Raw genomic sequence first — 72,089 nt, forward strand, 5'->3', positions numbered from 1 at the left:
AACCGGCTTTTTATGACTCTAAAAGATAAAAATACAGTCATTTTAACAAAAAATTTCAGACCTTTGGTGACCAAATGCAGTTATTTTGACTACAAAGGGCTTTTTAGACACTTGGAGACCAAAATAGAGTCATTTTGACAAATGTTTTTTTTTCAGGCCTTTGGAGACCAAATGCAGTTATCTTGTCTAAAACTGGCTTTTTAAGACTCTAAAAGACCAAAATACAGTCATTTTGACCAAAAAATATTTTTTTTCTGGCCATTGGAGACCAAATGCAGTTATTTTGTTTAAAACCAGCTTTCCAAAGCTCTAAAAGACAAAAATACAGTAATTTTGACAAAAAAATGTTTCAGACCTTTGGTGACCAAATGCAATTATTTTGACTAAAAAAAGGCTTTTTAGATACTTCGAGACCAAAATAGAGTCATTTTTGACAAAAAAATCAGACCTTTGTTGACCAGTTATTTTGACTAAAAAAGGCTTTTTAGACAATTGGGGACAAAAATAGAGTCATTTTGACCAAAACATATTTTTTTCATGCCATTGGAGTCCAAATGCAGTTATCTTGTCTAAAACCGGCTTTTTAAGAATCTAAAAGACAAAAATACAGTCATTTTGACTAAAAAAGTTTTCAGATCTTTGGTGACCAAATGCAGTTATTTTGACTAAAAAAAGGCTTTTTATTCACTTGGAGACCAAAATACATGCATTATGATACCAAAACAATGTTCAGACCATTGGAGACCAAATGCAGTTATCTTGTCTAAAACCGGCTTTTTAGGACTCTAAAAGACAAAAATACAGTCATTTTGACAGAAATTTTTTTTCAGACCTTTGGTGACCAAATGCAGTTATTTTGACTAAAAAAAGGCTTTTTATACACTTGGAGACCAAAACACATGCATTTTGACAAAAAATATAATTTTCAATCCATTGGAGACCAAATGCGGTTATCTTGTCTACAACCGGCTTTTTATGACTCTAAAAGATAAAAATACAGTCATTTTAACAAAAAATTTCAGACCTTTGGTGACCAAATGCAGTTATTTTGACTACAAAGGGCTTTTTAGACACTTGGAGACCAAAATAGTCATTTTGACAAATGTTTCTTTTTTCAGGCCTTTGGAGTCCAAATGCAGTTATCTTGTCTAAAACTGGCTTTTTAAGACTCTAAAAGACCAAAATACAGTCATTTTGACCAAAAAATATTTTTTTTCTGGCCATTGGAGACCAAATGCAGTTATTTTGTTTAAAACCAGCTTTCCAAAGCTCTAAAAGACAAAAATACAGTAATTTTGACAAAAAAATGTTTCAGACCTTTGGTGACCAAATGCAATTATTTTGACTAAAAAAGGCTTTTTAGACACTTCGAGACCAAAATAGAGTCATTTTGACAAAAAAATCAGACCTTTGTTGACCAGTTATTTTGACTAAAAAAGGCTTTTTAGACAATTGGGGACAAAAATAGAGTCATTTTGACCAAAACATATTTTTTTCATGCCATTGGAGTCCAAATGCAGTTATCTTGTCTAAAACCGGCTTTTTAAGACTCTAAAAGACAAAAATACGGTCATTTTGACTGAAATTTTTTTGTCAGAACTTTGGTGACCAAATGCAGTTATTTTGACTAAAAAAAGGCTTTTTATACACTTGGAGACCAAATGTAGTCATTTTGACTAAAAATGGCTTTTTTGACGCTTGGAGACCAAAGACAGTCATTTTCACTAAAAACTGCTTTTAAGACCATTGGAGACCAAAAACAGTTATATTGTCTTAAACCGGCTTTTTAAGACTCTAAAAGACAAAAATACAGTCATTTTGACTAAAAAAATTCACACCTTTGGTGACCAAATGCAGTTATTTTGACTAAAAATTCTTTTTATACACTTGGAGACCAAATACAATAATTGTGACCCAAAAAAATTTCACACCATTGGAGACCAATGAAAATTTTTCAGACCATTAGAGACCAAAAGCAGTTATCTTGTGTAAAAACCGACCTTTTAAGACTCTAAAAGAAAAAAATACAGTCATTTTGAAAAAAAATGTCAGACCTTTGGTGACCAAAAGCAGTTATTTTGACTAAAAAAGGCTTTTTAGACACTTGGAGACCAAAACACATGCATTTTGACAAAAAATAAAATTTTCAGTCCATTGGAGACCAAATGCAGTTTTCTTGTAAAAAAAAACGGCTTTTTATGACTCTAAAAGATAAAAATACAGTTATTTTGACTAAAAAAATGCTTTTTAGACATTTGGAGACCAAAATACATTTATTTTGACCCAAAAAAAATTCAGATCATTGGAGACCAAATGCAGTAATCTTTTCTAAAACCGGCTTTTTAAGACTCTAAAAGACAAAAATACAGTCATTTTGACCAAAAAAATGTTTCAGACCTTAGGTGACCTAATGCAGTTATTTTGACTAAAAAAGGCTTTTTAGACACTTGGAGACAAAAATACATGCATTATGACAAAAAAATTAGACAATTGGAGACCAAATGCAGTTATCTTGTCTAAAACCTGCTTTTTAAGACTCTAAAAGACAAAAAAACAGTCATTTTGACTAAAAAAGTTTTCAGATCTTTGGTGACCAAATGCAGTTATTTTGACTAAAAAAAGGCTTTTTATTCATTTGGAGACCAAAATACATGCATTATGATACCAAAACAATGTTCAGACCATTGGAGACCAAATGCAGTTATCTTGTCTAAAACCGGCTTTTTAAGACTCTAAAAGACAAAAATACAGTCATTTTGACTGAAATTTTTTTTCAGACCTTTGGTGACCAAATGCAGTTATTTTGACTAAAAAAAGGCTTTTTATACACTTGGAGACCAAAACACATGCATTTTGACAAAAAATATAATTTTCAGTCCATTGGAGACTAAATGCGGTTATCTTGTCTACAACCGGCTTTTTATGACTCTAAAAGATAAAAATACAGTCATTTTAACAAAAAATTTCAGACCTTTGGTGACCAAATGCAGTTATTTTGACTACAAAGGGCTTTTTAGACACTTGGAGACGAAAATAGAGTCATTTTGACAAATGTTTTTTTTTTCAGGCCTTTGGAGACCAAATGCAGTTATCTTGTCTAAAACTGGCTTTTTAAGACTCTAAAAGACCAAAATACAGTCATTTTGACCAAAAAATATTTTTTTTCTGGCCATTGGAGACCAAATGCAGTTATTTTGTTTAAAACCAGCTTTCCAAAGCTCTAAAAGACAAAAATACAGTAATTTTGACAAAAAAATGTTTCAGACCTTTGGTGACCAAATGCAATTATTTTGACTAAAAAAAGGCTTTTTAGACACTTCGAGACCAAAATAGAGTCATTTTAGACAAAAAAATCAGACCTTTGTTGACCAGTTATTTTGACTAAAAAAGGCTTTTTAGACAATTGGGGACAAAAATAGAGTCATTTTGACCAAAACATATTTTTGTCATGCCATTGGAGTCCAAATTCAGTTATCTTGTCTAAAACCGGCTTTTTAAGACTAAAAGACAAAAATACAGTCATTTTGACTAGACATTTTTTTCAGATCTTTGGTTACCAAATACAGTTATTTTGACTAAAAAGGCTTTAAAGACACTTGGAGACCAAAATACAGTCATTTTGACCAAAAAATATGTTTTTCTGGCCATTGGAGACCAAATGCAGTTATTTTGTCTAAAACCAGCTTTTTAAGGCTCTAACAGACAAAAATACAGTCATTTTGACCAAAAAAATGTTTCAGACCTTTGGTGACCTAATGCAGTTATTTTGACTAAAAAAGGCTTTTTAGACACTTGGAGACCAAAATACATGCATTATGACAAAAAAATTAGACAATTGGAGACCAAATGCAGTAATCTTGTCTAAAACCTGCTTTTTAAGACTCTAAAATACAAAAAATACATTCATTTTGACTAAAAAAGTTTTCAGATCTTTGGTGACCAAATGCAGTTATTTTGACTAAAAAAAGGCTTTTTATTCACTTGGAGACCAAAATACATGCATTATGATACCAAAACAATGTTCAGACCATTGGAGACCAAATGCAGTTATCTTGTCTAAAACCGGCTTTTTAAGACTCTAAAAGACAAAAATACAGTCATTTTGACTGAAATTTTTTTTCAGACCTTTGGTGACCAAATGCAGTTATTTTGACTAAAAAAAGGCTTTTTATACACTTGGAGACCAAAACACATGCATTTTGACAAAAAATATAATTTTCAGTCCATTGGAGACTAAATAGGGTTATCTTGTCTACAACCGGCTTTTTATGACTCTAAAAGATAAAAATACAGTCATTTTAACAAAAAATTTCAGACCTTTGGTGACCAAATGCAGTTATTTTGACTACAAAGGGCTTTTTAGACACTTGGAGACCAAAATAGAGTCATTTTGACAAATGTTTTTTTTTTCCAGGCCTTTGGAGACCAAATGCAGTTATCTTGTCTAAAACTGGCTTTTTAAGACTCTAAAAGACCAAAATACAGTCATTTTGACCAAAAAATATTTTTTTTCTGGCCATTGGAGACCAAATGCAGTTATTTTGTTTAAAACCAGCTTTCCAAAGCTCTAAAAGACAAAAATACAGTAATTTTGACAAAAAAATGTTTCAGACCTTTGGTGACCAAATGCAATTATTTTGACTAAAAAAAGGCTTTTTAGACACTTCGAGACCAAAATAGAGTCATTTTTGACAAAAAAATCAGACCTTTGTTGACCAGTTATTTTGACTAAAAAAGGCTTTTTAGACAATTGGGGACAAAAATAGAGTCATTTTGACCAAAACATATTTTTTTCATGCCATTGGAGTCCAAATGCAGTTATCTTGTCTAAAACCGGCTTTTTAAGACTCTAAAAGACAAAAATACAGTCATTTTGACTAAAAAAGTTTTCAGATCTTTGGTGACCAAATGCAGTTATTTTGACTAAAAAAAGGCTTTTTATTCACTTGGAGACCAAAATACATGCATTATGATACCAAAACAATGTTCAGACCATTGGAGACCAAATGCAGTTATCTTGTCTAAAACCGGCTTTTTAAGACTCTAAAAGACAAAAATACAGTCATTTTGACAGAAATTTTTTTTCAGACCTTTGGTGACCAAATGCAGTTATTTTGACTAAAAAATTGCTTTTTATACACTTGGAGACCAAAACACATGCATTTTGACAAAAAATATAATTTTCAATCCATTGGAGACCAAATGCGGTTATCTTGTCTACAACCGGCTTTTTATGACTCTAAAAGATAAAAATACAGTCATTTTAACAAAAAATTTCAGACCTTTGGTGACCAAATGCAGTTATTTTGACTACAAAGGGCTTTTTAGACACTTGGAGACCAAAATAGAGTCATTTTGACAAATGTTTCTTTTTTTCAGGCCTTTGGAGACCAAATCCAGTTATCTTGTCTAAAACTGGCTTTTTAAGACTCTAAAAAACCAAAATACAGTCATTTTGACCAAAAAATATGTTTTTTCTGGCCATTGGAGACCAAATGCAGTTATTTTGTTTAAAACCAGCTTTCTAAAGCTCTAAAAGACAAAAATACAGTAATTTTGACAAAAAAATGTTTCAGACCTTTGGTGACCAAATGCAATTATTTTGACTAAAAAAGGCTTTTTAGACACTTCGAGACCAAAATAGAGTCATTTTGACAAAAAAATTTCAGACCTTTGGTGACCAGTTATTTTGACTAAAAAAGGCTTTTTAGACAATTGGGGACAAAAATAGAGTCATTTTGACCAAAACATATTTTTTTCATGCCATTGGAGTCCAAATTCAGTTATCTTGTCTAAAACCGGCTTTTTAAGACTAAAAGACAAAAATACAGTCATTTTGACTAGACATTATTTTCAGATCTTTGGTTACCAAATACAGTTATTTTGACTAAAAAGGCTTTAAATACACTTGGAGACCAAAATACAGTCATTTTGACCAAAAATTTTTTTTTTTGGCCATTGGAGACCAAATGCAGTTATTTTGTCTAAAACCAGCTTTTTAAGGCTCTAACAGACAAAAATACAGTCATTTTGACCAAAAAAATGTTTCAGACCTTTGGTGACCAAATGCAGTTATTTTGACTAAAAAATGGCTTTTTATACACTTGGAGACCAAAACACATGCATTTTGACAAAAAATATAATTTTCAATCCATTGGAGACCAAATGCGGTTATCTTGTCTACAACCGGCTTTTTATGACTCTAAAAGATAAAAATACAGTCATTTTAACAAAAAATTTCAGACCTTTGGTGACCAAATGCAGTTATTTTGACTACAAAGGGCTTTTTAGACACTTGGAGACCAAAATAGTCATTTTGACAAATGTTTCTTTTTTCAGGCCTTTGGAGTCCAAATGCAGTTATCTTGTCTAAAACTGGCTTTTTAAGACTCTAAAAGACCAAAATACAGTCATTTTGACCAAAAAATATTTTTTTTCTGGCCATTGGAGACCAAATGCAGTTATTTTGTTTAAAACCAGCTTTCCAAAGCTCTAAAAGACAAAAATACAGTAATTTTGACAAAAAAATGTTTCAGACCTTTGGTGACCAAATGCAATTATTTTGACTAAAAAAGGCTTTTTAGACACTTCGAGACCAAAATAGAGTCATTTTGACAAAAAAATCAGACCTTTGTTGACCAGTTATTTTGACTAAAAAAGGCTTTTTAGACAATTGGGGACAAAAATAGAGTCATTTTGACCAAAACATATTTTTTTCATGCCATTGGAGTCCAAATGCAGTTATCTTGTCTAAAACCGGCTTTTTAAGACTCTAAAAGACAAAAATACGGTCATTTTGACTGAAATTTTTTTGTCAGAACTTTGGTGACCAAATGCAGTTATTTTGACTAAAAAAAGGCTTTTTATACACTTGGAGACCAAATGTAGTCATTTTGACTAAAAATGGCTTTTTTGACGCTTGGAGACCAAAGACAGTCATTTTCACTAAAAACTGCTTTTAAGACCATTGGAGACCAAAAACAGTTATCTTGTCTTAAACCGGCTTTTTAAGACTCTAAAAGACAAAAATACAGTCATTTTGACTAAAAAAATTCACACCTTTGGTGACCAAATGCAGTTATTTTGACTAAAAATTCTTTTTATACACTTGGAGACCAAATACAATAATTGTGACCCAAAAAAATTTCACACCATTGGAGACCAATGAAAATTTTTCAGACCATTAGAGACCAAAAGCAGTTATCTTGTGTAAAAACCGACCTTTTAAGACTCTAAAAGAAAAAAATACAGTCATTTTGAAAAAAAATGTCAGACCTTTGGTGACCAAAAGCAGTTATTTTGACTAAAAAAGGCTTTTTAGACACTTGGAGACCAAAACACATGCATTTTGACAAAAAATAAAATTTTCAGTCCATTGGAGACCAAATGCAGTTTTCTTGTAAAAAAAAAACGGCTTTTTATGACTCTAAAAGATAAAAATACAGTTATTTTGACTAAAAAAATGCTTTTTAGACATTTGGAGACCAAAATACATTTATTTTGACCCAAAAAAAATTCAGATCATTGGAGACCAAATGCAGTAATCTTTTCTAAAACCGGCTTTTTAAGACTCTAAAAGACAAAAATACAGTCATTTTGACCAAAAAAATGTTTCAGACCTTAGGTGACCTAATGCAGTTATTTTGACTAAAAAAGGCTTTTTAGACACTTGGAGACAAAAATACATGCATTATGACAAAAAAATTAGACAATTGGAGACCAAATGCAGTTATCTTGTCTAAAACCTGCTTTTTAAGACTCTAAAAGACAAAAAAACAGTCATTTTGACTAAAAAAGTTTTCAGATCTTTGGTGACCAAATGCAGTTATTTTGACTAAAAAAAGGCTTTTTATTCATTTGGAGACCAAAATACATGCATTATGATACCAAAACAATGTTCAGACCATTGGAGACCAAATGCAGTTATCTTGTCTAAAACCGGCTTTTTAAGACTCTAAAAGACAAAAATACAGTCATTTTGACTGAAATTTTTTTTCAGACCTTTGGTGACCAAATGCAGTTATTTTGACTAAAAAAAGGCTTTTTATACACTTGGAGACCAAAACACATGCATTTTGACAAAAAATATAATTTTCAGTCCATTGGAGACTAAATGCGGTTATCTTGTCTACAACCGGCTTTTTATGACTCTAAAAGATAAAAATACAGTCATTTTAACAAAAAATTTCAGACCTTTGGTGACCAAATGCAGTTATTTTGACTACAAAGGGCTTTTTAGACACTTGGAGACGAAAATAGAGTCATTTTGACAAATGTTTTTTTTTTCAGGCCTTTGGAGACCAAATGCAGTTATCTTGTCTAAAACTGGCTTTTTAAGACTCTAAAAGACCAAAATACAGTCATTTTGACCAAAAAATATTTTTTTTCTGGCCATTGGAGACCAAATGCAGTTATTTTGTTTAAAACCAGCTTTCCAAAGCTCTAAAAGACAAAAATACAGTAATTTTGACAAAAAAATGTTTCAGACCTTTGGTGACCAAATGCAATTATTTTGACTAAAAAAAGGCTTTTTAGACACTTCGAGACCAAAATAGAGTCATTTTAGACAAAAAAATCAGACCTTTGTTGACCAGTTATTTTGACTAAAAAAGGCTTTTTAGACAATTGGGGACAAAAATAGAGTCATTTTGACCAAAACATATTTTTGTCATGCCATTGGAGTCCAAATTCAGTTATCTTGTCTAAAACCGGCTTTTTAAGACTAAAAGACAAAAATACAGTCATTTTGACTAGACATTTTTTTCAGATCTTTGGTTACCAAATACAGTTATTTTGACTAAAAAGGCTTTAAAGACACTTGGAGACCAAAATACAGTCATTTTGACCAAAAAATATGTTTTTCTGGCCATTGGAGACCAAATGCAGTTATTTTGTCTAAAACCAGCTTTTTAAGGCTCTAACAGACAAAAATACAGTCATTTTGACCAAAAAAATGTTTCAGACCTTTGGTGACCTAATGCAGTTATTTTGACTAAAAAAGGCTTTTTAGACACTTGGAGACCAAAATACATGCATTATGACAAAAAAATTAGACAATTGGAGACCAAATGCAGTTATCTTGTCTAAAACCTGCTTTTTAAGACTCTAAAATACAAAAATACATTCATTTTGACTAAAAAAGTTTTCAGATCTTTGGTGACCAAATGCAGTTATTTTGACTAAAAAAAGGCTTTTTATTCACTTGGAGACCAAAATACATGCATTATGATACCAAAACAATGTTCAGACCATTGGAGACCAAATGCAGTTATCTTGTCTAAAACCGGCTTTTTAAGACTCTAAAAGACAAAAATACAGTCATTTTGACTGAATTTTTTTTCAGACCTTTGGTGACCAAATGCAGTTATTTTGACTAAAAAAAGGCTTTTTATACACTTGGAGACCAAAACACATGCATTTTGACAAAAAATATAATTTTCAGTCCATTGGAGACTAAATAGGGTTATCTTGTCTACAACCGGCTTTTTATGACTCTAAAAGATAAAAATACAGTCATTTTAACAAAAAATTTCAGACCTTTGGTGACCAAATGCAGTTATTTTGACTACAAAGGGCTTTTTAGACACTTGGAGACCAAAATAGAGTCATTTTGACAAATGTTTTTTTTTTCAGGCCTTTGGAGACCAAATGCAGTTATCTTGTCTAAAACTGGCTTTTTAAGACTCTAAAAGACCAAAATACAGTCATTTTGACCAAAAAATATTTTTTTTCTGGCCATTGGAGACCAAATGCAGTTATTTTGTTTAAAACCAGCTTTCCAAAGCTCTAAAAGACAAAAATACAGTAATTTTGACAAAAAAATGTTTCAGACCTTTGGTGACCAAATGCAATTATTTTGACTAAAAAAAGGCTTTTTAGACACTTCGAGACCAAAATAGAGTCATTTTTGACAAAAAAATCAGACCTTTGTTGACCAGTTATTTTGACTAAAAAAGGCTTTTTAGACAATTGGGGATAAAAATAGAGTCATTTTGACCAAAACATATTTTTTTCATGCCATTGGAGTCCAAATGCAGTTATCTTGTCTAAAACCGGCTTTTTAAGACTCTAAAAGACAAAAATACAGTCATTTTGACTAAAAAAGTTTTCAGATCTTTGGTGACCAAATGCAGTTATTTTGACTAAAAAAAGGCTTTTTATTCACTTGGAGACCAAAATACATGCATTATGATACCAAAACAATGTTCAGACCATTGGAGACCAAATGCAGTTATCTTGTCTAAAACCGGCTTTTTAAGACTCTAAAAGACAAAAATACAGTCATTTTGACAGAAATTTTTTTTCAGACCTTTGGTGACCAAATGCAGTTATTTTGACTAAAAAATGGCTTTTTATACACTTGGAGACCAAAACACATGCATTTTGACAAAAAATATAATTTTCAATCCATTGGAGACCAAATGCGGTTATCTTGTCTACAACCGGCTTTTTATGACTCTAAAAGATAAAAATACAGTCATTTTAACAAAAAATTTCAGACCTTTGGTGACCAAATGCAGTTATTTTGACTACAAAGGGCTTTTTAGACACTTGGAGACCAAAATAGAGTCATTTTGACAAATGTTTCTTTTTTTCAGGCCTTTGGAGACCAAATCCAGTTATCTTGTCTAAAACTGGCTTTTTAAGACTCTAAAAAACCAAAATACAGTCATTTTGACCAAAAAATATGTTTTTTCTGGCCATTGGAGACCAAATGCAGTTATTTTGTTTAAAACCAGCTTTCTAAAGCTCTAAAAGACAAAAATACAGTAATTTTGACAAAAAAATGTTTCAGACCTTTGGTGACCAAATGCAATTATTTTGACTAAAAAAGGCTTTTTAGACACTTCGAGACCAAAATAGAGTCATTTTGACAAAAAAATTTCAGACCTTTGGTGACCAGTTATTTTGACTAAAAAAGGCTTTTTAGACAATTGGGGACAAAAATAGAGTCATTTTGACCAAAACATATTTTTTTCATGCCATTGGAGTCCAAATTCAGTTATCTTGTCTAAAACCGGCTTTTTAAGACTAAAAGACAAAAATACAGTCATTTTGACTAGACATTATTTTCAGATCTTTGGTTACCAAATACAGTTATTTTGACTAAAAAGGCTTTAAATACACTTGGAGACCAAAATACAGTCATTTTGACCAAAAATTTTTTTTTTTGGCCATTGGAGACCAAATGCAGTTATTTTGTCTAAAACCAGCTTTTTAAGGCTCTAACAGACAAAAATACAGTCATTTTGACCAAAAAAATGTTTCAGACCTTTGGTGACCTAATGCAGTTATTTTGACTAAAAAAGGCTTTTTAGACACTTGGAGACCAAAATACATGCATTATGACAAAAAAATTAGACAATTGGAGACCAAATGCAGTTATCTTGTCTAAAACCTGCTTTTTAAGACTCTAAAAGACAAAAATACAGTCATTTTGACTAAAAAAGTTTTCAGATCTTTGGTGACCAAATGCAGTTATTTTGACTAAAAAAAGGCTTTTTATTCACTTGGAGACCAAAATACATGCATTATGATACCAAAACAATGTTCAGACCATTGGAGACCAAATGCAGTTATTTTGACTAAAAAAAGGCTTTTTATACACTTCGAGACCAAAATAGAGTCATTTTTGACAAAAAAATCAGACCTTTGTTGACCAGTTATTTTGACTAAAAAAGGCTTTTTAGACAATTGGGGACAAAAATAGAGTCATTTTGACCAAAACATATTTTTTTCATGCCATTGGAGTCCAAATGCAGTTATCTTGTCTAAAACCGGCTTTTTAAGACTCTAAAAGACAAAAATACAGTCATTTTGACTAAAAAAGTTTTCAGATCTTTGGTGACCAAATGCAGTTATTTTGACTAAAAAAAGGCTTTTTATTCACTTGGAGACCAAAATACATGCATTATGATACCAAAACAATGTTCAGACCATTGGAGACCAAATGCAGTTATCTTGTCTAAAACCGGCTTTTTAAGACTCTAAAAGACAAAAATACAGTCATTTTGACAGAAATTTTTTTTCAGACCTTTGGTGACCAAATGCAGTTATTTTGACTAAAAAATGGCTTTTTATACACTTGGAGACCAAAACACATGCATTTTGACAAAAAATATAATTTTCAATCCATTGGAGACCAAATGCGGTTATCTTGTCTACAACCGGCTTTTTATGACTCTAAAAGATAAAAATACAGTCATTTTAACAAAACATTTCAGACCTTTGGTGACCAAATGCAGTTATTTTGACTACAAAGGGCTTTTTAGACACTTGGAGACCAAAATAGAGTCATTTTGACAAATGTTTCTTTTTTTTCAGGCCTTTGGAGACCAAATGCAGTTATCTTGTCTAAAACTGGCTTTTTAAGACTCTAAAAGACCAAAATACAGTCATTTTGACCAAAAAATATTTTTTTTCTGGCCATTGGAGACCAAATGCAGTTATTTTGTTTAAAACCAGCTTTCCAAAGCTCTAAAAGACAAAAATACAGTAATTTTGACAAAAAAATGTTTCAGACCTTTGGTGACCAAATGCAATTATTTTGACTAAAAAAGGCTTTTTAGACACTTCGAGACCAAAATAGAGTCATTTTGACAAAAAAATCAGACCTTTGTTGACCAGTTATTTTGACTAAAAAAGGCTTTTTAGACAATTGGGGACAAAAATAGAGTCATTTTGACCAAAACATATTTTTTTCATGCCATTGGAGTCCAAATGCAGTTATCTTGTCTAAAACCGGCTTTTTAAGACTCTAAAAGACAAAAATACGGTCATTTTGACTGAAATTTTTTTGTCAGACCTTTGGTGACCAAATGCAGTTATTTTGACTAAAAAAAAGGCTTTTTATACACTTGGAGACCAAATGTAGTCATTTTGACTAAAAATGGCTTTTTTGACGCTTGGAGACCAAAGACAGTCATTTTCACTAAAAACTGCTTTTAAGACCATTGGAGACCAAAAACAGTTATCTTGTCTTAAACCGGCTTTTTAAGACTCTAAAAGACAAAAATACAGTCATTTTGACAAAAAAATTCAGACCTTTGGTGACCAGTTATTTTGACTAAAAAAGGCTTTTTAGACAATTGCGGACAAAAATAGAGTCATTTTGACCAAAACATATTTTTTTCATACCATTGGAGTCCAAATTCAGTTATCTTGTCTAAAACCGGCTTTTTAAGACTCTAAAAGAAAAAAATACAGTCATTTTGACTAGACATTTTTTTCAGATCTTTGGTGACCAAATACTGTTATTTTGACTAAAAAAATGCTTTTTAGACATTTGGAGACCAAAATACATTTATTTTGACCCAAAAAATTTCAGATCATTGGAGACCAATGAAAAATTTTCAGACCATGGGAGACCAAATGCAGTTATCTTGTGTAAAACTGACTTTTTAAGACTCTAAAAGACAAAAATACAGTCATTTTGACAAAAAAATGTCAGACCTTTGGTGACCAAATGCAGTTATTTTGACTACAAAGGGCTTCTTAGACACTTGGAGACCAAAATAGAGTCATTTTGACAAATGTTTTTTTTTTTTTTGCAGGCCTTTGGAAACCAAATGCAGTTATTTTGTCTAAAACCCGGCTTTTTAAGACTCTAAAAGACCAAAATACAGTCATTTTGACCAAAAAATATGTTTTTTCTGGCCATTGGAGACCAAATGCAGTTATTTTGTTTAAAACCAGCTTTCTAAAGCTCTAAAAGACAAAAATACAGTAATTTTGACAAAAAAATGTTTCAGACCTTTGGTGACCAAATGCAATTATTTTGACTAAAAAAGGCTTTTTAGACACTTCGAGACCAAAATAGAGTCATTTTGACAAAAAAATTTCAGACCTTTGGTGACCAGTTATTTTGACTAAAAAAGGCTTTTTAGACAATTGGGGACAAAAATAGAGTCATTTTGACCAAAACATATTTTTTTCATGCCATTGGAGTCCAAATTCAGTTATCTTGTCTAAAACCGGCTTTTTAAGACTAAAAGACAAAAATACAGTCATTTTGACTAGACATTTTTTTCAGATCTTTGGTTACCAAATACAGTTATTTTGACTAAAAAGGCTTTAAAGACACTTGGAGACCAAAATACAGTCATTTTGACCAAAAAATATGTTTTTCTGGCCATTGGAGACCAAATGCAGTTATTTTGTCTAAAACCAGCTTTTTAAGGCTCTAACAGACAAAAATACAGTCATTTTGACCAAAAAAATGTTTCAGACCTTTGGTGACCTAATGCAGTTATTTTGACTAAAAAAGGCTTTTTAGACACTTGGAGACCAAAATACATGCATTATGACAAAAAAATTAGACAATTGGAGACCAAATGCAGTTATCTTGTCTAAAACCGGCTTTTTAAGACTCTAAAAGACAAAAATACAGTCATTTTGACTAAAAAAGTTTTCAGATCTTTGGTGACCAAATGCAGTTATTTTGACTAAAAAAAGGCTTTTTATTCACTTGGAGACCAAAATACATGCATTATGATACCAAAACAATGTTCAGACCATTGGAGACCAAATGCAGTTATCTTGTCTAAAACCGGCTTTTTAAGACTCTAAAAGACAAAAATACAGTCATTTTGACTGAAATTTTTTTTCAGACCTTTGGTGACCAAATGCAGTTATTTTGACTAAAAAAAGGCTTTTTATACACTTGGAGACCAAAACACATGCATTTTGACAAAAAATATAATTTTCAGTCCATTGGAGACTAAATAGGGTTATCTTGTCTAAAACTGGCTTTTTATGACTCTAAAAGATAAAAATACAGTCATTTTAACAAAAAATTTCAGACCTTTGGTGACCAAATGCAGTTATTTTGACTACAAAGGGCTTTTTAGACACTTGGAGACCAAAATAGAGTCATTTTGACAAATGTTTTTTTTTCAGGCCTTTGGAGACCAAATGCAGTTATCTTGTCTAAAACTGGCTTTTTAAGACTCTAAAAGACCAAAATACAGTCATTTTGACCAAAAAATATTTTTTTTCTGGCCATTGGAGACCAAATGCAGTTATTTTGTTTAAAACCAGTTTTCCAAAGCTCTAAAAGACAAAAATACAGTAATTTTGACAAAAAAATGTTTCAGACCTTTGGTGACCAAATGCAATTATTTTGACTAAAAAAAGGCTTTTTAGACACTTCGAGACCAAAATAGAGTCATTTTTGACAAAAAAATCAGACCTTTGTTGACCAGTTATTTTGACTAAAAAAGGCTTTTTAGACAATTGGGGACAAAAATAGAGTCATTTTGACCAAAACATATTTTTTTCATGCCATTGGAGTCCAAATGCAGTTATCTTGTCTAAAACCGGCTTTTTAAGACTCTAAAAGACAAAAATACAGTCATTTTGACTAAAAAAGTTTTCAGATCTTTGGTGACCAAATGCAGTTATTTTGACTAAAAAAAGGCTTTTTATTCACTTGGAGACCAAAATACATGCATTATGATACCAAAACAATGTTCAGACCATTGGAGACCAAATGCAGTTATCTTGTCTAAAACCGGCTTTTTAAGACTCTAAAAGACAAAAATACAGTCATTTTGACAGAAATTTTTTTTCAGACCTTTGGTGACCAAATGCAGTTATTTTGGCTAAAAAATGGCTTTTTATACACTTGGAGACCAAAACACATGCATTTTGACAAAAAATATAATTTTCAATCCATTGGAGACCAAATGCGGTTATCTTGTCTACAACCGGCTTTTTATGACTCTAAAAGATAAAAATACAGTCATTTTAACAAAAAATTTCAGACCTTTGGTGACCAAATGCAGTTATTTTGACTACAAAGGGCTTTTTAGACACTTGGAGACCAAAATAGAGTCATTTTGACAAATGTTTCTTTTTTTCAGGCCTTTGGAGACCAAATGCAGTTATCTTGTCTAAAACTGGCTTTTTAAGACTGTAAAAGACCAAAATACAGTCATTTTGACCAAAAAATATTTTTTTTCTGGCCATTGGAGACCAAATGCAGTTATTTTGTTTAAAACCAGCTTGCCAAAGCTCTAAAAGACAAAAATACAGTAATTTTGACAAAAAAATGTTTCAGACCTTTGGTGACCAAATGCAATTATTTTGACTAAAAAAGGCTTTTTAGACACTTCAAGACCAAAATAGAGTCATTTTGACAAAAAAATCAGACCTTTGTTGACCAGTTATTTTGACTAAAAAAGGCTTTTTAGACAATTGGGGACAAAAATAGAGTCATTTTGACCAAAACATATTTTTTTCATGCCATTGGAGTCCAAATGCAGTTATCTTGTCTAAAACCGGCTTTTTAACCACTTTACAACCGGAGGATTTTGCTGTCTTACGTCCAGACCACTTTTTGTGCTTCGGCACTGTGCGACTTTAACTGACAATTGTGCGGTCATGCAATGTGGTACCCAAACAAAATTTACGTCCTTTTTTTCCCACAAACAGAGCTTTCTTTTGGTGGTATTTGATCACCTCTGCGCTTTTTATTTTTTGCGATATTAATAAAAAAATAGCGAAAATTTTGCAAAAAAATGAAATTTTCAACTTTGTCTTTTAAAAAATATCCAATATACTCAATTTATGTCATATTTTTTGGCCAAAATATATTTAGCTACATGTCTTTGACAAAAAAAAATTCAATGAGCGTATTTTTATTGGTTTGCGCAAAAGTTATAGCGTCTACAAACTATGGTGTAAATACTGAAATTTTACGCAGCTTTAATTTCTGACTGCCTATCTCAATTCATGAAGTGCTAAAATGGCAGGGCAGTACAAGACCCCCCCAAATTACCACTTTTTGGAAAGTAGACATCCTAAGGAATGTTCTGAGATGCATGTTGAGCTCATTGAATATTTAATTTTTTTGTCACAGGTGTTTGAAAAATGAATAAAAAAAAAAAATTTTTTTTTTTAACACAAAGTTGTCACTAAAAGATAAATTTCTCACACATGCCATGGGTATATGTGTAATTACACCCCAAAATATATTCTGCTGCTTCTCCTGAGTACAGGGATACCACATATGTGAGACTTTTTGGGAGCCTAGCTGTGTACGGGACCCCGAAAATCAATCTCCATCTTTAGGTTTTCTAATGGCGTAAATTGCTGATTTTACTCCTCACTACCCATCACAGTTTCGGAGGCCCTGAAATTTCAAGATAGCACAAAACCCCCCAAATGACCCCATTTTGCAAAGTAGACACCCCAAGCTATTTGCTGAGAGGCATGGTGAGTCCATGGAATATTTTATATTTTGCCACAAGTTTTGGGAAAATTACAATTTTTTTTTTTTTTAACACAAAGTTGTCACTAAAAGATAAATTTCTCACACATGACATGGGTATATGTGGAATGACACCCCAAAATACATTCTGCCGCTTCTCCTCAGTATGGGGATACCCCATGTGTGAGACTTTTTGGGAGCCTAGCTGTGTACGGGACCCCGAAAATGAATCTCCATCTTTAGGTTTTCTAATGGCGTAAATTGTTGATTTCACTCCTGACTACCCATCACAGTTTCGGAGGCCCTGAAATTTCAACATAGCACAAAACCCCCCCAAATGACCCCATTTTGCAAAGTAGACACCCCAAGCTATTTGCTGAGAGGCATGGTGAGTCCATGGAATATTTTATATTTTGCCACAAGTTCCGGGAAATATATTATTATTATTTTTTTTTTTGTTTTTTTTACACAAAGTTGTCACTAAATGATATATTGCTCACACATGCCATGGGTATATGTGAAATGACACCCCAAAATACATTCTGCTGCTTCTCCTGAGTACAGGGATACCACATGTGTGAGACTTTTTTGCAGTCTAGCCGAGTACAGGTCCTCGAAAGCCAACCCCCACTTTCAGGCTTTCCAAGGGCGTAAATTGTTGATTTCACTCCTGACTACCTATCACAGTTTCGGAGGCCATGAAATGCCAAGACAGCACAACCCCCCTCCAAATGACCCCTTTTCGGAAAGTAGACACCCTAAGCTATTTGCAGAGAGGCATGTTGGGTGTTTTGCAGATCTCACTTTTTGTCACAAAGTTTTGGAATTTGAAAAAAGAGGAAAAAAAATGCATTTTCCTGTTTTTTCTTCATTTTCCAAAAAAAATGAGAGATGCAAAATACTCACCATGCCTCTCAGCAAATAGATTAGAGTGTCTACTTTGCAAAATGAGGTCATTTTGGGGGGTTTTGTGCCATCTTGGCGTTTCATGGCCTTCAAAAGTGTGATAGGTAGTAAGGAGTGAGATCAACAATTTACGCCCTTAGAAAGCCTGAAGGTGGGGAGTGGTTTTCCGGGTCCTGTACGCGGCTAGACTGCAAAAAAGTCTCACACATGGGGTATCCTTGTACTCAGGAGAAGCAGCAGAATGTATTTTGGGGTGTCATTTCACATATACCCATGGCATGTGTGAGCATTATATCATTTACTGACAACTTTGTGTAAAAAAAAAAAAAAAAAAAAAAAAAATAATTTTCCTGAAACTTGTGGCAAAATATAAAATATTCCATGGACTCATCATGCCTCTCATCTAATAGCTTGGAGTGTTTACTTTGCAAAATGGGGTCATTTGGGGGGGTTTTGTGCCATTTTGGCATTTCATGGCCTTCAAAAGTGTGATAGGTAGTAAGGAGTGAGATCAACAATTTACGCCCTTAGAAAGCCTGAAGGTGGGGAGTGGTTTTCCGGGTCCTGTACGCGGCTAGACTGCAAAAAAGTCTCACACATGGGGTATCCTTGTACTCAGGAGAAGCAGCAGAATGTATTTTGGGGTGTCATTTCACATATACCCATGGCTTGTGTGAGCATTATATCATTTACTGACAACTTTGTGTAAAAAAAAAAAAAAAAAAAAAAAATAATAATTTTCCTGAAACTTGTGGCAAAATATAACATATTCCATGGACTCATCATGCCTCTCATCTAATAGCTTGGAGTGTCTACTTTGCAAAATGGGGTCATTTGGGGGGGTTTTGTGCCATTTTGGCATTTCATGGCCTTCAAAAGTGTGATAGGTAGTAAGGAGTGAGATCAACAATTTACGCCCTTAGAAAGCCAGAAGGTGCGGATTGGTTTTCCGGGTCCTGTATACGGCTAGACTGACAAAAAGTCTCACACATGGGGTATCCCTGTACTCCGGAGAAGCAGCAGAATGTATTTTGGGGTGTCATTTCACATATACCCATGGCATGCGTGAGCAATATATTATTTAGTGACAACTTTGTGTAAAAAAAAAAAAAAAAAAAAACAAATTGTCATTTTCCTGAAACTTAGGGCAAAATATAAAATACTCCATGGACTCAATATGCCTCTCAGCAAATAGCTTTGGGTGTCTACTTTCCAAAAAGGGGTAATTTGGGGGGTGTTTGAACAGTCCTGGCATTTTATGCTCAATTTTAGCAACACATCACCCACTCTTCTAACCACTTGAAAACCAAGCCTTTTCTGTGAGTTTTTGTTTACATGAAAAAATATTTTTTTTTCACAAGAAAATTACTTTGAACCCCCAAACATTATATATTTTTTTAAAGCAGAGGCCCTACAGAACAAAATGGTGGATGTTGCAATTTTTTTTGTTACACGGTATTTGCGCACACATTTTCCAAACGCAATTTTTGCGTAAAAAAACACTTTTTTTATTTTTAATGCAGAAATACACTATATAATTCCAAATTGTTTGGTAAAATTTAAAAGATGATCTTATGCCGAGTTCATAGACACCTAACATGACATGCTTTAAAAATTGCGCACGCCCGTGCCGCGGCAACAAACTACGTACGGTTTTAAAAGCCTTTAAAAGTCTTTACAGGTTACCACTTTGGACTTACAGAGGAGGTCTACCACAACAATTACTGCCCTCGACCTGGCGTTCACGGCGATACCTCACATGCATGCTGAAATTGCGGTTTACATATGACACTAGACCAACGCTTGTGCGCGCATTTGCGCGCAAGCACGGGGGGACAGGGGGGCTTGATTTTTTTTTTTGTTTTTTTTTTTTTTTAATTTGCTTTCTTATGTTATTTTGACGCCTTTTCTTTCATTTTTTTTTCTTTAATCATTTTTATTGTTATCACGGTGAATTTAAATTTCCTCTATGATAGCAATCTGTAGTGACAGGTACTCTTTTTAAAAAAAATTGGGGTCTTTTATACTCTAGATCTTTCCTCTGACCTTAACGCATCTGACCATACCAAAATTGGTGTGATAAAATACTTTCCCAATTTCCCAATGGCGCTGTTTATTTCTGGCGAAACAGAAGTTATGAAATGCTCGTAGCCTCCGGCATCTTAGGCCATAGAGATGATTGGAGCCATTCTCATCTCCAATCAGCTCTATGGTTAGATAATTGAACCACCGGCTGCACTCTCGGGTTAACCGGTGGGACAGGAGAGCCCGAGAAAAACCGTGGAAGGCAGCGGAAGGCGGCAGGAGGGGGGGGGGGAGTCCCCTCCCACTGCATGTAAAAGCAGTCTAGCGGCCAATTATCCGCTAGGATTGCTTTTACATGTAAGCCGACCGCTTGCTGTAAAAAACGATACCAAGATGATGCCTAAATCTGCAGGCATCATCCTGGTATAACCCCTCAAAGTCCAGCAACGTACCAGTACATTGCTGGTCTTTGTTTGGCATATAGGTTTTTTTTTTTTCATGCAGCCTGTGGGCTGAATGAAAAAAAAGAGAACCTATCAGAAATCAGCACAGGAATAATGCGTAGTATTACTCATCATTAACCGCCCAAACAACCACCCACTGAATTTAATGATGGGTATACACGACACTATCCACGTATACCAAAATAGGATTTTAACTGCAGTGCTGAAATCAGAAAATCACCACAGCTGCTATCAGCAAAGGTATCCATATATGCTGAGCGCAAACGCTGTTTGTGTCAGAATATATAAAATCAATGCATGGTAGCCGACGAGTACCTGCAAGAGAAACAGGTCACAAAAGAATGAAAAAACAAACAAAGTACATTAAAAAAAAGTACATTAGGAAGAGTAGGACATATAAAATGACTGACACAACAAAAGTTTTTGGATTCTCATCATTAACCGCCCAAACAACCACCCACTGAATTTAATGATGGGTATACACGGCGCTATCCACGTATACCAAAATAGGATTTTAACTGCAGTGCTGAAATCAGAAAATCACCACAGCTGCTATCAGCAAAGGTATCCATGTATGCTGAGCGCAAACACTGTTTGTGTCAGAATATATGAAATCAATGCGTGGTAGCCGACGAGTACCTGCAAGAGAAACAGGTCACAAAAGAATGAAAAACAAACAAAGTACATTAAAAGTACATAGGAAGTGTAGAAGAACATAAAAAATGACTGAGACGACAACTATTTTTGGCTTTTATGTATTTTTTTTTTTTTCTTCAAACGTCGAGTTCCAGGTTCCAGGTTCGGGTCTCTCAAAATGACGATAGCCATCGAACATCTTTTGAGACCCTGTGTAAATGTGCCCTAAACTGTGCCGTGCTGTACCCTATGCTAATAATCCACTAGTGTGTGGTAGCGACGGAAACAGTCACCGTGGCAAAGACCAGGTCGGTCAGGACAGTCGGGACAATAATTCCGGGTGTCACGCCTAAATCCGCGCTTGCTGCAGACACGGCATCTTTTTTGGGGGTATCGTTTGGTATCGGTACTCGGGAGGTATTGCGGAAAATGCCTCTCATGCAGCCGCCTCACTGCATCTGGTTGGGGAAGTTGGGCAGGAGCACCAGCTGAATACACAAGGGCTCTGATTATCTCTTCTTGGAATTGAAAGAAGGATAATGTTCCAGCAGAAGCTTTGTATAAGACAAAAGCGTTGTAAACAGCCAATTGAAATAGGTATACAGACACTTTTTTGTACCAGCGTCTGGCCTTACGGGCAATTAAGTACGGTCCCATCACCTGGTCGTTGAAGTCCACCCCTCCCATTTTACGGTTATAGTCGTGGACACAGAGGGGTTTCTCAACAACAACACCGGTGACCGTAGTAATTTGGACTGCCGTGTCTGGGTGAATGGAGGACAGCACGTAAACGTTTCGTTTGTCCCTCCACTTCACTGCAAGCAATTCCTCGCACCTCAAGCAGGCTCTCTCCCCCGAGCTCAGTGGGGCATTCACTAGCCGCTGGGGGAAGCCCCGGCGATTAGATCGCACGGTGCCACAAGCGCCAATTTGCAATTGATAGAGGTGTCTAAAAAGTGGCACGCTTGAATAGAAATTGTCCACGTACAAGTGGTACCCCTTTCCGAATAAGGGTGACACCAAGTCCCAAACTATCTTGCCGCTGCTCCCTATGTAGCCTGGGCAGTCGGGGGGCTCCACAGTGCTATCTTTTCCCTCATAGACACGGAAATTAACTGTATAGCCTGTGGCCCTGTCACAAAGCTTATACAACTTGACCCCGTATCTGGCACGCTTGCTGGGGAGGTACTGTTTGATAGCAAGGCGACCAGTAAACTTAATCAGGGACTCGTCAACGCAGACATCTTGTTGGGGGGTAAACAAGGCTGCGAACCGCTGATTGAAGTGGTCTATGAGGGGCCGAATTTTGTGGAGCCGATCATATTCAGGGTCTCCCCGAGGACGACAGAGTTCATTGTCGTTGAAATGCATGAACCGAAATATTTGTTGGTATCGAGCCCTGGACATAGCAGCAGAGAACACGTACATTTGATGAATTGGGTCAGTGGACCAATATAACCGCAATTCATTCTTTCTTGTAATGCCCGTGTTGAAGGAAAGGCCCAGAAAGGTTTTAAACTCCTGAATCGTAATAGGATTCCAGGCGAATGGTCTGGCAAGGGGTGAATTTGGGTTGGCGGCGATGAATTGTTGAGTGTACAAATTTGATTGGTCCACAATAGATCTGAAAAGATCTTCAGTGAAAAACAGCTCAAAAAAGTTTATGGGATTAAAACCAGCTGTTTCCACTTGGATTCCGGGTTGGGCGGTGAATGGGGGAAGTACTGGCGCTGTGGAATCTGTGGGCTGCCAATTAGGATATGCCAGCGCTTCAGGGAGGACACTATGGGCTCTACGGGCCTGTCTTCGGATACGCGGTGGCTGCGGGCCACTACTCGTGCTAGCCACCGCACCAGCTTCAACTGCACTCAGGTGACTCGCCACGTCACCAGGTGATACTGCAGTGCTGGTTGAAGGTCCAGGGTGTACTAGGCCGCTCGTGCTTGCCAGTTCACGAGAAGTGTGAGCGGCACTAGTACTGGCACTCTGCTGCATACCAGAAACCTCCAGTTCTTGCAAGTCAACAACTCCAGAATGGGGTCGGGTATGCCTGACCCTAGCAGGGACCCCTCTGTCGGAGCTATCTGTCAGGGAGCCGCTGCTGTCATCTGGTTCGTATATTGACCCTGATTCTGACAGTGAGGCTTCCCCATCGCTCTCACTTGACATGGCCATTATACTGTATATAGCATCATCACTGAACGAACGTTTTGTCATTTTGGTAGCTAAATTTACTCGTACAGTGATGCGACTACTAGGTAATAAAAGCACCTGGTTGTCGAGGACTATTTGGTCGCTACAAAGAAAAACTGCTAGTGCTAACAGAGATCAGGCCTGACTCTGCTAACGCAGCGGTTTTGTGTGATTTGTGTTTTTTGGAAGTGTCAGTAATCTATTGATTACTACACTTGCCTGGGTAAGGTGGGCTGGGCAGGGGGGCTAAACGCAGGTGCTAGCAGGAATCAGTGCTGATTGTGCAAACACTGCGTTTGGGGAACACTAAATTATGAGGACGCTAGTATAGTTCTGATCAGATCAGATATTGATCTGTTCAAACACTATACTAGTAACGGTGGTGTGTGTGTGTTAGTGTACTTGACTCTAACTGACGCTAAGTAACGGTGGTGTAGTGGGACCCTGACGCTAACTAGCTAGCCTAAGTTGTGTCACCCGTGACGCTAATACAGTGATCGGTAATCACTGTATATAGTGAACACTGTGACAGGGAAGTGAAGGGGTTAAACTGGGGGAGATCAAGGGGTTAAACCTTTATAGAGGATAGATGGCGGGTGGCCTAAACCTATTCGGGCCTAGCGCAAGCGCAAATTAGGGTCACCAGTGACACTAAATACAGTGATCAGTAGTTATCTGATATACTGTATATATTAGTGCACTGATTTATATGGAGTGAAGGGGTTAACTGGGGAAGATCAAGCGGTTAAAAGTTTATTAGGGAATAGGTGGCGGGTGCCCTAACCCTATATGGGCTTAGCGCAAGCGCAAATTAGGGTCACTAGTGACACTAAATACAGTGATCAGTATTTACCTATATACTGTATTTAGTGCACAGAGTAATAGGTAGTGAAGGGGTTAACTGGGGCTGATCAAGGGGTAAAAACTTTATTAGGGGATAGGTGGCGGGTACCCTAACCCTATTTGGGCCTAACGCAGGCGCAAACTACGCTCACAAGTGACACTTATACAGTGATCAGTAAAATATCTGTATACCACTGTATATAGTGTTCACTGTGAGGGGTTTTGGGGGTGATCAGGGGGTGATCAGAGGTGATGAAGGGGTTAAATGTACCTATGTGAGGTGTGTCAGTGTAGTGCTTAGTGGAACTCACGTTTTTGGTGTGTCTCTGTCTCTCTCCTGGAACCGAAAGGACTCCAGGAAGGACAGTGACATCACTTCCCCTGTCTGTGTTTACATTACACAGACAGGGGACAGATTGCCATTGGTGGGGACCGATCTACAGACACTGACCAAAAATCATTGGTCAGTATCTGATGACTGATCGGTTCCCTACCGAATGACATCGGGATCGGGACCCGCGGCGCGCGGGAGCGCGCTCTGGAGCCGTGATCGCGCATCACGTTAATACTACGTGGCTGAGCGGTATCGTGCCGCTCTGCCGCAGTAGTATTACCGTGAGCGGTATTAAAGTGGTTAAGACTCTAAAAGACAAAAATACGGTCATTTTGACTGAAATTTTTTTGTCAGACCTTTGGTGACCAAATGCAGTTATTTTGACTAAAAAAAGGCTTTTTATACACTTGGAGACCAAATGTAGTCATTTTGACTAAAAATGGCTTTTTTGACGCTTGGAGACCAAAGACAGTCATTTTCACTAAAAACTGCTTTCAAGACCATTGGAGACCAAAAACAGTTATCTTGTCTTAAACCGGCTTTTTAAGACTCTAAAAGACAAAAATACAGTCATTTTGACAAAAAAATTCAGACCTTTGGTGACCAGTTATTTTGACTAAAAAAAAGGCTTTTTAGACAATTGCGGACAAAAATAGAGTCATTTTGACCAAAACATATTTTTTTCATACCATTGGAGTCCAAATTCAGTTATCTTGTCTAAAACCGGCTTTTTAAGACTCTAAAAGACAAAAATACAGTCATTTTGACTAGACATTTTTTTCAGATCTTTGGTGACCAAATACTGTTATTTTGACTAAAAAAATGCTTTTTAGACATTTGGAGACCAAAATACATTTATTTTGACCCAAAAAATTTCAGATCATTGGAGACCAATGAAAAATTTTCAGACCATGGGAGACCAAATGCAGTTATCTTGTGTAAAACTGACTTTTTAAGACTCTAAAAGACAAAAATACAGTCATTTTGACAAAAAAATGTCAGACCTTTGGTGACCAAATGCAGTTATTTTGACTACAAAGGGCTTCTTAGACACTTGGAGACCAAAATAGAGTCATTTTGACAAATGTTTTTTTTTTTTTGCAGGCCTTTGGAGACCAAATGCAGTTATTTTGTCTAAAACCCGGCTTTTTAAGACTCTAAAAGACCAAAATACAGTCATTTTGACCAAAAAATATGTTTTTTCTGGCCATTGGAGACCAAATGCAGTTATTTTGTTTAAAACCAGCTTTCTAAAGCTCTAAAAGACAAAAATACAGTTATTTTGACTAAAAAATGTTTCAGACCTTTGGTGACCATAAGCAATTATTTTGACTAAAAAAGGCTTTTTAGACACTTCGAGACCAAAATAGAGTCATTTTGACAAAAAAATTTCAGACCTTTGGTGACCAGTTATTTTGACTAAAAAAGGCTTTTTAGACAATTGGGGACAAAAATAGAGTCATTTTGACCAAAACATATTTTTTCATGCCATTGGAGTCCAAATTCAGTTACCTTGTCTAAAACCGGCTTTTTAAGACTAAAAGACAAAAATACAGTCATTTTGACTAGACATTTTTTTCAGATCTTTGGTTACCAAATACAGTTATTTTGACTAAAAAGGCTTTAAAGACACTTGGAGACCAAAATACAGTCATTTTGACCAAAAAATATGTTTTTCTGGCCATTGGAGACCAAATGCAGTTATTTTGTCTAAAACCAGCTTTTTAAGGCTCTAACAGACAAAAATACAGTCATTTTGACCAAAAAAATGTTTCAGACCTTTGGTGACCTAATGCAGTTATTTTGACTAAAAAAGGCTTTTTAGACACTTGGAGACCAAAATACATGCATTATGACAAAAAAATTAGACAATTGGAGACCAAATGCAGTTATCTTGTCTAAAACCTGCTTTTTAAGACTCTAAAAGACAAAAATACAGTCATTTTGACTAAAAAAGTTTTCAGATCTTTGGTGACCAAATGCAGTTATTTTGACTAAAAAAAGGCTTTTTATTCACTTGGAGACCAAAATACATGCATTATGATACCAAAACAATGTTCAGACCATTGGAGACCAAATGCAGTTATCTTGTCTAAAACCGGCTTTTTAAGACTCTAAAAGACAAAAATACAGTCATTTTGACTGAAATTTTTTTTCAGACCTTTGGTGACCAAATGCAGTTATTTTGACTAAAAAAAGGCTTTTTATACACTTGGAGACCAAAACACATGCATTTTGACAAAAAATATAATTTTCAGTCCATTGGAGACTAAATAGGGTTATCTTGTCTACAACCGGCTTTTTATGACTCTAAAAGATAAAAATACAGTCATTTTAACAAAAAATTTCAGACCTTTGGTGACCAAATGCAGTTATTTTGACTACAAAGGGCTTTTTAGACACTTGGAGACCAAAATAGAGTCATTTTGACAAATGTTTTTTTTTTCAGGCCTTTGGAGACCAAATGCAGTTATCTTGTCTAAAACTGGCTTTTTAAGACTCTAAAAGACCAAAATACAGTCATTTTGACCAAAAAATATTTTTTTTCTGGCCATTGGAGACCAAATGCAGTTATTTTGTTTAAAACCAGTTTCCAAAGCTCTAAAAGACAAAAATACAGTAATTTTGACAAAAAAATGTTTCAGACCTTTGGTGACCAAATGCAATTATTTTGACTAAAAAAAGGCTTTTTAGACACTTCGAGACCAAAATAGAGTCATTTTTGACAAAAAAATCAGACCTTTGTTGACCAGTTATTTTGACTAAAAAAGGCTTTTTAGACAATTGGGGACAAAAATAGAGTCATTTTGACCAAAACATATTTTTTTCATGCCATTGGAGTCCAAATGCAGTTATCTTGTCTAAAACCGGCTTTTTAAGACTCTAAAAGACAAAAATACAGTCATTTTGACTAAAAAAGTTTTCAGATCTTTGGTGACCAAATGCAGTTATTTTGACTAAAAAAAGGCTTTTTATTCACTTGGAGACCAAAATACATGCATTATGATACCAAAACAATGTTCAGACCATTGGAGACCAAATGCAGTTATCTTGTCTAAAACCGGCTTTTTAAGACTCTAAAAGACAAAAATACAGTCATGTTGACAGAAATTTTTTTTCAGACCTTTGGTGACCAAATGCAGTTATTTTGACTAAAAAATGGCTTTTTATACACTTGGAGACCAAAACACATGCATTTTGACAAAAAATATAATTTTCAATCCATTGGAGACCAAATGCGGTTATCTTGTCTACAACCGGCTTTTTATGACTCTAAAAGATAAAAATACAGTCATTTTAACAAAAAATTTCAGACCTTTGGTGACCAAATGCAGTTATTTTGACTACAAAGGGCTTTTTAGACACTTGGAGACCAAAATAGAGTCATTTTGACAAATGTTTCTTTTTTTCAGGCCTTTGGAGACCAAATCCAGTTATCTTGTCTAAAACTGGCTTTTTAAGACTCTAAAAAACCAAAATACAGTCATTTTGACCAAAAAATATTTTTTTTCTGGCCATTGGAGACCAAATGCAGTTATTTTGTTTAAAACCAGCTTTCCAAAGCTCTAAAAGACAAAAATACAGTAATTTTGACAAAAAAATGTTTCAGACCTTTGGTGACCAAATGCAATTATTTTGACTAAAAAAGGCTTTTTAGACACTTCGAGACCAAAATAGAGTCATTTTGACAAAAAAATTTCAGACCTTTGGTGACCAGTTATTTTGACTAAAAAAGGCTTTTTAGACAATTGGGGACAAAAATAGAGTCATTTTGACCAAAACATATTTTTTTCATGCCATTGGAGTCCAAATTCAGTTATCTTGTCTAAAACCGGCTTTTTAAGACTAAAAGACAAAAATACAGTCATTTTGACTAGACATTTTTTTCAGATCTTTGGTTACCAAATACAGTTATTTTGACTAAAAAGGCTTTAAATACACTTGGAGACCAAAATACAGTCATTTTGACCAAAAAATTTTTTTTTGGCCATTGAAAACCAAATGCAGTTATTTTGTCTAAAACCAGCTTTTTAAGGCTCTAACAGACAAAAATACAGTCATTTTGACCAAAACAATGTTTCAGACCTTTGGTGACCTAATGCAGTTATTTTGACTAAAAAAGGCTTTTTAGACAATTGGAGACCCAAATTCCTGCATTATGACAAAAAAATTAGACAATTGGAGACCAAATGCAGTTATCTTGTCTAAAACCTGCTTTTTAAGACTCTAAAAGACAAAAATACAGTCATTTTGACTAAAAAAGTTTTCAGATCTTTGGTGACCAAATGCAGTTATTTTGACTAAAAAAAGGCTTTTTATTCACTTGGAGACCAAAATACATGCATTATGATACCAAAACAATGTTCAGACCATTGGAGACCAAATGCAGTTATCTTGTCTAAAACCGGCTTTTTAAGACTCTAAAAGACAAAAATACAGTCATTTTGATTGAAATTTTTTTCAGACCTTTGGTGACCAAATGCAGTTATTTTGACTAAAAAAAGGCTTTTTATACACTTGGAGACCAAAACACATGCATTTTGACAAAAAATATAATTTTCAGTCCATTGGAGACTAAATAGGGTTATCTTGTCTACAACCGGCTTTTTATGACTCTAAAAGATAAAAATACAGTCATTTTAACAAAAAATTTCAGACCTTTGGTGACCAAATGCAGTTATTTTGACTACAAAGGGCTTTTTAGACACTTGGAGACCAAAATAGAGTCATTTTGACAAATGTTTTTTTTTCAGGCCTTTGGAGACCAAATGCAGTTATCTTGTCTAAAACTGGCTTTTTAAGACTCTAAAAGACCAAAATACAGTCATTTTGACCAAAAAATATTTTTTTTCTGGCCATTGGAGACCAAATGCAGTTATTTTGTTTAAAACCAGCTTTCCAAAGCTCTAAAAGACAAAAATACTGTAATTTTGACAAAAAAATGTTTCAGACCTTTGGTGAACAAATGCAATTATTTTGACTAAAAAAAGGCTTTTTAGACACTTCGAGACCAAAATAGAGTCATTTTTGACAAAAAAATCAGACCTTTGTTGACCAGTTATTTTGACTAAAAAAGGCTTTTTAGACAATTGGGGACAAAATAGAGTCATTTTGACCAAAACATATTTTTTTCATGCCATTGGAGTCCAAATGCAGTTATCTTGTCTACAACCGGCTTTTTAAGACTCTAAAAGACAAAAATACAGTCATTTTGACTAAAAAAGTTTTCAGATCTTTGGTGACCAAATGCAGTTATTTTGACTAAAAAAAGGCTTTTTATTCACTTGGAGACCAAAATACATGCATTATGATACCAAAACAATGTTCAGACCATTGGAGACCAAATGCAGTTATCTTGTCTAAAACCGGCTTTTTAAGACTCTAAAAGACAAAAATACAGTCATTTTGACAGAAATTTTTTTTCAGACCTTTGGTGACCAAATGCAGTTATTTTGACTAAAAAATGGCTTTTTATACACTTGGAGACCAAAACACATGCATTTTGACAAAAAATATAATTTTCAATCCATTGGAGACCAAATGCGGTTATCTTGTCTACAACCGGCTTTTTATGACTCTAAAAGATAAAAATACAGTCATTTTAACAAAAAATTTCAGACCTTTGGTGACCAAATGCAGTTATTTTGACTACAAAGGGCTTTTTAGACACTTGGAGACCAAAATAGAGTCATTTTGACAAATGTTTCTTTTTTTTCAGGCCTTTGGAGACCAAATGCAGTTATCTTGTCTAAAACTGGCTTTTTAAGACTCTAAAAGACCAAAATACAGTCATTTTGACCAAAAAATATTTTTTTTCTGGCCATTGGAGACCAAATGCAGTTATTTTGTTTAAAACCAGCTTTCCAAAGCTCTAAAAGACAAAAATACAGTAATTTTGACAAAAAAATGTTTCAGACCTTTGGTGACCAAATGCAATTATTTTGACTAAAAAAGGCTTTTTAGACACTTCGAGACCAAAATAGAGTCATTTTGACAAAAAAATCAGACCTTTGTTGACCAGTTATTTTGACTAAAAAAGGCTTTTTAGACAATTGGGGACAAAAATAGAGTCATTTTGACCAAAACATATTTTTTTCATGCCATTGGAGTCCAAATGCAGTTATCTTGTCTAAAACCGGCTTTTTAAGACTCTAAAAGACAAAAATACGGTCATTTTGACTGAAATTTTTTTGTCAGACCTTTGGTGACCAAATGCAGTTATTTTGACTAAAAAAAGGCTTTTTATACACTTGGAGACCAAATGTAGTCATTTTGACTAAAAATGGCTTTTTTGACGCTTGGAGACCAAAGACAGTCATTTTCACTAAAAACTGCTTTTAAGACCATTGGAGACCAAAAACAGTTATCTTGTCTTAAACCGGCTTTTTAAGACTCTAAAAGACAAAAATACAGTCATTTTGACAAAAAAATTCAGACCTTTGGTGACCAGTTATTTTGACTAAAAAAAGGCTTTTTAGACAATTGCGGACAAAAATAGAGTCATTTTGACCAAAACATATTTTTTTCATACCATTGGAGTCCAAATTCAGTTATCTTGTCTAAAACCGGCTTTTTAAGACTCTAAAAGACAAAAATACAGTCATTTTGACTAGACATTTTTTTCAGATCTTTGGTGACCAAATACTGTTATTTTGACTAAAAAAATGCTTTTTAGACATTTGGAGACCAAAATACATTTATTTTGACCCAAAAAATTTCAGATCATTGGAGACCAATGAAAAATTTTCAGACCATGGGAGACCAAATGCAGTTATCTTGTGTAAAACTGACTTTTTAAGACTCTAAAAGACAAAAATACAGTCATTTTGACAAAAAAATGTCAGACCTTTGGTGACCAAATGCAGTTATTTTGACTACAAAGGGCTTCTTAGACACTTGGAGACCAAAATAGAGTCATTTTGACAAATGTTTTTTTTTTTTGCAGGCCTTTGGAGACCAAATGCAGTTATTTTGTCTAAAACCCGGCTTTTTAAGACTCTAAAAGACCAAAATACAGTCATTTTGACCAAAAAATATGTTTTTTCTGGCCATTGGAGACCAAATGCAGTTATTTTGTTTAAAACCAGCTTTCTAAAGCTCTAAAAGACAAAAATACAGTAATTTTGACAAAAAAATGTTTCAGACCTTTGGTGACCAAATGCAATTATTTTGACTAAAAAAGGCTTTTTAGACACTTCGAGACCAAAATAGAGTCATTTTGACAAAAAAATTTCAGACCTTTGGTGACCAGTTATTTTGACTAAAAAAGGCTTTTTAGACAATTGGGGACAAAAATAGATTCATTTTGACCAAAACATATTTTTTCATGCCATTGGAGTCCAAATTCAGTTACCTTGTCTAAAACCGGCTTTTTAAGACTAAAAGACAAAAATACAGTCATTTTGACTAGACATTTTTTTCAGATCTTTTGTTACCAAATACAGTTATTTTGACTAAAAAGGCTTTAAAGACACTTGGAGACCAAAATACAGTCATTTTGACCAAAAAATATGTTTTTCTGGCCATTGGAGACCAAATGCAGTTATTTTGTCTAAAACCAGCTTTTTAAGGCTCTAACAGACAAAAATACAGTCATTTTGACCAAAAAAATGTTTCAGACCTTTGGTGACCTAATGCAGTTATTTTGACTAAAAAAGGCTTTTTAGACACTTGGAGACCAAAATACATGCATTATGACAAAAAAATTAGACAATTGGAGACCAAATGCAGTTATCTTGTCTAAAACCTGCTTTTTAAGACTCTAAAAGACAAAAATACAGTCATTTTGACTAAAAAAGTTTTCAGATCTTTGGTGACCAAATGCAGTTATTTTGACTAAAAAAAGGCTTTTTATTCACTTGGAGACCAAAATACATGCATTATGATACCAAAACAATGTTCAGACCATTGGAGACCAAATGCAGTTATCTTGTCTAAAACCGGCTTTTTAAGACTCTAAAAGACAAAAATACAGTCATTTTGACTGAAATTTTTTTTCAGACCTTTGGTGACCAAATGCAGTTATTTTGACTAAAAAAAGGCTTTTTATACACTTGGAGACCAAAACACATGCATTTTGACAAAAAATATAATTTTCAGTCCATTGGAGACTAAATAGGGTTATCTTGTCTACAACCGGCTTTTTATGACTCTAAAAGATAAAAATACAGTCATTTTAACAAAAAATTTCAGACCTTTGGTGACCAAATGCAGTTATTTTGACTACAAAGGGCTTTTTAGACACTTCGAGACCAAAATAGAGTCATTTTGACAAATGTTTTTTTTTTCAGGCCTTTGGAGACCAAATGCAGTTATCTTGTCTAAAACTGGCTTTTTAAGACTCTAAAAGACCAAAATACAGTCATTTTGACCAAAAAATATTTTTTTTCTGGCCATTGGAGACCAAATGCAGTTATTTTGTTTAAAACCAGTTTTCCAAAGCTCTAAAAGACAAAAATACAGTAATTTTGACAAAAAAATGTTTCAGACCTTTGGTGACCAAATGCAATTATTTTGACTAAAAAAAGGCTTTTTAGACACTTCGAGACCAAAATAGAGTCATTTTTGACAAAAAAATCAGACCTTTGTTGACCAGTTATTTTGACTAAAAAAGGCTTTTTAGACAATTGGGGACAAAAATAGAGTCATTTTGACCAAAACATATTTTTTTCATGCCATTGGAGTCCAAATGCAGTTATCTTGTCTAAAACCGGCTTTTTAAGACTCTAAAAGACAAAAATAGTCATTTTGACTAAAAAAGTTTTCAGATCTTTGGTGACCAAATGCAGTTATTTTGACTAAAAAAAGGCTTTTTATTCACTTGGAGACCAAAATACATGCATTATGATACCAAAACAATGTTCAGACCATTGGAGACCAAATGCAGTTATCTTGTCTAAAACCGGCTTTTTAAGACTCTAAAAGACAAAAATACAGTCATGTTGACAGAAATTTTTTTTCAGACCTTTGGTGACCAAATGCAGTTATTTTGACTAAAAAATGGCTTTTTATACACTTGGAGACCAAAACACATGCATTTTGACAAAAAATATAATTTTCAATCCATTGGAGACCAAATGCGGTTATCTTGTCTACAACCGGCTTTTTATGACTCTAAAAGATAAAAATACAGTCATTTTAACAAAAAATTTCAGACCTTTGGTGACCAAATGCAGTTATTTTGACTACAAAGGGCTTTTTAGACACTTGGAGACCAAAATAGAGTCATTTTGACAAATGTTTCTTTTTTTCAGGCCTTTGGAGACCAAATCCAGTTATCTTGTCTAAAACTGGCTTTTTAAGACTCTAAAAAAACAAAATACAGTCATTTTGACCAAAAAATATTTTTTTTCTGGCCATTGGAGACCAAATGCAGTTATTTTGTTTAAAACCAGCTTTCCAAAGCTCTAAAAGACAAAAATACAGTAATTTTGACAAAAAAATGTTTCAGACCTTTGGTGACCAAATGCAATTATTTTGACTAAAAAAGGCTTTTTAGACACTTCGAGACCAAAATAGAGTCATTTTGACAAAAAAATTTCAGACCTTTGGTGACCAGTTATTTTGACTAAAAAAGGCTTTTTAGACAATTGGGGACAAAAATAGAGTCATTTTGACCAAAACATATTTTTTTCATGCCATTGGAGTCCAAATTCAGTTATCTTGTCTAAAACCGGCTTTTTAAGACTAAAAGACAAAAATACAGTCATTTTGACTAGACATTTTTTTCAGATCTTTGGTTACCAAATACAGTTATTTTGACTAAAAAGGCTTTAAATACACTTGGAGACCAAAATACAGTCATTTTGACCAAAAAAATTTTTTTTTGGCCATTGGAGACCAAATGCAGTTATTTTGTCTAAAACCAGCTTTTTAAGACTCTAAAAGAAAAAAAATACAGTCATTTTGACTAAAAAAGTTTTCAGATCTTTGGTGACCAAATGCAGTTATTTTGACTAAAAAAAGGCTTTTTATTCACTTGGAGACCAAAATACATGCATTATGATACCAAAACAATGTTCAGACCATTGGAGACCAAATGCAGTTATCTTGTCTAAAACCGGCTTTTTAAGACTCTAAAAGACAAAAATACAGTCATTTTGACTGAAATTTTTTTTAGACCTTTGGTGACCAAATGCAGTTATTTTGACTAAAAAAAGGCTTTTTATACACTTGGAGACCAAAACACATGCATTTTGACAAAAAATATAATTTTCAGTCCATTGGAGACTAAATAGGGTTATCTTGTCTACAACCGGCTTTTTATGACTCTAAAAGATAAAAATACAGTCATTTTAACAAAAAATTTCAGACCTTTGGTGACCAAATGCAGTTATTTTGACTACAAAGGGCTTTTTAGACACTTGGAGACCAAAATAGAGTCATTTTGACAAATGTTTTTTTTTCAGGCCTTTGGAGACCAAATGCAGTTATCTTGTCTAAAACTGGCTTTTTAAGACTCTAAAAGACCAAAATACAGTCATTTTGACCAAAAAATATTTTTTTTCTGGCCATTGGAGACCAAATGCAGTTATTTTGTTTAAAACCAGCTTTCCAAAGCTCTAAAAGACAAAAATACAGTAATTTTGACAAAAAAATGTTTCAGACCTTTGGTGAACAAATGCAATTATTTTGACTAAAAAAAGGCTTTTTAGACACTTCGAGACCAAAATAGAGTCATTTTTGACAAAAAAATCAGACCTTTGTTGACCAGTTATTTTGACTAAAAAAGGCTTTTTAGACAATTGGGGACAAAATAGAGTCATTTTGACCAAAACATATTTTTTTCATGCCATTGGAGTCCAAATGCAGTTATCTTGTCTACAACCGGCTTTTTAAGACTCTAAAAGACAAAAATACAGTCATTTTGACTAAAAAAGTTTTCAGATCTTTGGTGACCAAATGCAGTTATTTTGACTAAAAAAAGGCTTTTTATTCACTTGGAGACCAAAATACATGCATTATGATACCAAAACAATGTTCAGACCATTGGAGACCAAATGCAGTTATCTTGTCTAAAACCGGCTTTTTAAGACTCTAAAAGACAAAAATACAGTCATTTTGACAGAAATTTTTTTTCAGACCTTTGGTGACCAAATGCAGTTATTTTGACTAAAAAATGGCTTTTTATACACTTGGAGACCAAAACACATGCATTTTGACAAAAAATATAATTTTCAATCCATTGGAGACCAAATGCGGTTATCTTGTCTACAACCGGCTTTTTATGACTCTAAAAGATAAAAATACAGTCATTTTAACAAAAAATTTCAGACCTTTGGTGACCAAATGCAGTTATTTTGACTACAAAGGGCTTTTTAGACACTTGGAGACCAAAATAGAGTCATTTTGACAAATGTTTCTTTTTTTTCAGGCCTTTGGAGACCAAATGCAGTTATCTTGTCTAAAACTGGCTTTTTAAGACTCTAAAAGACCAAAATACAGTCATTTTGACTAAAAAATATTTTTTTCTGGCCATTGGAGACCAAATGCAGTTATTTTGTTTAAAACCAGCTTTCCAAAGCTCTAAAAGACAAAAATACAGTAATTTTGACAAAAAAATGTTTCAGACCTTTGGTGACCAAATGCAATTATTTTGACTAAAAAAGGCTTTTTAGACACTTCGAGACCAAAATAGAGTCATTTTGACAAAAAAATCAGACCTTTGTTGACCAGTTATTTTGACTAAAAAAGGCTTTTTAGACAATTGGGGACAAAAATAGAGTCATTTTGACCAAAACATATTTTTTTCATGCCATTGGAGTCCAAATGCAGTTATCTTGTCTAAAACCGGCTTTTTAAGACTCTAAAAGACAAAAATACGGTCATTTTGACTGAAATTTTTTTGTCAGACCTTTGGTGACCAAATGCAGTTATTTTGACTAAAAAAAGGCTTTTTATACACTTGGAGACCAAATGTAGTCATTTTGACTAAAAATGGCTTTTTTGACGCTTGGAGACCAAAGACAGTCATTTTCACTAAAAACTGCTTTTAAGACCATTGGAGACCAAAAACAGTTATCTTGTCTTAAACCGGCTTTTTAAGACTCTAAAAGACAAAAATACAGTCATTTTGACAAAAAAATTCAGACCTTTGGTGACCAGTTATTTTGACTAAAAAAAGGCTTTTTAGACAATTGCGGACAAAAATAGAGTCATTTTGACCAAAACATATTTTTTTCATACCATTGGAGTCCAAATTCAGTTATCTTGTCTAAAACCGGCTTTTTAAGACTCTAAAAGACAAAAATACAGTCATTTTGACTAGACATTTTTTTCAGATCTTTGGTGACCAAATACTGTTATTTTGACTAAAAAAATGCTTTTTAGACATTTGGAGACCAAAATACATTTATTTTGACCCAAAAAATTTCAGATCATTGGAGACCAATGAAAAATTTTCAGACCATGGGAGACCAAATGCAGTTATCTTGTGTAAAACTGACTTTTTAAGACTCTAAAAGACAAAAATACAGTCATTTTGACAAAAAAATGTCAGACCTTTGGTGACCAAATGCAGTTATTTTGACTACAAAGGGCTTCTTAGACACTTGGAGACCAAAATAGAGTCATTTTGACAAATGTTTTTTTTTTTTTTGCAGGCCTTTGGAGACCAAATGCAGTTATTTTGTCTAAAACCCGGCTTTTTAAGACTCTAAAAGACCAAAATACAGTCATTTTGACCAAAAAAATATGTTTTTTCTGGCCATTGGAGACCAAATGCAGTTATTTTGTTTAAAACCAGCTTTCCAAAGCTCTAAAAGACAAAAATACAGTAATTTTGACAAAAAAATGTTTCAGACCTTTGGTGACCAAATGCAATTATTTTGACTAAAAAAGGCTTTTTAGACACTTCGAGACCAAAATAGAGTCATTTTGACAAAAAAATTTCAGACCTTTGGTGACCAGTTATTTTGACTAAAAAAGGCTTTTTAGACAATTGGGGACAAAAATAGAGTAATTTTGACCAAAACATATTTTTTTCATGCCATTGGAGTCCAAATTCAGTTATCTTGTCTAAAACCGGCTTTTTAAGACTAAAAGACAAAAATACAGTCATTTTGACTAGACATTTTTTTCAGATCTTTGGTTACCAAATACAGTTATTTTGACTAAAAAGGCTTTAAAGACACTTGGAGACCAAAATACAGTCATTTTGACCAAAAAATATGTTTTTCTGGCCATTGGAGACCAAATGCAGTTATTTTGTCTAAAACCAGCTTTTTAAGGCTCTAACAGACAAAAATACAGTCATTTTGACCAAAAAAATGTTTCAGACCTTTGGTGACCTAATGCAGTTATTTTGACTAAAAAAGGCTTTTTAGACACTTGGAGACCAAAATACATGCATTATGACAAAAAAATTAGACAATTGGAGACCAAATGCAGTTATCTTGTCTAAAACCTGCTTTTTAAGACTCTAAAAGACAAAAATACAGTCATTTTGACTAAAAAAGTTTTCAGATCTTTGGTGACCAAATGCAGTTATTTTGACTAAAAAAAAGGTTTTTATTCACTTGGAGACCAAAATACATGCATTTTGACAAAAAATATAATTTTCAGTCCATTGGAGACTAAATAGGGTTATCTTGTCTACAACCGGCTTTTTATGACTCTAAAAGATAAAAATACAGTCATTTTAACAAAAAATTTCAGACCTTTGGTGACCAAATGCAGTTATTTTGACTACAAAGGGCTTTTTAGACACTTGGAGACCAAAATAAAGTCATTTTGACAAATATATTTTTTTCAGGCCTTTGGAGACCAAATGCAGTTATCTTGTCTAAAACTGGCTTTTTAAGACTCTAAAAGACCAAAATACAGTCATTTTGACCAAAAAATATTTTTTTTCTGGCCATTGGAGACCAAATGCAGTTATTTTGTTTAAAACCAGCTTTCCAAAGCTCTAAAAGACAAAAATACAGTAATTTTGACAAAAAAATGTTTCAGACTTTTGGTGACCAAATGCAATTATTTTGACTAAAAAAAGGCTTTTTAGACACTTCGAGACCAAAATAGAGTCATTTTTGACAAAAAAATCAGACCTTTGTTGACCAGTTATTTTGACTAAAAAAGGCTTTTTAGACAATTGGGGACAAAAATAGAGTCATTTTGACCAAAACATATTTTTTTCATGCCATTGGAGTCCAAATGCAGTTATCTTGTCTAAAACCGGCTTTTTAAGACTCTAAAAGACAAAAATACAGTCATTTTGACTAAAAAAGTTTTCAGATCTTTGGTGACCAAATGCAGTTATTTTGACTAAAAAAAGGCTTTTTATTCACTTGGAGACCAAAATACATGCATTATGATACCAAAACAATGTTCAGACCATTGGAGACCAAATGCAGTTATCTTGTCTAAAACCGGCTTTTTAAGACTCTAAAAGACAAAAATACAGTCATTTTGACAGAAATTTTTTTTCAGACCTTTGGTGACCAAATGCAGTTATTTTGACTAAAAAATGGCTTTTTATACACTTGGAGACCAAAACACATGCATTTTGACAAAAAATATAATTTTCAATCCATTGGAGACCAAATGCGGTTATCTTGTCTACAACCGGCTTTTTATGACTCTAAAAGATAAAAATACAGTCATTTTAACAAAAAATTTCAGACCTTTGGTGACCAAATGCAGTTATTTTGACTACAAAGGGCTTTTTAGACACTTGGAGACCAAAATAGAGTCATTTTGACAAATGTTTCTTTTTTTCAGGCCTTTGGAGACCAAATGCAGTTATCTTGTCTAAAACTGGCTTTTTAAGACTCTAAAAGACCAAAATACAGTCATTTTGACCAAAAAATATTTTTTTTCTGGCCATTGGAGACCAAATGCAGTTATTTTGTTTAAAACCAGCTTTCCAAAGCTCTAAAAGACAAAAATACAGTAATTTTGACAAAAAAATGTTTCAGACCTTTGGTGACCAAATGCAATTATTTTGACTAAAAAAGGCTTTTTAGACACTTCGAGACCAAAATAGAGTCATTTTGACAAAAAAATCAGACCTTTGTTGACCAGTTATTTTGACTAAAAAAGGCTTTTTAGACAATTGGGGACAAAAATAGAGTCATTTTGACCAAAACATATTTTTTTCATGCCATTGGAGTCCAAATGCAGTTATCTTGTCTAAAACCGGCTTTTTAAGACTCTAAAAGACAAAAATACGGTCATTTTGACTGAAATTTTTTTGTCAGACCTTTGGTGACCAAATGCAGTTATTTTGACTAAAAAAAGGCTTTTTATACACTTGGAGACCAAATGTAGTCATTTTGACTAAAAATGGCTTTTTTGACGCTTGGAGACCAAAGACAGTCATTTTCACTAAAAACTGCTTTTAAGACCATTGGAGACCAAAAACAGTTATCTTGTCTTAAACCGGCTTTTTAAGACTCTAAAAGACAAAAATACAGTCATTTTGACTAAAAAAATTCACACCTTTGGTGACCAAATGCAGTTATTTTGACTAAAAATTCTTTTTATACACTTGGAGACCAAATACAATAATTGTGACCCAAAAAAATTTCAGACCATTGGAGACCAATGAAATTTTTTCAGACCATTAGAGACCAAAAGCAGTTATCTTGTGTAAAAACCGACCTTTTAAGACTCTAAAAGACAAAAATACAGTCATTTTGAAAAAAAATGTCAGACCTTTGGTGACCAAAAGCAGTTATTTTGACAAAAAAAGGCTTTTTAGACACTTGGAGACCAAAACACATGCATTTTGACAAAAAATAAAATTTTCAGTCCATTGGAGACCAAATGCAGTTTTCTTGTAAAAAAAAACGGCTTTTTATGACTCTAAAAGATAAAAATACAGTTATTTTGACTAAAAAAATGCTTTTTAGACATTTGGAGACCAAAATACATTTATTTTGACCCAAAAAAAATTCAGATCATTGGAGACCAAATGCAGTAATCTTTTCTAAAACCGGCTTTTTAAGACTCTAAAAGACAAAAATACAGTAATTTTGATTAAAAAATGTTTTCAGACAATTGGTGACCAAATGCAGTTATTTTGACTAAAAAAGGCTTTAAAGACACTTGGAGACCAAAATACAGTCATTTTGACCAAAAAATATTTTTTTCTGGCCATTGGAGACCAAATGCAGTTATTTTGTCTAAACCCAGCTTTTTAAGGCTCTAACAGACAAAAATACAGTCATTTTGACCAAAAAAATGTTTCAGACCTTAGGTGACCTAATGCAGTTATTTTGACTAAAAAAGGCTTTTTAGACACTTGGAGACAAAAATACATGCATTATGACAAAAAAATTAGACAATTGGAGACCAAATGCAGTTATCTTGTCTAAAACCTGCTTTTTAAGACTCTAAAAGACAAAAAAACAGTCATTTTGACTAAAAAAGTTTTCAGATCTTTGGTGACCAAATGCAGTTATTTTGACTAAAAAAAGGCTTTTTATTCATTTGGAGACCAAAATACATGCATTATGATACCAAAACAATGTTCAGACCATTGGAGACCAAATGCAGTTATCTTGTCTAAAACCGGCTTTTTAAGACTCTAAAAGACAAAAATACAGTCATTTTGACAGAAATTTTTTTTCAGACCTTTGGTGACCAAATGCAGTTATTTTGACTAAAAAAAGGCTTTTTATACACTTGGAGACCAAAACACATGCATTTTGACAAAAAATATAATTTTCAGTCCATTGGAGACTAAATGCGGTTATCTTGTCTACAACCGGCTTTTTATGACTCTAAAAGATAAAAATACAGTCATTTTAACAAAAAATTTCAGACCTTTGGTGACCAAATGCAGTTATTTTGACTACAAAGGGCTTCTTAGACACTTGGAGACCAAAATAGAGTCATTTTGACAAATGTTTTTTTTTTTTTTGCAGGCCTTTGGAGACCAAATGCAGTTATTTTGTCTAAAACCCGGCTTTTTAAGACTCTAAAAGACCAAAATACAGTCATTTTGACCAAAAAATATGTTTTTTCTGGCCATTGGAGACCAAATGCAGTTATTTTGTTTAAAACCAGCTTTCTAAAGCTCTAAAAGACAAAAATACAGTAATTTTGACAAAAAAATGTTTCAGACCTTTGGTGACCAAATGCAATTATTTTGACTAAAAAAGGCTTTTTAGACACTTGGAGACCAAAATAGAGTCATTTTGACAAATGTTTCTTTTTTTTCAGGCCTTTGGAGACCAAATGCAGTTATCTTGTCTAAAACTGGCTTTTTAAGACTCTAAAAGACCAAAATACAGTCATTTTGACTAAAAAATATTTTTTTTCTGGCCATTGGAGACCAAATGCAGTTATTTTGTTTAAAACCAGCTTTCCAAAGCTCTAAAAGACAAAAATACAGTAATTTTGACAAAAAAATGTTTCAGACCTTTGGTGACCAAATGCAATTATTTTGACTAAAAAAGGCATTTTAGACACTTCGAGACCAAAATAGAGTCATTTTGACAAAAAAAACAGACCTTTGTTGACCAGTTATTTTGACTAAAAAAGGCTTTTTAGACAATTGGGGACAAAAATAGAGTCATTTTGACCAAAACATATTTTTTTCATGCCATTGGAGTCCAAATGCAGTTATCTTGTCTAAAACCGGCTTTTTAAGACTCTAAAAGACAAAAATACGGTCATTTTGACTGAAATTTTTTTGTCAGACCTTTGGTGACCAAATGCAGTTATTTTGACTAAAAAAAGGCTTTTTATACACTTGGAGACCAAATGTAGTCATTTTGACTAAAAATGGCTTTTTTGACGCTTGGAGACCAAAGACAGTCATTTTCACTAAAAACTGCTTTTAAGACCATTGCAGACCAAAAACAGTTATCTTGTCTTAAACCGGCTTTTTAAGACTCTAAAAGACAAAAATACAGTCATTTTGACAAAAAAATTCAGACCTTTGGTGACCAGTTATTTTGACTAAAAAAAGGCTTTTTAGACAATTGCGGACAAAAATAGAGTCATTTTGACCAAAACATATTTTTTTCATACCATTGGAGTCCAAATTCAGTTATCTTGTCTAAAACCGGCTTTTTAAGACTCTAAAAGACAAAAATACAGTCATTTTGACTAGACATTTTTTTCAGATCTTTGGTGACCAAATACTGTTATTTTGACTAAAAAAATGCTTTTTAGACATTTGGAGACCAAAATACATTTATTTTGACCCAAAAAATTTCAGATCATTGGAGACCAATGAAAAATTTTCAGACCATGGGAGACCAAATGCAGTTATCTTGTGTAAAACTGACTTTTTAAGACTCTAAAAGACAAAAATACAGTCATTTTGACAAAAAAATGTCAGACCTTTGGTGACCAAATGCAGTTATTTTGACTACAAAGGGCTTCTTAGACACTTGGAGACCAAAATAGAGTCATTTTGACAAATGTTTTTTTTTTTTTTGCAGGCCTTTGGAGACCAAATGCAGTTATTTTGTCTAAAACCCGGCTTTTTAAGACTCTAAAAGACCAAAATACAGTCATTTTGACCAAAAAAATATGTTTTTTCTGGCCATTGGAGACCAAATGCAGTTATTTTGTTTAAAACCAGCTTTCCAAAGCTCTAAAAGACAAAAATACAGTAATTTTGACAAAAAAATGTTTCAGACCTTTGGTGACCAAATGCAATTATTTTGACTAAAAAAGGCTTTTTAGACACTTCGAGACCAAAATAGAGTCATTTTGACAAAAAAATTTCAGACCTTTGGTGACCAGTTATTTTGACTAAAAAAGGCTTTTTAGACAATTGGGGACAAAAATAGAGTAATTTTGACCAAAACATATTTTTTTCATGCCATTGGAGTCCAAATTCAGTTATCTTGTCTAAAACCGGCTTTTTAAGACTAAAAGACAAAAATACAGTCATTTTGACTAGACATTTTTTTCAGATCTTTGGTTACCAAATACAGTTATTTTGACTAAAAAGGCTTTAAAGACACTTGGAGACCAAAATACAGTCATTTTGACCAAAAAATATGTTTTTCTGGCCATTGGAGACCAAATGCAGTTATTTTGTCTAAAACCAGCTTTTTAAGGCTCTAACAGACAAAAATACAGTCATTTTGACCAAAAAAATGTTTCAGACCTTTGGTGACCTAATGCAGTTATTTTGACTAAAAAAGGCTTTTTAGACACTTGGAGACCAAAATACATGCATTATGACAAAAAAATTAGACAATTGGAGACCAAATGCAGTTATCTTGTCTAAAACCTGCTTTTTAAGACTCTAAAAGACAAAAATACAGTCATTTTGACTAAAAAAGTTTTCAGATCTTTGGTGACCAAATGCAGTTATTTTGACTAAAAAAAAGGTTTTTATTCACTTGGAGACCAAAATACATGCATTTTGACAAAAAATATAATTTTCAGTCCATTGGAGACTAAATAGGGTTATCTTGTCTACAACCGGCTTTTTATGACTCTAAAAGATAAAAATACAGTCATTTTAACAAAAAATTTCAGACCTTTGGTGACCAAATGCAGTTATTTTGACTACAAAGGGCTTTTTAGACACTTGGAGACCAAAATAAAGTCATTTTGACAAATGTTTTTTTTTTCAGGCCTTTGGAGACCAAATGCAGTTATCTTGTCTAAAACTGGCTTTTTAAGACTCTAAAAGACCAAAATACAGTCATTTTGACCAAAAAATATTTTTTTTCTGGCCATTGGAGACCAAATGCAGTTATTTTGTTTAAAACCAGCTTTCCAAAGCTCTAAAAGACAAAAATACAGTAATTTTGACAAAAAAATGTTTCAGACTTTTGGTGACCAAATGCAATTATTTTGACTAAAAAAAGGCTTTTTAGACACTTCGAGACCAAAATAGAGTCATTTTTGACAAAAAAATCAGACCTTTGTTGACCAGTTATTTTGACTAAAAAAGGCTTTTTAGACAATTGGGGACAAAAATAGAGTCATTTTGACCAAAACATATTTTTTTCATGCCATTGGAGTCCAAATGCAGTTATCTTGTCTAAAACCGGCTTTTTAAGACTCTAAAAGACAAAAATACAGTCATTTTGACTAAAAAAGTTTTCAGATCTTTGGTGACCAAATGCAGTTATTTTGACTAAAAAAAGGCTTTTTATTCACTTGGAGACCAAAATACATGCATTATGATACCAAAACAATGTTCAGACCATTGGAGACCAAATGCAGTTATCTTGTCTAAAACCGGCTTTTTAAGACTCTAAAAGACAAAAATACAGTCATTTTGACAGAAATTTTTTTTCAGACCTTTGGTGACCAAATGCAGTTATTTTGACTAAAAAATGGCTTTTTATACACTTGGAGACCAAAACACATGCATTTTGACAAAAAATATAATTTTCAATCCATTGGAGACCAAATGCGGTTATCTTGTCTACAACCGGCTTTTTATGACTCTAAAAGATAAAAATACAGTCATTTTAACAAAAAATTTCAGACCTTTGGTGACCAAATGCAGTTATTTTGACTACAAAGGGCTTTTTAGACACTTGGAGACCAAAATAGAGTCATTTTGACAAATGTTTCTTTTTTTCAGGCCTTTGGAGACCAAATGCAGTTATCTTGTCTAAAACTGGCTTTTTAAGACTCTAAAAGACCAAAATACAGTCATTTTGACCAAAAAATATTTTTTTTCTGGCCATTGGAGACCAAATGCAGTTATTTTGTTTAAAACCAGCTTTCCAAAGCTCTAAAAGACAAAAATACAGTAATTTTGACAAAAAAATGTTTCAGACCTTTGGTGACCAAATGCAATTATTTTGACTAAAAAAGGCTTTTTAGACACTTCGAGACCAAAATAGAGTCATTTTGACAAAAAAATCAGACCTTTGTTGACCAGTTATTTTGACTAAAAAAGGCTTTTTAGACAATTGGGGACAAAAATAGAGTCATTTTGACCAAAACATATTTTTTTCATGCCATTGGAGTCCAAATGCAGTTATCTTGTCTAAAACCGGCTTTTTAAGACTCTAAAAGACAAAAATACGGTCATTTTGACTGAAATTTTTTTGTCAGACCTTTGGTGACCAAATGCAGTTATTTTGACTAAAAAAAGGCTTTTTATACACTTGGAGACCAAATGTAGTCATTTTGACTAAAAATGGCTTTTTTGACGCTTGGAGACCAAAGACAGTCATTTTCACTAAAAACTGCTTTTAAGACCATTGGAGACCAAAAACAGTTATCTTGTCTTAAACCGGCTTTTTAAGACTCTAAAAGACAAAAATACAGTCATTTTGACTAAAAAAATTCACACCTTTGGTGACCAAATGCAGTTATTTTGACTAAAAATTCTTTTTATACACTTGGAGACCAAATACAATAATTGTGACCCAAAAAAATTTCAGACCATTGGAGACCAATGAAATTTTTTCAGACCATTAGAGACCAAAAGCAGTTATCTTGTGTAAAAACCGACCTTTTAAGACTCTAAAAGACAAAAATACAGTCATTTTGAAAAAAAATGTCAGACCTTTGGTGACCAAAAGCAGTTATTTTGACAAAAAAAGGCTTTTTAGACACTTGGAGACCAAAACACATGCATTTTGACAAAAAATAAAATTTTCAGTCCATTGGAGACCAAATGCAGTTTTCTTGTAAAAAAAAACGGCTTTTTATGACTCTAAAAGATAAAAATACAGTTATTTTGACTAAAAAAATGCTTTTTAGACATTTGGAGACCAAAATACATTTATTTTGACCCAAAAAAAATTCAGATCATTGGAGACCAAATGCAGTAATCTTTTCTAAAACCGGCTTTTTAAGACTCTAAAAGACAAAAATACAGTAATTTTGATTAAAAAATGTTTTCAGACAATTGGTGACCAAATGCAGTTATTTTGACTAAAAAAGGCTTTAAAGACACTTGGAGACCAAAATACAGTCATTTTGACCAAAAAATATTTTTTTCTGGCCATTGGAGACCAAATGCAGTTATTTTGTCTAAACCCAGCTTTTTAAGGCTCTAACAGACAAAAATACAGTCATTTTGACCAAAAAAATGTTTCAGACCTTAGGTGACCTAATGCAGTTATTTTGACTAAAAAAGGCTTTTTAGACACTTGGAGACAAAAATACATGCATTATGACAAAAAAATTAGACAATTGGAGACCAAATGCAGTTATCTTGTCTAAAACCTGCTTTTTAAGACTCTAAAAGACAAAAAAACAGTCATTTTGACTAAAAAAGTTTTCAGATCTTTGGTGACCAAATGCAGTTATTTTGACTAAAAAAAGGCTTTTTATTCATTTGGAGACCAAAATACATGCATTATGATACCAAAACAATGTTCAGACCATTGGAGACCAAATGCAGTTATCTTGTCTAAAACCGGCTTTTTAAGACTCTAAAAGACAAAAATACAGTCATTTTGACAGAAATTTTTTTTCAGACCTTTGGTGACCAAATGCAGTTATTTTGACTAAAAAAAGGCTTTTTATACACTTGGAGACCAAAACACATGCATTTTGACAAAAAATATAATTTTCAGTCCATTGGAGACTAAATGCGGTTATCTTGTCTACAACCGGCTTTTTATGACTCTAAAAGATAAAAATACAGTCATTTTAACAAAAAATTTCAGACCTTTGGTGACCAAATGCAGTTATTTTGACTACAAAGGGCTTCTTAGACACTTGGAGACCAAAATAGAGTCATTTTGACAAATGTTTTTTTTTTTTTTGCAGGCCTTTGGAGACCAAATGCAGTTATTTTGTCTAAAACCCGGCTTTTTAAGACTCTAAAAGACCAAAATACAGTCATTTTGACCAAAAAATATGTTTTTTCTGGCCATTGGAGACCAAATGCAGTTATTTTGTTTAAAACCAGCTTTCTAAAGCTCTAAAAGACAAAAATACAGTAATTTTGACAAAAAAATGTTTCAGACCTTTGGTGACCAAATGCAATTATTTTGACTAAAAAAGGCTTTTTAGACACTTGGAGACCAAAATAGAGTCATTTTGACAAATGTTTCTTTTTTTTCAGGCCTTTGGAGACCAAATGCAGTTATCTTGTCTAAAACTGGCTTTTTAAGACTCTAAAAGACCAAAATACAGTCATTTTGACTAAAAAATATTTTTTTTCTGGCCATTGGAGACCAAATGCAGTTATTTTGTTTAAAACCAGCTTTCCAAAGCTCTAAAAGACAAAAATACAGTAATTTTGACAAAAAAATGTTTCAGACCTTTGGTGACCAAATGCAATTATTTTGACTAAAAAAGGCATTTTAGACACTTCGAGACCAAAATAGAGTCATTTTGACAAAAAAAACAGACCTTTGTTGACCAGTTATTTTGACTAAAAAAGGCTTTTTAGACAATTGGGGACAAAAATAGAGTCATTTTGACCAAAACATATTTTTTTCATGCCATTGGAGTCCAAATGCAGTTATCTTGTCTAAAACCGGCTTTTTAAGACTCTAAAAGACAAAAATACGGTCATTTTGACTGAAATTTTTTTGTCAGACCTTTGGTGACCAAATGCAGTTATTTTGACTAAAAAAAGGCTTTTTATACACTTGGAGACCAAATGTAGTCATTTTGACTAAAAATGGCTTTTTTGACGCTTGGAGACCAAAGACAGTCATTTTCACTAAAAACTGCTTTTAAGACCATTGCAGACCAAAAACAGTTATCTTGTCTTAAACCGGCTTTTTAAGACTCTAAAAGACAAAAATACAGTCATTTTGACAAAAAAATTCAGACCTTTGGTGACCAGTTATTTTGACTAAAAAAAGGCTTTTTAGACAATTGCGGACAAAAATAGAGTCATTTTGACCAAAACATATTTTTTTCATACCATTGGAGTCCAAATTCAGTTATCTTGTCTAAAACCGGCTTTTTAAGACTCTAAAAGACAAAAATACAGTCATTTTGACTAGACATTTTTTTCAGATCTTTGGTGACCAAATACTGTTATTTTGACTAAAAAAATGCTTTTTAGACATTTGGAGACCAAAATACATTTATTTTGACCCAAAAAATTTCAGATCATTGGAGACCAATGAAAAATTTTCAGACCATGGGAGACCAAATGCAGTTATCTTGTGTAAAACTGACTTTTTAAGACTCTAAAAGACAAAAATACAGTCATTTTGACAAAAAAATGTCAGACCTTTGGTGACCAAATGCAGTTATTTTGACTACAAAGGGCTTCTTAGACACTTGGAGACCAAAATAGAGTCATTTTGACAAATGTTTTTTTTTTTTTTGCAGGCCTTTGGAGACCAAATGCAGTTATTTTGTCTAAAACCCGGCTTTTTAAGACTCTAAAAGACCAAAATACAGTCATTTTGACCAAAAAAATATGTTTTTTCTGGCCATTGGAGACCAAATGCAGTTATTTTGTTTAAAACCAGCTTTCCAAAGCTCTAAAAGACAAAAATACAGTAATTTTGACAAAAAAATGTTTCAGACCTTTGGTGACCAAATGCAATTATTTTGACTAAAAAAGGCTTTTTAGACACTTCGAGACCAAAATAGAGTCATTTTGACAAAAAAATTTCAGACCTTTGGTGACCAGTTATTTTGACTAAAAAAGGCTTTTTAGACAATTGGGGACAAAAATAGAGTCATTTTGACCAAAACATATTTTTTTCATGCCATTGGAGTCCAAATTCAGTTATCTTGTCTAAAACCGGCTTTTTAAGACTAAAAGACAAAAATACAGTCATTTTGACTAGACATTTTTTTCAGATCTTTGGTTACCAAATACAGTTATTTTGACTAAAAAGGCTTTAAAGACACTTGGAGACCAAAATACAGTCATTTTGACCAAAAAATATGTTTTTCTGGCCATTGGAGACCAAATGCAGTTATTTTGTCTAAAACCAGCTTTTTAAGGCTCTAACAGACAAAAATACAGTCATTTTGACCAAAAAAATGTTTCAGACCTTTGGTGACCTAATGCAGTTATTTTGACTAAAAAAGGCTTTTTAGACACTTGGAGACCAAAATACATGCATTATGACAAAAAAATTAGACAATTGGAGACCAAATGCAGTTATCTTGTCTAAAACCTGCTTTTTAAGACTCTAAAAGACAAAAATACAGTCATTTTGACTAAAAAAGTTTTCAGATCTTTGGTGACCAAATGCAGTTATTTTGACTAAAAAAAAGGTTTTTATTCACTTGGAGACCAAAATACATGCATTTTGACAAAAAATATAATTTTCAGTCCATTGGAGACTAAATAGGGTTATCTTGTCTACAACCGGCTTTTTATGACTCTAAAAGATAAAAATACAGTCATTTTAACAAAAAATTTCAGACCTTTGGTGACCAAATGCAGTTATTTTGACTACAAAGGGCTTTTTAGACACTTGGAGACCAAAATAAAGTCATTTTGACAAATGTTTTTTTTTTCAGGCCTTTGGAGACCAAATGCAGTTATCTTGTCTAAAACTGGCTTTTTAAGACTCTAAAAGACCAAAATACAGTCATTTTGACCAAAAAATATTTTTTTTCTGGCCATTGGAGACCAAATGCAGTTATTTTGTTTAAAACCAGCTTTCCAAAGCTCTAAAAGACAAAAATACAGTAATTTTGACAAAAAAATGTTTCAGACTTTTGGTGACCAAATGCAATTATTTTGACTAAAAAAAGGCTTTTTAGACACTTCGAGACCAAAATAGAGTCATTTTTGACAAAAAAATCAGACCTTTGTTGACCAGTTATTTTGACTAAAAAAGGCTTTTTAGACAATTGGGGACAAAAATAGAGTCATTTTGACCAAAACATATTTTTTTCATGCCATTGGAGTCCAAATGCAGTTATCTTGTCTAAAACCGGCTTTTTAAGACTCTAAAAGACAAAAATACAGTCATTTTGACTAAAAAAGTTTTCAGATCTTTGGTGACCAAATGCAGTTATTTTGACTAAAAAAAGGCTTTTTATTCACTTGGAGACCAAAATACATGCATTATGATACCAAAACAATGTTCAGACCATTGGAGACCAAATGCAGTTATCTTGTCTAAAACCGGCTTTTTAAGACTCTAAAAGACAAAAATACAGTCATTTTGACAGAAATTTTTTTTCAGACCTTTGGTGACCAAATGCAGTTATTTTGACTAAAAAATGGCTTTTTATACACTTGGAGACCAAAACACATGCATTTTGACAAAAAATATAATTTTCAATCCATTGGAGACCAAATGCGGTTATCTTGTCTACAACCGGCTTTTTATGACTCTAAAAGATAAAAATACAGTCATTTTAACAAAAAATTTCAGACCTTTGGTGACCAAATGCAGTTATTTTGACTACAAAGGGCTTTTTAGACACTTGGAGACCAAAATAGAGTCATTTTGACAAATGTTTCTTTTTTTCAGGCCTTTGGAGACCAAATGCAGTTATCTTGTCTAAAACTGGCTTTTTAAGACTCTAAAAGACCAAAATACAGTCATTTTGACCAAAAAATATTTTTTTTCTGGCCATTGGAGACCAAATGCAGTTATTTTGTTTAAAACCAGCTTTCCAAAGCTCTAAAAGACAAAAATACAGTAATTTTGACAAAAAAATGTTTCAGACCTTTGGTGACCAAATGCAATTATTTTGACTAAAAAAGGCTTTTTAGACACTTCGAGACCAAAATAGAGTCATTTTGACAAAAAAATCAGACCTTTGTTGACCAGTTATTTTGACTAAAAAAGGCTTTTTAGACAATTGGGGACAAAAATAGAGTCATTTTGACCAAAACATATTTTTTTCATGCCATTGGAGTCCAAATGCAGTTATCTTGTCTAAAACCGGCTTTTTAAGACTCTAAAAGACAAAAATACGGTCATTTTGACTGAAATTTTTTTGTCAGACCTTTGGTGACCAAATGCAGTTATTTTGACTAAAAAAAGGCTTTTTATACACTTGGAGACCAAATGTAGTCATTTTGACTAAAAATGGCTTTTTTGACGCTTGGAGACCAAAGACAGTCATTTTCACTAAAAACTGCTTTTAAGACCATTGGAGACCAAAAACAGTTATCTTGTCTTAAACCGGCTTTTTAAGACTCTAAAAGACAAAAATACAGTCATTTTGACTAAAAAAATTCACACCTTTGGTGACCAAATGCAGTTATTTTGACTAAAAATTCTTTTTATACACTTGGAGACCAAATACAATAATTGTGACCCAAAAAAATTTCAGACCATTGGAGACCAATGAAATTTTTTCAGACCATTAGAGACCAAAAGCAGTTATCTTGTGTAAAAACCGACCTTTTAAGACTCTAAAAGACAAAAATACAGTCATTTTGAAAAAAAATGTCAGACCTTTGGTGACCAAAAGCAGTTATTTTGACAAAAAAAGGCTTTTTAGACACTTGGAGACCAAAACACATGCATTTTGACAAAAAATAAAATTTTCAGTCCATTGGAGACCAAATGCAGTTTTCTTGTAAAAAAAAACGGCTTTTTATGACTCTAAAAGATAAAAATACAGTTATTTTGACTAAAAAAATGCTTTTTAGACATTTGGAGACCAAAATACATTTATTTTGACCCAAAAAAAATTCAGATCATTGGAGACCAAATGCAGTAATCTTTTCTAAAACCGGCTTTTTAAGACTCTAAAAGACAAAAATACAGTAATTTTGATTAAAAAATGTTTTCAGACAATTGGTGACCAAATGCAGTTATTTTGACTAAAAAAGGCTTTAAAGACACTTGGAGACCAAAATACAGTCATTTTGACCAAAAAATATTTTTTTCTGGCCATTGGAGACCAAATGCAGTTATTTTGTCTAAACCCAGCTTTTTAAGGCTCTAACAGACAAAAATACAGTCATTTTGACCAAAAAAATGTTTCAGACCTTAGGTGACCTAATGCAGTTATTTTGACTAAAAAAGGCTTTTTAGACACTTGGAGACAAAAATACATGCATTATGACAAAAAAATTAGACAATTGGAGACCAAATGCAGTTATCTTGTCTAAAACCTGCTTTTTAAGACTCTAAAAGACAAAAAAACAGTCATTTTGACTAAAAAAGTTTTCAGATCTTTGGTGACCAAATGCAGTTATTTTGACTAAAAAAAGGCTTTTTATTCATTTGGAGACCAAAATACATGCATTATGATACCAAAACAATGTTCAGACCATTGGAGACCAAATGCAGTTATCTTGTCTAAAACCGGCTTTTTAAGACTCTAAAAGACAAAAATACAGTCATTTTGACAGAAATTTTTTTTCAGACCTTTGGTGACCAAATGCAGTTATTTTGACTAAAAAAAGGCTTTTTATACACTTGGAGACCAAAACACATGCATTTTGACAAAAAATATAATTTTCAGTCCATTGGAGACTAAATGCGGTTATCTTGTCTACAACCGGCTTTTTATGACTCTAAAAGATAAAAATACAGTCATTTTAACAAAAAATTTCAGACCTTTGGTGACCAAATGCAGTTATTTTGACTACAAAGGGCTTCTTAGACACTTGGAGACCAAAATAGAGTCATTTTGACAAATGTTTTTTTTTTTTTTGCAGGCCTTTGGAGACCAAATGCAGTTATTTTGTCTAAAACCCGGCTTTTTAAGACTCTAAAAGACCAAAATACAGTCATTTTGACCAAAAAATATGTTTTTTCTGGCCATTGGAGACCAAATGCAGTTATTTTGTTTAAAACCAGCTTTCTAAAGCTCTAAAAGACAAAAATACAGTAATTTTGACAAAAAAATGTTTCAGACCTTTGGTGACCAAATGCAATTATTTTGACTAAAAAAGGCTTTTTAGACACTTGGAGACCAAAATAGAGTCATTTTGACAAATGTTTCTTTTTTTTCAGGCCTTTGGAGACCAAATGCAGTTATCTTGTCTAAAACTGGCTTTTTAAGACTCTAAAAGACCAAAATACAGTCATTTTGACTAAAAAATATTTTTTTTCTGGCCATTGGAGACCAAATGCAGTTATTTTGTTTAAAACCAGCTTTCCAAAGCTCTAAAAGACAAAAATACAGTAATTTTGACAAAAAAATGTTTCAGACCTTTGGTGACCAAATGCAATTATTTTGACTAAAAAAGGCATTTTAGACACTTCGAGACCAAAATAGAGTCATTTTGACAAAAAAAACAGACCTTTGTTGACCAGTTATTTTGACTAAAAAAGGCTTTTTAGACAATTGGGGACAAAAATAGAGTCATTTTGACCAAAACATATTTTTTTCATGCCATTGGAGTCCAAATGCAGTTATCTTGTCTAAAACCGGCTTTTTAAGACTCTAAAAGACAAAAATACGGTCATTTTGACTGAAATTTTTTTGTCAGACCTTTGGTGACCAAATGCAGTTATTTTGACTAAAAAAAGGCTTTTTATACACTTGGAGACCAAATGTAGTCATTTTGACTAAAAATGGCTTTTTTGACGCTTGGAGACCAAAGACAGTCATTTTCACTAAAAACTGCTTTTAAGACCATTGCAGACCAAAAACAGTTATCTTGTCTTAAACCGGCTTTTTAAGACTCTAAAAGACAAAAATACAGTCATTTTGACAAAAAAATTCAGACCTTTGGTGACCAGTTATTTTGACTAAAAAAAGGCTTTTTAGACAATTGCGGACAAAAATAGAGTCATTTTGACCAAAACATATTTTTTTCATACCATTGGAGTCCAAATTCAGTTATCTTGTCTAAAACCGGCTTTTTAAGACTCTAAAAGACAAAAATACAGTCATTTTGACTAGACATTTTTTTCAGATCTTTGGTGACCAAATACTGTTATTTTGACTAAAAAAATGCTTTTTAGACATTTGGAGACCAAAATACATTTATTTTGACCCAAAAAATTTCAGATCATTGGAGACCAATGAAAAATTTTCAGACCATGGGAGACCAAATGCAGTTATCTTGTGTAAAACTGACTTTTTAAGACTCTAAAAGACAAAAATACAGTCATTTTGACAAAAAAATGTCAGACCTTTGGTGACCAAATGCAGTTATTTTGACTACAAAGGGCTTCTTAGACACTTGGAGACCAAAATAGAGTCATTTTGACAAATGTTTTTTTTTTTTTTGCAGGCCTTTGGAGACCAAATGCAGTTATTTTGTCTAAAACCCGGCTTTTTAAGACTCTAAAAGACCAAAATACAGTCATTTTGACCAAAAAAATATGTTTTTTCTGGCCATTGGAGACCAAATGCAGTTATTTTGTTTAAAACCAGCTTTCCAAAGCTCTAAAAGACAAAAATACAGTAATTTTGACAAAAAAATGTTTCAGACCTTTGGTGACCAAATGCAATTATTTTGACTAAAAAAGGCTTTTTAGACACTTCGAGACCAAAATAGAGTCATTTTGACAAAAAAATTTCAGACCTTTGGTGACCAGTTATTTTGACTAAAAAAGGCTTTTTAGACAATTGGGGACAAAAATAGAGTCATTTTGACCAAAACATATTTTTTTCATGCCATTGGAGTCCAAATTCAGTTATCTTGTCTAAAACCGGCTTTTTAAGACTAAAAGACAAAAATACAGTCATTTTGACTAGACATTTTTTTCAGATCTTTGGTTACCAAATACAGTTATTTTGACTAAAAAGGCTTTAAAGACACTTGGAGACCAAAATACAGTCATTTTGACCAAAAAATATGTTTTTCTGGCCATTGGAGACCAAATGCAGTTATTTTGTCTAAAACCAGCTTTTTAAGGCTCTAACAGACAAAAATACAGTCATTTTGACCAAAAAAATGTTTCAGACCTTTGGTGACCTAATGCAGTTATTTTGACTAAAAAAGGCTTTTTAGACACTTGGAGACCAAAATACATGCATTATGACAAAAAAATTAGACAATTGGAGACCAAATGCAGTTATCTTGTCTAAAACCTGCTTTTTAAGACTCTAAAAGACAAAAATACAGTCATTTTGACTAAAAAAGTTTTCAGATCTTTGGTGACCAAATGCAGTTATTTTGACTAAAAAAAAGGTTTTTATTCACTTGGAGACCAAAATACATGCATTTTGACAAAAAATATAATTTTCAGTCCATTGGAGACTAAATAGGGTTATCTTGTCTACAACCGGCTTTTTATGACTCTAAAAGATAAAAATACAGTCATTTTAACAAAAAATTTCAGACCTTTGGTGACCAAATGCAGTTATTTTGACTACAAAGGGCTTTTTAGACACTTGGAGACCAAAATAAAGTCATTTTGACAAATGTTTTTTTTTTCAGGCCTTTGGAGACCAAATGCAGTTATCTTGTCTAAAACTGGCTTTTTAAGACTCTAAAAGACCAAAATACAGTCATTTTGACCAAAAAATATTTTTTTTCTGGCCATTGGAGACCAAATGCAGTTATTTTGTTTAAAACCAGCTTTCCAAAGCTCTAAAAGACAAAAATACAGTAATTTTGACAAAAAAATGTTTCAGACTTTTGGTGACCAAATGCAATTATTTTGACTAAAAAAAGGCTTTTTAGACACTTCGAGACCAAAATAGAGTCATTTTTGACAAAAAAATCAGACCTTTGTTGACCAGTTATTTTGACTAAAAAAGGCTTTTTAGACAATTGGGGACAAAAATAGAGTCATTTTGACCAAAACATATTTTTTTCATGCCATTGGAGTCCAAATGCAGTTATCTTGTCTAAAACCGGCTTTTTAAGACTCTAAAAGACAAAAATACAGTCATTTTGACTAAAAAAGTTTTCAGATCTTTGGTGACCAAATGCAGTTATTTTGACTAAAAAAAGGCTTTTTATTCACTTGGAGACCAAAATACATGCATTATGATACCAAAACAATGTTCAGACCATTGGAGACCAAATGCAGTTATCTTGTCTAAAACCGGCTTTTTAAGACTCTAAAAGACAAAAATACAGTCATTTTGACAGAAATTTTTTTTCAGACCTTTGGTGACCAAATGCAGTTATTTTGACTAAAAAATGGCTTTTTATACACTTGGAGACCAAAACACATGCATTTTGACAAAAAATATAATTTTCAATCCATTGGAGACCAAATGCGGTTATCTTGTCTACAACCGGCTTTTTATGACTCTAAAAGATAAAAATACAGTCATTTTAACAAAAAATTTCAGACCTTTGGTGACCAAATGCAGTTATTTTGACTACAAAGGGCTTTTTAGACACTTGGAGACCAAAATAGAGTCATTTTGACAAATGTTTCTTTTTTTCAGGCCTTTGGAGACCAAATGCAGTTATCTTGTCTAAAACTGGCTTTTTAAGACTCTAAAAGACCAAAATACAGTCATTTTGACCAAAAAATATTTTTTTTCTGGCCATTGGAGACCAAATGCAGTTATTTTGTTTAAAACCAGCTTTCCAAAGCTCTAAAAGACAAAAATACAGTAATTTTGACAAAAAAATGTTTCAGACCTTTGGTGACCAAATGCAATTATTTTGACTAAAAAAGGCTTTTTAGACACTTCGAGACCAAAATAGAGTCATTTTGACAAAAAAATCAGACCTTTGTTGACCAGTTATTTTGACTAAAAAAGGCTTTTTAGACAATTGGGGACAAAAATAGAGTCATTTTGACCAAAACATATTTTTTTCATGCCATTGGAGTCCAAATGCAGTTATCTTGTCTAAAACCGGCTTTTTAAGACTCTAAAAGACAAAAATACGGTCATTTTGACTGAAATTTTTTTGTCAGACCTTTGGTGACCAAATGCAGTTATTTTGACTAAAAAAAGGCTTTTTATACACTTGGAGACCAAATGTAGTCATTTTGACTAAAAATGGCTTTTTTGACGCTTGGAGACCAAAGACAGTCATTTTCACTAAAAACTGCTTTTAAGACCATTGGAGACCAAAAACAGTTATCTTGTCTTAAACCGGCTTTTTAAGACTCTAAAAGACAAAAATACAGTCATTTTGACTAAAAAAATTCACACCTTTGGTGACCAAATGCAGTTATTTTGACTAAAAATTCTTTTTATACACTTGGAGACCAAATACAATAATTGTGACCCAAAAAAATTTCAGACCATTGGAGACCAATGAAAATTTTTCAGACCATTAGAGACCAAAAGCAGTTATCTTGTGTAAAAACCGACCTTTTAAGACTCTAAAAGACAAAAATACAGTCATTTTGAAAAAAAATGTCAGACCTTTGGTGACCAAAAGCAGTTATTTTGACAAAAAAAGGCTTTTTAGACACTTGGAGACCAAAACACATGCATTTTGACAAAAAATAAAATTTTCAGTCCATTGGAGACCAAATGCAGTTTTCTTGTAAAAAAAAACGGCTTTTTATGACTCTAAAAGATAAAAATACAGTTATTTTGACTAAAAAAATGCTTTTTAGACATTTGGAGACCAAAATACATTTATTTTGACCCAAAAAAAATTCAGATCATTGGAGACCAAATGCAGTAATCTTTTCTAAAACCGGCTTTTTAAGACTCTAAAAGACAAAAATACAGTAATTTTGATTAAAAAATGTTTTCAGACAATTGGTGACCAAATGCAGTTATTTTGACTAAAAAAGGCTTTAAAGACACTTGGAGACCAAAATACAGTCATTTTGACCAAAAAATATTTTTTTCTGGCCATTGGAGACCAAATGCAGTTATTTTGTCTAAACCCAGCTTTTTAAGGCTCTAACAGACAAAAATACAGTCATTTTGACCAAAAAAATGTTTCAGACCTTAGGTGACCTAATGCAGTTATTTTGACTAAAAAAGGCTTTTTAGACACTTGGAGACAAAAATACATGCATTATGACAAAAAAATTAGACAATTGGAGACCAAATGCAGTTATCTTGTCTAAAACCTGCTTTTTAAGACTCTAAAAGACAAAAAAACAGTCATTTTGACTAAAAAAGTTTTCAGATCTTTGGTGACCAAATGCAGTTATTTTGACTAAAAAAAGGCTTTTTATTCATTTGGAGACCAAAATACATGCATTATGATACCAAAACAATGTTCAGACCATTGGAGACCAAATGCAGTTATCTTGTCTAAAACCGGCTTTTTAAGACTCTAAAAGACAAAAATACAGTCATTTTGACAGAAATTTTTTTTCAGACCTTTGGTGACCAAATGCAGTTATTTTGACTAAAAAAAGGCTTTTTATACACTTGGAGACCAAAACACATGCATTTTGACAAAAAATATAATTTTCAGTCCATTGGAGACTAAATGCGGTTATCTTGTCTACAACCGGCTTTTTATGACTCTAAAAGATAAAAATACAGTCATTTTAACAAAAAATTTCAGACCTTTGGTGACCAAATGCAGTTATTTTGACTACAAAGGGCTTCTTAGACACTTGGAGACCAAAATAGAGTCATTTTGACAAATGTTTTTTTTTTTTTGCAGGCCTTTGGAGACCAAATGCAGTTATTTTGTCTAAAACCCGGCTTTTTAAGACTCTAAAAGACCAAAATACAGTCATTTTGACCAAAAAATATGTTTTTTCTGGCCATTGGAGACCAAATGCAGTTATTTTGTTTAAAACCAGCTTTCTAAAGCTCTAAAAGACAAAAATACAGTAATTTTGACAAAAAAATGTTTCAGACCTTTGGTGACCAAATGCAATTATTTTGACTAAAAAAGGCTTTTTAGACACTTCGAGACCAAAATAGAGTCATTTTGACAAAAAAATTTCAGACCTTTGGTGACCAGTTATTTTGACTAAAAAAGGCTTTTTAGACAATTGGGGACAAAAATAGAGTCATTTTGACCAAAACATATTTTTTCATGCCATTGGAGTCCAAATTCAGTTATCTTGTCTAAAACCGGCTTTTTAAGACTAAAAGACAAAAATACAGTCATTTTGACTAGACATTTTTTTCAGATCTTTGGTTACCAAATACAGTTATTTTGACTAAAAAGGCTTTAAAGACACTTGGAGACCAAAATACAGTAATTTTGACCAAAAAATATGTTTTTCTGGCCATTGGAGACCAAATGCAGTTATTTTGTCTAAAACCAGCTTTTTAAGGCTCTAACAGACAAAAATACAGTCATTTTGACCAAAAAAATGTTTCAGACCTTTGGTGACCTAATGCAGTTATTTTGACTAAAAAAGGCTTTTTAGACACTTGGAGACCAAAATACATGCATTATGACAAAAAAATTAGACAATTGGAGACCAAATGCAGTTATCTTGTCTAAAACCTGCTTTTTAAGACTCTAAAAGACAAAAATACAGTCATTTTGACTAAAAAAGTTTTCAGATCTTTGGTGACCAAATGCAGTTATTTTGACTAAAAAAAGGCTTTTTATTCACTTGGAGACCAAAATACATGCATTATGATACCAAAACAATGTTCAGACCATTGGAGACCAAATGCAGTTATCTTGTCTAAAACCGGCTTTTTAAGACTCTAAAAGACAAAAATACAGTCATTTTGACTGAAATTTTTTTTCAGACCTTTGGTGACCAAATGCAGTTATTTTGACTAAAAAAAGGCTTTTTATACACTTGGAGACCAAAACACATGCATTTTGACAAAAAATATAATTTTCAGTCCATTGGAGACTAAATAGGGTTATCTTGTCTACAACCGGCTTTTTATGACTCTAAAAGATAAAAATACAGTCATTTTAACAAAAAATTTCAGACCTTTGGTGACCAAATGCAGTTATTTTGACTACAAAGGGCTTTTTAGACACTTGGAGACCAAAATAGAGTCATTTTGACAAATGTTTTTTTTTTCAGGCCTTTGGAGACCAAATGCAGTTATCTTGTCTAAAACTGGCTTTTTAAGACTCTAAAAGACCAAAATACAGTCATTTTGACCAAAAAATATTTTTTTTCTGGCCATTGGAGACCAAATGCAGTTATTTTGTTTAAAACCAGCTTTCCAAAGCTCTAAAAGACAAAAATACAGTAATTTTGACAAAAAAATGTTTCAGACCTTTGGTGAACAAATGCAATTATTTTGACTAAAAAAAGCTTTTTAGACACTTCGAGACCAAAATAGAGTCATTTTTGACAAAAAAATCAGACCTTTGTTGACCAGTTATTTTGACTAAAAAAGGCTTTTTAGACAATTGGGGACAAAAATAGAGTCATTTTGACCAAAACATATTTTTTTCATGCCATTGGAGTCCAAATGCAGTTATCTTGTCTAAAACCGGCTTTTTAAGACTCTAAAAGACAAAAATACAGTCATTTTGACTAAAAAAGTTTTCAGATCTTTGGTGACCAAATGCAGTTATTTTGACTAAAAAAAGGCTTTTTATTCACATGGAGACCAAAATACATGCATTATGATACCAAAACAATGTTCAGACCATTGGAGACCAAATGCAGTTATCTTGTCTAAAACCGGCTTTTTAAGACTCTAAAAGACAAAAATACAGTCATTTTGACAGAAATTTTTTTTCAGACCTTTGGTGACCAAATGCAGTTATTTTGACTAAAAAATGGCTTTTTATACACTTGGAGACCAAAACACATGCATTTTGACAAAAAATATAATTTTCAATCCATTGGAGACCAAATGCGGTTATCTTGTCTACAACCGGCTTTTTATGACTCTAAAAGATAAAAATACAGTCATTTTAACAAAAAATTTCAGACCTTTGGTGACCAAATGCAGTTATTTTGACTACAAAGGGCTTTTTAGACACTTGGAGACCAAAATAGAGTCATTTTGACAAATGTTTCTTTTTTTTCAGGCCTTTGGAGACCAAATGCAGTTATCTTGTCTAAAACTGGCTTTTTAAGACTCTAAAAGACCAAAACACAGTCATTTTGACCAAAAAATATTTTTTTTCTGGCCATTGGAGACCAAATGCAGTTATTTTGTTTAAAACCAGCTTTCCAAAGCTCTAAAAGACAAAAATACAGTAATTTTGACAAAAAAATGTTTCAGACCTTTGGTGACCAAATGCAATTATTTTGACTAAAAAAGGCTTTTTAGACACTTCGAGACCAAAATAGAGTAATTTTGACAAAAAAATCAGACCTTTGTTGACCAGTTATTTTGACTAAAAAGGCTTTTTAGACAATTGGGGACGAAAATAGAGTCATTTTGACCAAAACATATTTTTTTCATGCCATTGGAGTCCAAATGCAGTTATCTTGTCTAAAACCGGCTTTTTAAGACTCTAAAAGACAAAAATACGGTCATTTTGACTGAAATTTTTTTTGTCAGACCTTTGGTGACCAAATGCAGTTATTTTGACTAAAAAAAGGCTTTTTATACACTTGGAGACCAAATGTAGTCATTTTGACTAAAAATGGCTTTTTTGACGCTTGGAGACCAAAGGCAGTCATTTTCACTAAAAACTGCTTTTAAGACCATTGGAGACCAAAAACAGTTATCTTGTCTTAAACCGGCTTTTTAAGACTCTAAAAGACAAAAATACAGTCATTTTGACAAAAAAATTCAGACCTTTGGTGACCAGTTATTTTGACTAAAAAAAGGCTTTTTAGACAATTGCGGACAAAAATAGAGTCATTTTGACCAAAACATATTTTTTTCATACCATTGGAGTCCAAATTCAGTTATCTTGTCTAAAACCGGCTTTTTAAGACTCTAAAAGACAAAAATACAGTCATTTTGACTAGACATTTTTTTCAGATCTTTGGTGACCAAATACTGTTATTTTGACTAAAAAAATGCTTTTTAGACATTTGGAGACCAAAATACATTTATTTTGACCCAAAAAATTTCAGATCATTGGAGACCAATGAAAAATTTTCAGACCATGGGAGACCAAATGCAGTTATCTTGTGTAAAACTGACTTTTTAAGACTCTAAAAGACAAAAATACAGTCATTTTGACAAAAAAATGTCAGACCTTTGGTGACCAAATGCAGTTATTTTGACTACAAAGGGCTTCTTAGACACTTGGAGACCAAAATAGAGTCATTTTGACAACTGTTTTTTTTTTGCAGGCCTTTGGAGACCAAATGCAGTTATTTTGTCTAAAACCAGGCTTTTTAAGACTCTAAAAGACCAAAATACAGTCATTTTGACCAAAAAATATGTTTTTTCTGGCCATTGGAGACCAAATGCAGTTATTTTGTTTAAAACCAGCTTTCTAAAGCTCTAAAAGACAAAAATACAGTAATTTTGACAAAAAAATGTTTCAGACCTTTGGTGACCAAATGCAATTATTTTGACTAAAAAAGGCTTTTTAGACACTTCGAGACCAAAATAGAGTCATTTTGACAAAAAAATTTCAGACCTTTGGTGACCAGTTATTTTGACTAAAAAAGGCTTTTTAGACAATTGGGGACAAAAATAGAGTCATTTTGACCAAAACATATTTTTTTCATGCCATTGGAGTCCAAATTCAGTTATCTTGTCTAAAACCGGCTTTTTAAGACTAAAAGACAAAAATACAGTCATTTTGACTAGACATTTTTTTCAGATCTTTGGTTACCAAATACAGTTATTTTGACTAAAAAGGCTTTAAAGACACTTGGAGACCAAAATACAGTCATTTTGACCAAAAAATATGTTTTTCTGGCCATTGGAGACCAAATGCAGTTATTTTGTCTAAAACCAGCTTTTTAAGGCTCTAACAGACAAAAATACAGTCATTTTGACCAAAAAAATGTTTCAGACCTTTGGTGACCTAATGCAGTTATTTTGACTAAAAAAGGCTTTTTAGACACTTGGAGACCAAAATACATGCATTATGACAAAAAAATTAGACAATTGGAGACCAAATGCAGTTATCTTGTCTAAAACCGGCTTTTTAAGACTCTAAAAGACAAAAATACAGTCATTTTGACTAAAAAAGTTTTCAGATCTTTGGTGACCAAATGCAGTTATTTTGACTAAAAAAAGGCTTTTTATTCACTTGGAGACCAAAATACATGCATTATGATACCAAAACAATGTTCAGACCATTGGAGACCAAATGCAGTTATCTTGTCTAAAACCGGCTTTTTAAGACTCTAAAAGACAAAAATACAGTCATTTTGACTGAAATTTTTTTTCAGACCTTTGGTGACCAAATGCAGTTATTTTGACTAAAAAAAGGCTTTTTATACACTTGGAGACCAAAACACATGCATTTTGACAAAAAATATAATTTTCAGTCCATTGGAGACTAAATAGGGTTATCTTGTCTACAACCGGCTTTTTATGACTCTAAAAGATAAAAATACAGTCATTTTAACAAAAAATTTCAGACCTTTGGTGACCAAATGCAGTTATTTTGACTACAAAGGGCTTTTTAGACACTTGGAGACCAAAATAGAGTCATTTTGACAAATGTTTTTTTTTTCAGGCCTTTGGAGACCAAATGCAGTTATCTTGTCTAAAACTGGCTTTTTAAGACTCTAAAAGACCAAAATACAGTCATTTTGACCAAAAAATATTTTTTTTCTGGCCATTGGAGACCAAATGCAGTTATTTTGTTTAAAACCAGTTTTCCAAAGCTCTAAAAGACAAAAATACAGTAATTTTGACAAAAAAATGTTTCAGACCTTTGGTGACCAAATGCAATTATTTTGACTAAAAAAAGGCTTTTTAGACACTTCGAGACCAAAATAAAGTCATTTTTGACAAAAAAATCAGACCTTTGTTGACCAGTTATTTTGACTAAAAAAGGCTTTTTAGACAATTGGGGACAAAAATAGAGTCATTTTGACCAAAACATATTTTTTTCATGCCATTGGAGTCCAAATGCAGTTATCTTGTCTAAAACCGGCTTTTTAAGACTCTAAAAGACAAAAATACAGTCATTTTGACTAAAAAAGTTTTCAGATCTTTGGTGACCAAATGCAGTTATTTTGACTAAAAAAAAGGCTTTTTATTCACTTGGAGACCAAAATACATGCATTATGATACCAAAACAATGTTCAGACCATTGGAGACCAAATGCAGTTATCTTGTCTAAAACCGGCTTTTTAAGACTCTAAAAGACAAAAATACAGTCATTTTGACAGAAATTTTTTTTCAGACCTTTGGTGACCAAATGCAGTTATTTTGACTAAAAATGGCTTTTTATACACTTGGAGACCAAAACACATGCATTTTGACAAAAAATATAATTTTCAATCCATTGGAGACCAAATGCGGTTATCTTGTCTACAACCGGCTTTTTATGACTCTAAAAGATAAAAATACAGTCATTTTAACAAAAAATTTCAGACCTTTGGTGACCAAATGCAGTTATTTTGACTACAAAGGGCTTTTTAGACACTTGGAGACCAAAATAGAGTCATTTTGACAAATGTTTCTTTTTTTTCAGGCCTTTGGAGACCAAATGCAGTTATCTTGTCTAAAACTGGCTTTTTAAGACTCTAAAAGACCAAAATACAGTCATTTTGACCAAAAAATATTTTTTTTCTGGCCATTGGAGACCAAATGCAGTTATTTTGACTAAAAAAGGCTTTTTATACACTTGGAGACCAAATGCAATTATTTTGACTAAAAAAGGCTTTTTAGACACTTCGAGACCAAAATAGAGTCATTTTGACAAAAAAATTTCAGACCTTTGGTGACCAGTTATTTTGACTAAAAAAGGCTTTTTAGACAATTGGGGACAAAAATAGAGTCATTTTGACCAAAACATATTTTTTTCATGCCATTGGAGTCCAAATTCAGTTATCTTGTCTAAAACCGGCTTTTTAAGACTAAAAGACAAAAATACAGTCATTTTGACTAGACATTTTTTTCAGATCTTTGGTTACCAAATACAGTTATTTTGACTAAAAAGGCTTTAAAGACACTTGGAGACCAAAATACAGTAATTTTGACCAAAAAATATGTTTTTCTGGCCATTGGAGACCAAATGCAGTTATTTTGTCTAAAACCAGCTTTTTAAGGCTCTAACAGACAAAAATACAGTCATTTTGACCAAAAAAATGTTTCAGACCTTTGGTGACCTAATGCAGTTATTTTGACTAAAAAAGGCTTTTTAGACACTTGGAGACCAAAATACATGCATTATGACAAAAAAATTAGACAATTGGAGACCAAATGCAGTTATCTTGTCTAAAACCTGCTTTTTAAGACTCTAAAAGACAAAAATACAGTCATTTTGACTAAAAAAGTTTTCAGATCTTTGGTGACCAAATGCAGTTATTTTGACTAAAAAAAGGCTTTTTATTCACTTGGAGACCAAAATACATGCATTATGATAACAAAAACAATGTTCAGACCATTGGAGACCAAATGCAGTTATCTTGTCTAAAACCGGCTTTTTAAGACTCTAAAAGACAAAAATACAGTCATTTTGACTGAAATTTTTTTTCAGACCTTTGGTGACCAAATGCAGTTATTTTGACTAAAAAAAGGCTTTTTATACACTTGGAGACCAAAACACATGCATTTTGACAAAAAATATAATTTTCAGTCCATTGGAGACTAAATAGGGTTATCTTGTCTACAACCGGCTTTTTATGACTCTAAAAGATAAAAATACAGTCATTTTAACAAAAAATTTCAGACCTTTGGTGACCAAATGCAGTTATTTTGACTACAAAGGGCTTTTTAGACACTTGGAGACCAAAATAGAGTCATTTTGACAAATGTTTTTTTTTTCATGCCTTTGGAGACCAAATGCAGTTATCTTGTCTAAAACTGGCTTTTTAAGACTCTAAAAGACCAAAATACAGTCATTTTGACCAAAAAATATTTTTTTTCTGGCCATTGGAGACCAAATGCAGTTATTTTGTTTAAAACCAGCTTTCCAAAGCTCTAAAAGACAAAAATACAGTAATTTTGACAAAAAAATGTTTCAGACCTTTGGTGACCAAATGCAATTATTTTGACTAAAAAAAGGCTTTTTAGACACTTCGAGACCAAAATAGAGTCATTTTTGACAAAAAAATCAGACCTTTGTTGACCAGTTATTTTGACTAAAAAAGGCTTTTTAGACAATTGGGGACAAAAATAGAGTCATTTTGACCAAAACATATTTTTTTCATGCCATTGGAGTCCAAATGCAGTTATCTTGTCTAAAACCGGCTTTTTAAGACTCTAAAAGACAAAAATACAGTCATTTTGACTAAAAAAGTTTTCAGATCTTTGGTGACCAAATGCAGTTATTTTGACTAAAAAAAGGCTTTTTATTCACTTGGAGACCAAAATACATGCATTATGATACCAAAACAATGTTCAGACCATTGGAGACCAAATGCAGTTATCTTGTCTAAAACCGGCTTTTTAAGACTCTAAAAGACAAAAATACAGTCATTTTGACAGAAATTTTTTTTCAGACCTTTGGTGACCAAATGCAGTTATTTTGACTAAAAAATGGCTTTTTATACACTTGGAGACCAAAATACATTTATTTTGACCCAAAAAAATTCAGATCATTGGAGACCAAATGCAGTAATCTTTTCTAAAACCGGCTTTTTAAGACTCTAAAAGACAAAAATACAGTAATTTTGATTAAAAAATGTTTTCAGACAATTGGTGACCAAATGCAGTTATTTTGACTAAAAAAGGCTTTAAAGACACTTGGAGACCAAAATACAGTCATTTTGACCAAAAAATATTTTTTTCTGGCCATTGGAGACCAAATGCAGTTATTTTGTCTAAAACCAGCTTTTTAAGGCTCTAACAGACAAAAATACAGTCATTTTGACCAAAAAAATGTTTCAGACCTTAGGTGACCTAATGCAGTTATTTTGACTAAAAAAGGCTTTTTAGACACTTGGAGACAAAAATACATGCATTATGACAAAAAAATTAGACAATTGGAGACCAAATGCAGTTATCTTGTCTAAAACCTGCTTTTTAAGACTCTAAAAGACAAAAAAACAGTCATTTTGACTAAAAAAGTTTTCAGATCTTTGGTGACCAAATGCAAGTTATTTTGACTAAAAAAAGGCTTTTTATTCATTTGGAGACCAAAATACATGCATTATGATACCAAAACAATGTTCAGACCATTGGAGACCAAATGCAGTTATCTTGTCTAAAACCTGCTTTTTAAGACTCTAAAAGACAAAAATGCAGTTATTTTGACTAAAAAAAGGCTTTTTATACACTTGGAGACCAAAACACATGCATTTTGACAAAAAATATAATTTTCAGTCCATTGGAGACTAAATGCGGTTATCTTGTCTACAACCGGCTTTTTATGACTCTAAAAGATAAAAATACAGTCATTTTAACAAAAAATTTCAGACCTTTGGTGACCAAATGCAGTTATTTTGACTACAAAGGGCTTTTTAGACACTTGGAGACCAAAATAGAGTCATTTTGACAAATGTTTTTTTTTCAGGCCTTTGGAGACCAAATGCAGTTATCTTGTCTAAAACTGGCTTTTTAAGACTCTAAAAGACCAAAATACAGTCATTTTGACCAAAAAATATTTTTTTTCTGGCCATTGGAGACCAAATGCAGTTATTTTGTTTAAAACCAGCTTTCCAAAGCTCTAAAAGACAAAAATACAGTAATTTTGACAAAAAAATGTTTCAGACCTTTGGTGACCAAATGCAATTATTTTGACTAAAAAAAGGCTTTTTAGACACTTCGAGACCAAAATAGAGTAATTTTAGACAAAAAAATCAGACCTTTGTTGACCAGTTATTTTGACTAAAAAAGGCTTTTTAGACAATTGGGGACAAAAATAGAGTCATTTTGACCAAAACATATTTTTGTCATGCCATTGGAGTCCAAATTCAGTTATCTTGTCTAAAACCGGCTTTTTAAGACTAAAAGACAAAAATACAGTCATTTTGACTAGACATTTTTTTCAGATCTTTGGTTACCAAATACAGTTATTTTGACTAAAAAGGCTTTAAAGACACTTGGAGACCAAAATACAGTCATTTTGACCAAAAAATATGTTTTTCTGGCCATTGGAGACCAAATGCAGTTATTTTGTCTAAAACCAGCTTTTTAAGGCTCTAACAGACAAAAATACAGTCATTTTGACCAAAAAAATGTTTCAGACCTTTGGTGACCTAATGCAGTTATTTTGACTAAAAAAGGCTTTTTAGACACTTGGAGACCAAAATACATGCATTATGACAAAAAAATTAGACAATTGGAGACCAAATGCAGTTATCTTGTCTAAAACCTGCTTTTTAAGACTCTAAAAGACAAAAATACAGTCATTTTGACTAAAAAAGTTTTCAGATCTTTGGTGACCAAATGCAGTTATTTTGACTAAAAAAAGGCTTTTTATTCACTTGGAGACCAAAATACATGCATTATGATACCAAAACAATGTTCAGACCATTGGAGACCAAATGCAGTTATCTTGTCTAAAACCGGCTTTTTAAGACTCTAAAAGACAAAAATACAGTCATTTTGACTGAAATTTTTTTTCAGACCTTTGGTGACCAAATGCAGTTATTTTGACTAAAAAAAGGCTTTTTATACACTTGGAGACCAAAACACATGCATTTTGACAAAAAATATAATTTTCAGTCCATTGGAGACTAAATGCGGTTATCTTGTCTACAACCGGCTTTTTATGACTCTAAAAGATAAAAATACAGTCATTTTAACAAAAAATTTCAGACCTTTGGTGACCAAATGCAGTTATTTTGACTACAAAGGGCTTTTTAGACACTTGGAGACCAAAATAGAGTCATTTTGACAAATGTTTTTTTTTTCAGGCCTTTGGAGACCAAATGCAGTTATCTTGTCTAAAACTGGCTTTTTAAGACTCTAAAAGACCAAAATACAGTCATTTTGACCAAAAAATATTTTTTTTCTGGCCATTGGAGACCAAATGCAGTTATTTTGTTTAAAACCAGCTTTCCAAAGCTCTAAAAGACAAAAATACAGTAATTTTGACAAAAAAATGTTTCAGACCTTTGGTGACCAAATGCAATTATTTTGACTAAAAAAAGGCTTTTTAGACACTTCGAGACCAAAATAGAGTCATTTTTGACAAAAAAATCAGACCTTTGTTGACCAGTTATTTTGACTAAAAAAGGCTTTTTAGACAATTGGGGACAAAAATAGAGTCATTTTGACCAAAACATATTTTTTTCATGCCATTGGAGTCCAAATGCAGTTATCTTGTCTAAAACCGGCTTTTTAAGAATCTAAAAGACAAAAATACAGTCATTTTGACTAAAAAAGTTTTCAGATCTTTGGTGACCAAATGCAGTTATTTTGACTAAAAAAAGGCTTTTTATTCACTTGGAGACCAAAATACATGCATTATGATACCAAAACAATGTTCAGACCATTAAAGACCAAATGCAGTTATCTTGTCTAAAACCGGCTTTTTAAGACTCTAAAAGACAAAAATACAGTCATTTTGACAGAAATTTTTTTTCAGACCTTTGGTGACCAAATGCAGTTATTTTGACTAAAAAATGGCTTTTTATACACTTGGAGACCAAAACACATGCATTTTGACAAAAAATATAATTTTCAATCCATTGGAGACCAAATGCGGTTATCTTGTCTACAACCGGCTTTTTATGACTCTAAAAGATAAAAATACAGTCATTTTAACAAAAAATTTCAGACCTTTGGTGACCAAATGCAGTTATTTTTACTACAAAGGGCTTTTTAGACACTTGGAGACCAAAATAGAGTCATTTTGACAAATGTTTCTTTTTTTCAGGCCTTTGGAGACCAAATGCAGTTATCTTGTCTAAAACTGGCTTTTTAAGACTCTAAAAGACCAAAATACAGTGATTTTGACCAAAAAATATTTTTTTTCTGGCCATTGGAGACCAAATGCAGTTATTTTGTTTAAAACCAGCTTTCCAAAGCTCTAAAAGACAAAAATACAGTAATTTTGACAAAAAAATGTTTCAGACCTTTGGTGACCAAATGCAATTATTTTGACTAAAAAAGGCTTTTTAGACACTTCGAGACCAAAATAGAGTCATTTTGACAAAAAAATCAGACCTTTGTTGACCAGTTATTTTGACTAAAAAAGGCTTTTTAGACAATTGGGGACAAAAATAGAGTCATTTTGACCAAAACATATTTTTTTCATGCCATTGGAGTCCAAATTCAGTTATCTTGTCTAAAACCGGCTTTTTAAGACTCTAAAAGACAAAAATACGGTCATTTTGACTGAAATTTTTTTGTCAGAACTTTGGTGACCAAATGCAGTTATTTTGACTAAAAAAGGCTTTTTATACACTTGGAGACCAAATGCAATTATTTTGACTAAAAAAGGCTTTTTAGACACTTCGAGACCAAAATAGAGTCATTTTGACAAAAAAATTTCAGACCTTTGGTGACCAGTTATTTTGACTAAAAAAGGCTTTTTAGACAATTGGGGACAAAAATAGAGTCATTTTGACCAAAACATATTTTTTTCATGCCATTGGAGTCCAAATTCAGTTATCTTGTCTAAAACCGGCTTTTTAAGACTAAAAGACAAAAATACAGTCATTTTGACTAGACATTTTTTTCAGATCTTTGGTTACCAAATACAGTTATTTTGACTAAAAAGGCTTTAAAGACACTTGGAGACCAAAATACAGTCATTTTGACCAAAAAATATGTTTTTCTGGCCATTGGAGACCAAATGCAGTTATTTTGTCTAAAACCAGCTTTTTAAGGCTCTAACAGACAAAAATACAGTCATTTTGACCAAAAAAATGTTTCAGACCTTTGGTGACCTAATGCAGTTATTTTGACTAAAAAAGGCTTTTTAGACACTTGGAGACCAAAATACATGCATTATGACAAAAAAATTAGACAATTGGAGACCAAATGCAGTTATCTTGTCTAAAACCTGCTTTTTAAGACTCTAAAAGACAAAAATACAGTCATTTTGACTAAAAAAGTTTTCAGATCTTTGGTGACCAAATGCAGTTATTTTGACTAAAAAAAGGCTTTTTATTCACTTGGAGACCAAAATACATGCATTATGATACCAAAACAATGTTCAGACCATTGGAGACCAAATGCAGTTATCTTGTCTAAAACCGGCTTTTTAAGACTCTAAAAGACAAAAATACAGTCATTTTGACTGAAATTTTTTTTCAGACCTTTGGTGACCAAATGCAGTTATTTTGACTAAAAAAAGGCTTTTTATACACTTGGAGACCAAAACACATGCATTTTGACAAAAATATAATTTTCAGTCCATTGGAGACTAAATGCGGTTATCTTGTCTACAACCGGCTTTTTATGACTCTAAAAGATAAAAATACAGTCATTTTAACAAAAAATTTCAGACCTTTGGTGACCAAATGCAGTTATTTTGACTACAAAGGGCTTTTTAGACACTTGGAGACCAAAATAGAGTCATTTTGACAAATGTTTTTTTTTTCAGGCCTTTGGAGACCAAATGTAGTTATCTTGTCTAAAACTGGCTTTTTAAGACTCTAAAAGACCAAAATACAGTCATTTTGACCAAAAAATATTTTTTTTCTGGCCATTGGAGACCAAATGCAGTTATTTTGTTTAAAACCAGCTTTCCAAAGCTCTAAAAGACAAAAATACAGTAATTTTGACAAAAAAATGTTTCAGACCTTTGGTGACCAAATGCAATTATTTTGACTAAAAAAAGGCTTTTTAGACACTTCGAGACCAAAATAGAGTCATTTTTGACAAAAAAATCAGACCTTTGTTGGCCAGTTATTTTGACTAAAAAAGGCTTTTTAGACAATTGGGGACAAAAATAGAGTCATTTTGACCAAAACATATTTTTTTCATGCCATTGGAGTCCAAATGCAGTTATCTT

Source organism: Pelophylax lessonae (assembly GCF_965119305.1).
Source record: "Pelophylax lessonae genome assembly, chromosome: 10".
NCBI classification, from domain to species: domain Eukaryota; kingdom Metazoa; phylum Chordata; class Amphibia; order Anura; family Ranidae; genus Pelophylax; species Pelophylax lessonae.